We start from the raw sequence: 72,089 nt of genomic DNA on the forward strand, positions 1-72,089 counted from the left end.
CCTATGAAGTGATGGCACCAGATGCCATAATCTTCTTTTTTCTGAAGGTTGAGCTTTAAGCCAACTTTTTCACTCTCCTCTTCCACTTTCATTTGAGGCTTTTTAGTTTCTCTTCACTTTCTGCCATAAGGGTAGTGTCACCTGCATATCTTAGATTATTGATATTTCTCCTGGCAAATCTTGATTCCAGCTTGTGCTACTTCCAGCCCCATGTTTCTCATGATGTACTCTGCATATAAGTTAAATAAGCAGGGTGCCAACATACAGCACTGATGTACTCCTTTTCATATTTGGAACCAGTCCGTTTGTCCATGTCCAGTTTTAACTGTAGCTTCCTGACCCACATATAAGTTTCTCAAGAGGCAGGTCAGGTGGTCTGGTATTCCCATCTCTTTCAGAATTGTCCACAGTTTATTGTGATCCACACAGTCAAAGGCTTAGGCATAGTCAATAAAGCAGAAATAGATGTTTTTCTGGAATTCTCTTGCTTTTTCCATGATCCAGTGGATGTTGGCAATTTGATCTCTGGTTCCTCTGCCTTTTCTAAAACCAGCTTGAACATCTGGAAGTTTGCAGTTCATGTATGGCTGAAAGCTGGCTTGGAGAATTTTGAGTATTACTTTACTAGCATGTGAGATGAGTGCAATTGTGTGGTAGTTTGAACATTTTTTGGCATTGCCTTTCTTTGGGATTGGAATGAAAACTGCCCTTTTCCAGTCCTGTGGCCACTGCTGAGTTTTGCATGTTTGCTGGCATATTGAGTCCAGCACTTTTACAGAACCATCTTCAGGATTTGAAATAACTCAACTGGAATTCCATCACCTCCACTAATTTTGTTCACAATGATGATTTCTTTTTATTTATTTTTTTAAAATTTTTATTTTTACTTTATTTTGCTTTACAATACTGTATTGGTTTTGCCATACATTGACATGAATCCACCACGGGTGTACATGAGTTCCCAATCCTGAACCCCCCTCCCCCCTCCCACCCCATATCATCTCTCTGGATCATCCCCGTGCACCAGCCCCAAGCATCCTACACCCTGCATCAAACATAGACTGGCGATCCATTTCTTACATGATAGTATACATGTTTCAATGCCATTCTCCCAAATCATCCCACCCTCTCCCTCCCCCACAGAGTCCAAAAGTCCGTTCTATACATCTGTGTCTCTTTTGCTGTCTCGCATACAGGGTTATCATTACCATCTTTCTAAATTCCATATATATGTGTTAGTATATTGTATTGGTGGTTTTCTTTCTGGCTTACTTCACTCTATATAATCGGCTCCAGTTTCATCCACCTCATTAGAACTGGTTTAAATGTATTCTTTTTAATGGCTGTGTAATACTCCATTGTGTATATGTACCACAGCTTTCTTATCCATTCATCTGCTGATGGACATCTAGGTTGTTTCCATGTCCTGACTATTATAAACAGTGCTGCGAAGAACATTGGGTTACATGTGTCTCTTTCAATTCTGGTTTTCTTGGTGTGTATGCCCAGCAGTGGGATTGCTGGGTCATAAGGCAGTTCTATTTGCAATTTTTAAAGGAATCTCCACACTGTTCTCCCTAGTGGCTGTACTAGTTTACATTCCCAGTGACAGTGTAAGAGGGTTCCCTTTTCTCCACACCCTCTGCAGCATTTATTGCTTGTAGACTTTTGGATCACAGCCGTTCTGACTGGTGTGAGATGGTACCTCATTGTGGTTTTGATTTACATTTCTCTGATAATGAGTGATGTTGAGCATCTTTTCATGTGTTTTTTAGCCATCCGTATGTCTTCTTTGGAGAAATGTCTATTTAGTTCTTTGGCCCATTTTTTGATTGGATCGTTAAATTTTCTGGAATTGAGCTGCATAAGTTGCTTGTATATTTTTGAGATTAGTTGTTTGTCAGTTGCTTCATTTGGTATTATTTTCTCCCATTCTGAAGGCTGTATTTTCACCTTGCTTATAGTTCCCTTTGTTGTGCAGAAGCTTTTAATTTTATTTTTATTTTTATTTTATTTTATTTTATTTTTCTAATTTTAAAATCTTTAATTCTTACATGTGTTCCCAAACATGAACCCCCCTCCCACCTCCCTCCCCATAACATCTCTGTGGGTCATCCCCATGCACCAGCCCCAAGCATGCTTTTAATTTTAATTAGATCCCATTTGTTTATTTTTGCTTTTATTTCCAGTATTCTGGGAGGTGGATCATAGAGGACCCTGCTGTCATTCATGTCAGAGAGTATTTTGCCTATGTTCTCCTCTAGGAGTTTTATAGTTTCTGGTCTTACGTTTAGATCTTTAATTCATTTTGAGTTTATTTTTTGTGTATGGTATTAGAAAATGATCTAGTTTCATTCTTTTACAAGTGGTTGACCAGTTTTCCCAGCACCACTTGTTAAAGAGATTGTCTTTCATCAATTGTATATTCTTGCCTCCTTTGTCAAAGATAAGGTGTCCATAGGTGTGTGGATTTATCTCTGGGCTTTCTATTTTGTTCCATTGATCTATATTTCTATCTTTGTGCCAGTACCATACGGTCTTGATGACTGTGGCTTTATAGTAGAGCCTGAAGTCAGGCAGGTTGATTCCTCCAGTTCCATTCTTCTTTCCAAGATTGCTTTGGCTATTTGAGTTTTTCTGTATTTCCATACAAATTGTGAAATTATTTGTTCTAGCTCTGTGAAAAATACTGCTGGTAGCTTGATAGGGATTACATTGAATTTTTAGATTGCTTTCTAAGGCTCTCTTGAATTCACATTCCAGGATGTCTTGCTCTAGGTGAGTAATCACACCATCATGATTCTCTTGGTGGCTAAGATCTTTTTTATACAGTTCTTCTGTGTGTTCTTGCCACCTCTTCTTAATATCTTCTGCTTCTGTTACATCCATACCATTTCTGTCCTTTATCGAGCCTATCTTTGCATGAAATGTTCCCTTGGTATCTCTAATTTTCTTGAAGTGATCTCTAGTCTTTCCCTTTTTTTTTTTTTTCCTCTATTTCTTTGCATTGATTGCTGAGGAAGGCTTTATCTATCCTTGCTGTTCTTTGGAACTCTGCTTTCAGATGCTGATATCTTTCCTTTTCTCCTTTGCTTTTCACTTCTCTTCTTTTCACAGCTATATGTGAGGCCTATTCAGACAGAAATTTTGCTTTTTTGCATTTCTTTTCCATGGGGATGGTCTTGATCCCTGTCTCCTGTATAATGTCACAAGCCTCCGTCCATAATTCATCAGGCACTCTGTCTATCAGATCTAGTTCCTTAAAATTATTTTTCACTTCCACTGTATAATCATAAAGGATTTGATTTAAGTGTTACAACCTTACTAAATTCATTGATAAGTTCTAGTAGGGTGGTGTTTTTGTTTTTGTTTTTGTTTTTTTTGTGGGATCCTTAAAAGACATGTAATTTAGAAAGAAAGAAGTAAAATTTTCACTGCTTGCATACAGGATGAGTGCCGAAGAATTGATGCTTTTGGACTGTGATGTTGGAGAAGACTCTTGAGAGTTGCTTGGACTGCAAGGAGAACCAATCAGTCCATCCTAAAGGAGGTCAGTCCTGGGTTTTCATTGGAATAACTGATGCTAAAGCTGACTCTCCAATACTTTGGCCACCTCATGTGAAAAGTTGACTCATTGGAAAAGACACTGATGTTGGGAGGGATTGCGGGCAGGAGGATAAGGGGACAACAGTGGATGAGATGGCTGGATGGCATCACCAATTCAATGGACATGAGTTTGAGTGAACTCTGGGAGCTGGTGATGGACAGGGAGGCCTGGCGTGCTGTGATTCACAGGCTCGCAAAGAGTTGGATACAACTGAGCAACAGAACTGAACTGGTGACTCAGTGGTAAAGAATCCTCCTGCCAATACAGGAGATATGGGTTCAATCCCTGGACCAGGAAGATACCCTGGAGAAGGAAATGGCAACCCACTTCAGTATTCTTGCCCAGGAAATCCTGTGGATAGAGGAAATGTGTGGGCTAAAGTCCTTGGGTTGCAAGAGTCATACACGACTTACTGACTAAACAACAACTGCAAAATGAATTTGAGAGTCCTCCATCATGTTCAGTTTTTGGACTATTTCGAGAACAGGTGTTAACAAAGATTTTTATTGTTTCTTGAGGTATCACAATAAACCTTCCTCTTAGGAAAGCTTTTGCTACAAAAGAATCTACCTTCAATTCAAGAAACCTGGGTTCAAGCCCTGGGTCAGGAAGACCCCCTGGAGAAGGGAATGGCAACTCAGTCCAGTATTCTTGCCTTGAGAAGTCCATGGACAGAAGAGACTAGTGGGCTACAGTTCAGGGGGTCAAAAAGAGTTGGACACAACTGAATGACTATCACACACACACATAAATTTTGCAAAGTTGTGTTTCTAGTTTTATTGTCTTGAGGTATTCTCTGATTTCTTCTTTGATTTCTTCATTGACCTCTTTGTTTCTTAGTATTATATTATTTGCTCTTCACATGTTTGTGTTTTTCTTTTTTCCCTTTAATTTATTTATATTTTCATAACATTCTATTCAGGAAAAAATGCTTTACATAATTTATATCATTTTAAGTTTGTTGAAACGTGTTTTGTAGCCTAGCATGTAATATATCCCAGAGAATGTTCCATGCGCACTTGTAAAGAAGGTATATCCTGGTGCTTCTGGATGGAATATATTGTACATATTTACTAAGTATATACACAAAGTTGAAGCTCATCCTGTTCACTTCACAACAGGCCAAAGAATTTAGAGATGAGTTATTGGGACAAGGAATACTGACTTTATTCAAAAGGACAGTAGACGAGGAAAATAATATACTAATGTCTTAAAGAACCATATTGCATGAATTAGAATTCAGGCTTCTGTTATACAATAAGGCATGTCTGGTTGCTGTAAACTTCTTGGTGGTAGAATCCTTTGTTCTTGCAGCTGTCCATGTAGGTCTGGTCTCAATGTTCCTATACACCTCCAATAAAAGAATTGCTGTTTTCTGTTCTGCAGCTTTTCATTTCTATATGCAATGGAAAACTACTATGCCTTTAAAGGTTAAGCTGGGAGGTTGAGACTTGAGAATAAATCATCATGTGTATTTCAGGCTATATCCAATAATCTCTTGCAAAGTTGCAGATTCAGTATGACTAAGCAGAGACAACTAATCTCAAAGTTTAGAGCTAAAAGAATATATCCAATATGTAGTCAGATTGATTTCTTTGTTACATAATATGTCATCTAAGGCCATTGTTACTTGTTTATTTTATCTGGATAATCTGTCCATTGATGTAAGTGGGGTCATTAAAGTCTCAAATTATTATTGTCAATTTATCTTCTTACATCTGTTAATACTTGCTTTATACTTTTAGGTGGTCCCATAATCAGGTGCATATGTGAAAATTGCTATATCCTCTTCTAGTAATGCTCCTTTATATCCTTTTATACTGACCTTTATTATTTTTATAGACTTTGTTTTGAAGTACATTGTTTCTTATATGAGTATTGCAACCCCTGCTTTCTTGTAATTTTCATTTTCATGACATATCTTTTTCACCCTCTTGCAATCAGTCTGTGTGAAAAACTGAAAAAGAGTATGTCTTTAGCACCAAAATAAGTCTCTTGTAAGCAGAATATTGAAGAGTCAGGTTTTTTAATCCCATCTGCCATCCTATGTCTTTAAATTGGAACGTTTTGTCCATTTACACTTAAAGTGATTATTGATAGGTATGGAGCCTGACAGGTTACAGTCTATAGGGTTGTGAAGTGTCAGACATGATTGAAGTGACTTAGCATGCATGCACGGATTAATTGTCATTTTATTACTTGTTTTCTGGTTGTTTTTGCAATTCTCTGTTCCTTTCTTTTTATTTTAGTGTCTTCCTTAGCAGTTTGAATATTTCCTTTAGCAATATGCTGTATTTTCTCTCTAGCATTTGTGTATCTATTGCAAGGTTTTGATTTGTGCTTATAATGTAATTTATATATGTTGAACTTTATCTAGTTGTTTTAAACTGCTGCTACTGCTGCTGCTAAGTCGCTTCAGTCATGTCCGACTCTGTGCAACCCCATAGATGGCAGCCCACCAGGCTCCTCCGTCCCTGGGATTCTCCAGGCAAGAACACTAGAGTGGGTTGCCTTTTAACTGGTAGTCATTTAAGTTTAAATACACTCAAAAAGATCTACTTATGTATTTTTTTTTTTTTACTCACATTTTGTGTGTTTAGTGTCACATTTTACATCTTCATTTTGATTATTTCACTGTTTCTTGTGGTTATAGTCAATTTTTCAATTGTTTGTCTTTTGATCTTTGTACTAACTTATCTAAGTGGTTTATCTTTTGCCTTTACTATATATTTACTTTCTAGGGATAGTTTTCCTCTCCTATATATACTTTTTGTTAGAGCCTTTTTGTTTGTTTGTTTTTTCCACTTAAAGAAGACCCTTTAAGATTTCTTTATAGGTTTTGTGTTGATGAACTTTCTATTTTTTTTATTTTCTGAGAAATTTTAAAAATCTCTCTTCATTTTGAATGATAATCCTGCTGTGTAAACCTCAGGCTTTGGGATTTCCATTTCAGCACTTTAAATATATGTTGCTCCTTTCTGTCTCACAAAGCTTCTGTATAAAAATGAACTCATAACCTTATGGAGATTCCCTTCTATAGGACTTTTTGTTTTCTTTGGAGCTCTCTATTTTTAAAATTTGCCATTTTATTTGTGCTATATCCTGGTGTGTGTATATTTGGGTTAATCTTGTTTTGAACCATCTATTCTTTCTGTACCTGGATACCTGTCTCCCTTTAAGACTCATGAAGTCTTCAGTCATAATTGCATTGAATACTTTATTGAGCCATTATTATCTCCCTTCTCCTAGTGTGGCCTTTATAATGTGCATATTTCTAGGCTTAATGTTTTCTCAGAGTTCCCTTAAAATATTATCCTTTTTTAAACTATTTTTCCTTTTTTTTTTTTATTTTCCTGTTCTGATTGGGTGATTTCCATTATTCTATCTTCCAAATCACTTATGCATTTTTTGTGTCACCTAGTCTACTTTTAATTACTTTAGTATGTTTTTCTTTTTGGTTACTTTATCTTTCAGTTCTGATTAGTTCTTTTTATAATTTATGTATTATTTACTATCTACTATAAGTACAATATATGAAAGAAAAGTGGCTCAGTTGTAAAGAATCCAACTGCAATACAAGAGACATGGGTTCAGTCCCTGGGTCAGGAAGATCGCCTGGAGGAAGATAAGGCAACCCAGTCCAGTATTCTTGTCTGAGAATCCCATGGAGAGAGGAGCCTGGTGGGCTATGTCCATAGGGTTACAAAAAATCAGATAAGGCTGAAGCAACTGAGCATGCACAAAGTATAATATAAAGTATAAATTTTAGAAAATGAATTTTTGCTTTGCTAAAAAAAGAATCTTTATATTTTGGTTCCATTTGTTTAGCTAAGTATGAATAGAATGGTATATTTCTAATTTATATTCACTCAAAACTTAGCTACACTTCCAGTTATTCTGGTATCTAGTATTACTGCTAAAAGTCTACAAAGCTCATTATTTTAGTGATTTAAAAAATGTTTGAATAAGACTTGAAATTTCTAATTCAATTTTGAAAACAAAAGGAGGTATTTTGTGAAAAACAAAACAAAACAAAACAAAACAAAACAAACAAACAGATAATTAACATGTGTTCCAGTATTATTAACTAAGTACAGATTTTGTGGGTCAAACTGTAAGGAATCCACCAGCAATCTTCCCTGGGTCAAGAAGATCCCCTAGAGAAGGGGATAACTTCCCACACCAGTATTATTGCCTGGATAATTCCATGGACAGAGGAGCCTGGTGGGCTACAGTCCATGACATGGTGAAGAATTGGACATGACTGAGTGACTAATATTTTCACTTTTCTTTCATATATATACACACATACACACACACAAAAAAAATTTTAAACTACAGTTAATAAAGGCTTAAGAAAGAACAGCAACAACAGAAGAGAGATGGATAAATTGGAAAACATAAACTAAATGAACTGGGAGCACTGCATATGCATAGAAAACGTGAAATAAACTAGATAAAAGTTAAAGATCATCATATAGTCAAGCTGTTTCTAAACATGGCTGCTTATAACAATCACATCTGGAGTTATAGGGAACAAAACAATACCTGGCCATTTGTATTTTTCAAAAAATTCCAAGATAGCTCTAATGTGCATCTGGATTTTAAAAAGTGATCCCAAGTTTTTCTTTTAAATTCGTTTTAAGAATATAGAATTCTATTATTTTCTATTGACCATTAATGATACAATGTTATTAACTAAAAACTAGTTACATAATAAAAATAACAAAATATATTTATCCATTTTCAAAATTAATAGCTGGACAAAAACAAAAGACAATTACAATTTCAAGCCATAATGGAAATATGATTAACCTAACAGGGAAAGAAAAAAAAAAAACAAAACTAAAATTTGGGGGATTGTGTAGAGAGATGTGGTAAGTGGAAGTGTATACACGCAAATGTTTTCATCCACCCAGCCTGCCTATGTCTTGGTTGGTGCATTTAATTCTTTACATTTTAAGATAATTATTGATATGCATGACCTTATTACCATTTCCCTAACTGTTCTGGGTTTATTCTTTGCAGGTCTCCTCTTTCTCTTGTGTTTCCTGCTAGAGAAATTTCTTTAGCATTTGTTGTAATACTGGTTTGGTGGTGCTGAATTTTCTTAAATTTTGATGTCTGTAAAGGTTTTGATTTCTCTGTTAAAATGAGACATCTTGCCGGGTAGAGTATTCTTGTTTGTAGGTTCTTTGTTTTCATCACTTTACAAATATCATGTCATTCCCTTCTGGTTTGTAGACTTTCTATTAAAAAAAAAAACAGCTGATAGCCTGGTGGGAGTTCCTGTGTATATTATTTGTAGTTTTTCTCTTTGCTTTTAATATTTTATCTTTATCTTCAATTTTTGTCAATTTGATTAGTCTTTGTCTATGATCCTCCTTGAGTTTACTCTGCCTGGGACTCTACACTTCCTTGGTTTCTTTTCCCAGGTAAGATAAGTTTTCAGCGATTTCTCCAGATATTTTCTTGGGTCTTTTCTCTCTCTCTTCTCCTATGACCCCTATAATGTAAATGTTGTTGTATTTAAAGTTGTCCCAGATGAAAAGGTGCCTTCATTTTTTTTTTTTTCTTTCTTCTTTCTATATTCTGTTGTGTGGCAGTGATTTCCACCATTCTGTCTTATAGGTCATTTATCCATTCTTCTGCCTCAGTTATTCTGCTGTTAATCCCTTCTACTATAGTATTCTTCCAATCCCAAAGTTTTTATTCCAATCCCAAAGAAAGACAATGCCAAAGAATGCTCAAATTACTGCACAATTGAACTCATCACACATGCTAGTAAAGTAATGGTCAAAATTTTCCAAGCTGGGCTTCAGCAATACATGAACGATGAACTTCCAGATGTTCAAGCTGGTTTTAGAAAAGTCAGAGGAACAGGGATCAAATTGTCAACATCCAATGGATAATCAAAAAATCAAGAGAGTTCCAGAAAAAGATCTATTTCTGCTTTATTGACTATACCGAAGTTTTGACTGTGTGGATAACAATAAAGTGTGGAAAATTCTGAAAGAGATGGGAATACCAGACCACCAGTCTTGCATCTTGAGAAACCTGTACGCAGGTGAGGAAGCAACACTTAGAACTGGACATAGAACAGCAGACTGGTTTCAAGTAGGAAAAGGAGTATGTTAAGGCTGTATATTGTCACCTTGCTTATTTAACTTACATGCAGAGTACATCATAAGAAATGCTGGACTGGATGAGGCACAACCTGAAATCAAGATTTCCAGGAGAAATATCTATGACCTCAAATAAGCAGATGACACCACCTTTATGGCAGAAAGTGAAGAAGAACTGAAGAGCCTCTTAATGAAAGTGAAAGAGAAGAGAGAAAAAGTTGGCTTAAAGCTCAACATTCAGAAAACTAAGATCATGGCATTAGGTCCCATTACTTCATGGCAAGTAGATGGGGAAGCAGTGTAAACAGTGGCTGACTTTATATTTTGGCCTCCAAAATCGCTGCAGATGGTGACTGCAACCATGAAATTAAAAGACACTTGATCTTTGGAAGGAAAGTTATGACCAACCTAGACAGCATATTAAAAAACAGAGACATTACTTTGCCAACGAAGTCCGCCTAGTCAAGGCTATGGTTTTTCCAGGGGTCATGTATGGATGTAAGAGTTGGACTATAAAGAAAGTTGAGTGCAGAATAATTGATGCTTTTGAACTGTGTTGTTGGAGAAGTCTCTTGAGAGTTTCTTGGACTACAAGGAGATCCAACCAGTCCATTGTAAAGGAGATCAGTCCTTAGTGTTCTTTGGAAGGACTGATGCTGAAGCTGAAAGTCCAATACTTTGGCCACCTGGTGCGAAGAGCTGACTCATTTGAAAAGACCCCAATGATGGGAAATATTAAAAAGCATGAAGAGAAGGAGACGACAGAGGATGAGATAGTTGGATGGCATCACCGATTCAATGGACATGAGTTTGGGTAAACTCCAGGAGTTGGTGATGAACAGGGGGGCCTGGTGTGCTGCAATCCATGGGGTCACAAAGAATCAGACACAACTGAGCAACTGAACTGATACTGTTCATCTCTATTTATTTTTGTTCTTGAGCTTTTATAGGTCTTTAGGAAACATTTCCTGCATATTCCTCAATCTTTTTCCAATATTCTGGATCATCTGCACTATCATTATTTTCCCCTGTCTTCACTTCATTCAGTTGTTTTTTAGGGGTTTTATCTTTTATTCTTTCATCTGGAGGATAATTTTCTGCCTTTTCATTTCAATTAACTTTCTGTAGTCATGGTTTTTGTTCTAGTGCCTGTGGGACTGTAGTTCTCCTTGCTTCTTTTGTCTGTTCCTTGGTGCACAAAGCTGGTGGGAGGCATTGGTGGTGAGGAAAACTGGGTCTTGTTCTGATTGACAGGGCTTTGTTCAGTAAAGCTTTCATTCAATTATCTGCTGATGGGTGGGACTGAACTCCCTCCCTGTTAGTTGATTTTCTTGAAGCGACCCAGTCCTGGAGTCTACAGGCCCTCTGGTAGGGTTAATGGTGTCCTTCAAGAACACCTCCCAGAACTGTTGCTGCCAGGGCCACTGTCCCTGTGGTTAGGCACTGCTGATCCACATCTCTACAGGAGACTCTCTAACACTAGCAGATAGACCTGGTGCAGTCTTCTGTAGAGTCACTGCTCTTCTGCCCTAGGTCCTGGCGCACACAAGATTTTGTTTGTGCTCTTCAAGAGTGGAGTCTCTGTTTACCCCAGTCCTGTGGAAGTCCTGAAACAAAATCCAACTGGCCTTCAAAGTCAGATTCCCTGGGGGTTCCTAGTCCCTTTGATGGATCCCCAGGCTGAGAATGTTGAGTTTTAAGCCAGTTTTACCACTCTCCTCTTTCATCCCCATCAAGAGGCTCTTTAGTTCCTCTTTGCTTTCTGCCATTAGTGTGGTGTCATCTGCAAACATTAAAAACAAAAACAAACAAACAAAAACTAAGATCATGGCATTTGGTACCATCACTTCATGGCAAATCAGTGGGAAAAAAATGAAACAGTGACAAATTTTATTTTCTTGGGCTCCAAAACTGAAGACAGTCCTACAGCCACAAAATTAAAAGACCTTTGCTTCTCAGAAGAAAAACTATGACAAACCTAGACAGCATGTTGAAAAGCAGACACATCACTTTGCTGACAAAATTCCGTACAGTCAAAGATATGGTTTTTCCAGTAGTCATGAACAGATGTGAGAGTTGGATCATAAATAAGGTGGAGTGCTGAAGAATTTTTACTTTTGAATTGTGGTGCTGGAGAAGTACCTTGAACAGCAATGAAATCAAACCAATCCTGAAGGAAATCAATCCTGATTATTCATTAGAAGGACTAATGTTGAAGCTGAAGCACCATTACTCTGGCCACCTGATGCAAAGAGCATTATGATAACCTGATGCTGTGAAAGGTTCACGGAAGGAGAAGGAGCCACAGAGGATGAGATAGTTGGATGGCATCACTGACCCAATGAACATGAGTTTGAGAAAACTCCAGGAGATAGTGAAGTGCAGGAAAGGCTGGCATGCTGCAGTCAATGGGGTCAAAAAGGATGCGACATGACTTAGTGACTAAACAACAACAACAGGCTAGGATACCTGATGTAGGACTCAGAAACTTTAAAACAGTGGGGGAAATTCTAAGGCATCATTGTTCTCCAGTTTGTGGGTTGTCCACCTGGAGGGTTTGAGACGATTGTATTGTGATTGTGCCCCTCCTACTGTCTCATTTAATATAGTCAATTTTTTTGTATTTGGACTTGGGGTATCTTTCTTTTCTTTTTTTTTTTGGTGGGTTCCAGAGTCCTCCTCTTGATGTTTTTTCAACAGCTAGTTGCAATTTTGGTGTTCTTACACTAGGAAATAACTGTAAGTCCTTCTATTCTGCCATCTTGATTTGATCTCCTTTCACTTAGCATTCTTATTACTAATGTTTTTTTTTTTTTAATTCTTTATCTAGAAAATTGTTTATTTCTATGTCATTATTTTTTAGAGATTTTCTCTTACTCTTTCAATTGATACAAACTCCTGTGTCTTTTCCTTTTCATATCTTTCTCTGTCTTTATGGAATCATGAGAAATAATTACCTATTTTGGTCTTGATGAGGTGTTTCTGTATGAGTGTATCCCTATGCAGTCTGCATATACCCAGTGCCTTTGGTGGGAGAGCTGGATCTTATGTGATTACTGGTCATGTCTTTCATCAGAGATTGGTGGCAGCCATTACCTTGGCTTCCCTGTTAACTCAGTGGTAAAGAATCTGCTTGCCAATGTAGGAGAGGTGTGTTTGATCCCTGGGCTGGAAATATCCTTTGGAAAAGGAAATGGCAATTGGCTGAAGTAGTCTTGCATAGGAAATCCCATGGACAGAGGAACCTGACAAGCTACAGTTCAAGGCATCTCAAAGAGTCAGACATGACATGACAACTAAACAACAACAAATCACCTTGATAGAATATGGTGCTGGAGATGGAGGGTTTAGGTCTATATCAGGTGTCAGGCTGGGCTTCCCCTCCATTCAGGGGATATCAAGTCTTTCCATGGCATGGCATGTCCCGTTTCTGGAGCAAATGTCTTGAGGTTTGAGACTGAGTTGGCTATGTTCTCTGTATATTTATTGTCTTCTCCTTCCCAGAACTGACACCATGCCCCAGAGGGAAACAATGCTGGAGTACAAGTTGGCTAATCAAGTCATTGGCATATCTGTGTGCAGGTTGTGATGTCCCCAGCCATAATCAGAATCATGGACAACTTCTGATGTGCTGCCTTTGTAAGTGCCAGTAATGGCTCCTTAGTCCCTCACATCACCTCCTTTCAGATGTTGTTCTGAGTCTGACTTCATCCCTCAAAACTGAGCACTCACCTCACCTGTGGCAAACTTCAGACTAGTGTGGAGCTACACTGAAGAGCAAGTAGGACAAAAGCAGCCACTCAGCCTAGTTTGGGGTGCATGCTGGGGAAATGGTGGGAAACCAGCTAGAGTCATGGGAAACTTCAGCTGGATTTAACTGCCTTGTTTCAGGAGTAAGCAAGTATTTGTGTACTATTAATGAGGGGTGTCTAGATTAGTTGCCCAGTCAGATACAACTCTTTGTGACCCCATGGGCTATAGCCCACCCATGTTTCTCTGTTCTCAGAGTTCTCCAGGCTAGAATACTGGAGTGGGTTGCCATATAATTCTCCAGGGGAACTCATTGACCCAGGGATAGAACCTGAGTCTCCTGCATTGCAGACAGGTTCTTTACCAACTGAACCATGAAGGAAGCCCCTAACCTTCCTGTTAGTCCTAATGATTTTCAAACAAGCTAACGGGATTCATCATCCCTTATTGGACCCAAAGGTTGAGTCACCAAACAGCTCACTCTCCAGGATCTCCACTATGTAATCTTCCACTTCTTCCATGTCTCACAGGGGCACATGTCTAACCTAATTGCTTCTTTACCCTTCTAACCCAATTCTATGTGGAACTTTCCTAGAGTCTTGGTTATACAGACGTCTTTCTGTCATTCTCCAGTTAGTTTTCAGCAATAATTTTTCCACATGTAGATGTGTTAATATTTTTGATATTTATTGGGGAGATGAGATTCACATTCTCCTACTCTGGCAAAACAAAACTTAAAAACCAAAACTTAAAAAAAAAATATTAAATCCCATATATAATGAATATTTTCTGTCACTAAAAAGCAGCATTAGGGAGCATCATTTAAAAGTAGATATAATGTTGCAAAATATGAGTAAAACTTGCTACATGGTCTCAATTTTTGTTCTATTTTTTCTCAACTAAAAACAGTGCTGAACTTAGAAATAGTTTCTTGTGAATTTATATATATATATATATATATATATATATATATATATATATATATAACCTCTCTAATTAGTTCCTCAAAATTCCTCAAAATAATTTTCTGTGTAATTTTTGTCAAAAAGTTTAAAAATTTTAATATTTTTGTCTTGTAAATTTTAGGGAGAAGATCTTATCAGTTATCATTCTTATCTTCAATGATGTGTACAAATTTTACCTTCTTTTTGGGGGGGACTTCTCATTTCATGTGAACATTTTCATCTTCTCTTGGTAAACTCAATTGTCCCCCTAAAAGTTTAAAATGAATGCATTGTGGGGTTTACATTAGAATCTGAATCAGTATTTTTAAAGGTATGCAGTTTAAGCTACATTTGTTAGGAAAATAGAAAGACATGTTAATTGAAACCCCAGGCCAAATTTTCATACATTCTCATGCCTCACAGTGTTTTATTTCTACATGAACTTACTTTTTATTGCTTGCCCTTCATAGTTTATTTGAGTTAACACTTCCCTGGAATTTTAATTCTGGAATTTAATTCTGATTTTTTTTTTAATCATTTACATTTCTCTCTTGACATTCCTTGTCCATTCTTTAAGACTCTTTTTCCCTTTACTTCTTTGAACATTTTTTTTTTTCCTTTTTTAATATGTTTGTAATAACTGTCTTAGGCTGTTTGATAGACCCAATATCTGGGGCTTAGATTTGTTTTCTATTGACTGCATTTTTTTTTTTTTAAGTTACTACAGATAGCATTTTCTTTCTTTCTTTTCTTTTTTTTCCTATATCTAGAGATTTTTTAATTGAATGTTGAATATATGGAAAATATGTTTGTTAGGTTCTCTTGTTGTTGTTCAGTCACTAAGTCCTGTTGGCCTCTTTTTCAGCCCCATAGACTGTCACCTGCTAGGTGCCTCTGTCCATGGGATATTCCAGGCAAGAATACTGGAATCCTTTGCCATTTCATCCTCCAGGGGATATTCCTGATCTGAAGTCTAGTTCAGTGCCAATTACTCCATGCTGGATGTATATTTTCCACAAAGCCTATCTTTGTACCTTTTCTTTAAATATACTTGTATTCCTTTAGGAGACACAAGAGAATGAAATGAAGAGTAACATATAAATTCACAATCATACTCTTCTTAAATAAAGTTATTAGCACCTACCATGTGGCAACCGACTCCAATATTCTTGCCTGGAGAATCCCATGGACAGAGAAGCATGGCAGGCTACAGTGCATAGGGTCACAAAGAGTTGGACACAACTAACAACAATCATGAGTTAGAGGCAGGGAACATAGGAATGGAATAGATAGGCTCTTTAAGGATTTACAGTGACAAAGGTTTCAGGACCCATTTCTCAGAAACATAATCACTGGAGGTCAGAGTTGAGAGTCACCCTGTTAACTCACTACTTTGATGTTTGAATCCTCACCACTCCAATTTATAGTATTGGTTTCTTACCTTTGTTTGATTATTTCCAATGACAGGGAACTGCATACCTTATAAAGCAGTCTTGTTGCTGTTCAGTCGTTCAATTATGTTCAACTCTTTTGACCGCACGAACTGCATCACTCCAGGTATCCCTGTCTTTCACCATCTCCCGGGGTTTGCTAAAACTCATGTCCATTGTCAGTGATGCCATCCAACCATGTTGTCCTCTGTTGGCCCCTTCTCCTGTCTTCAATCTTTCCAAGCATCAGGATCTCTTTTAATGAGTTGGTTTGGCCTAAGTATTGGAGTTTCAGTTTCAGCATCTGCCCTTCCAATGAATATTCAGTTTATTTCTTTTAGGATAGACTAGTTGGATCTCCTTGTTGTCCAAGTAACTCTCAAAAGTCTTTTCCAACACCACAGTTTGAAAGTATCAATTCTTCAGTGCTCAGTATTCCTTGCTTCCCTGGTAACTCAAATGGTAAAAATTCGCCTACAACATGGGATACCTGGGTTCCATCTCTGTCTTGGGATGATCCCCTGGAAGAGGGCAGGGCAACCCACTCCAGTATTCTTGCCTGGAGAATCCCCATGGACAGAGGAGCCTGGCAGACTACAGTTCATAGGTTCACAAAGAATTGGATACTACTAAGCAACTAACCACAGCACAGCCTTCCTTAGTTAGGGTCCTACTCTCACATCTGTACATGACTACTGGAAAAATCATAGCTTTGACTAGATGGAACATTGTCAGCAAAAAAATGTCTCTGCTTTTTAATATGCTGTCCAGGTTTCTCATAGCTTTTCTTCCAAGAATTTAATGTCATGGCTGCAGTCACTGTCTTCAGTGATTTTGGAGCCCAAGAAAATGAAATCTGTCACACTTTCCATTGTTTCCCCATCTATTTGCCAAGAAGTGAGGGGACTGATGCCATGATTGTATTTTTTTTAATGTTGAGTTTTAAGCCAGCTCTTTCACTCTCTTCTTTCACCATCATCAAATCTTTTGAGTGCTTCTCCATTTTCTGTCATAAGTTTGGTGTCATCTACATATCTGAGGTAATTGATATTTCTCCCAGAAATCTTGATTCCAGCTTATGTTTCATCCAGCCTGGCATTTTGCATGATGTACTCTGAATATAAGTTAAATAAGCAGGGTGACAACATACACAGCCTTGATGTACTCCTTTCCCAATTTGGAACGAGCCTGTTGTTCCATGTCTGGTCCTAACTGGTGCTTCTTGACATGCATATAGGTTTCTCAGGAGACAAGTAAGGTGGTCTAATATTCCCATCACTTGAAAAATTTTCCAGTTGTTGTGATCCACACAGTCAAAAGCTTTAGCATAGTCAATGAAGCAGAAGTAGATGAATTTCTGGAATTATCTTGCTTTATTTATGATCCAGTGGATGTTGGCAATTTTTTCTCTGGTTCCTCTGCCTTTTCAAAATCCAGCTTGTAAATCTGGAAGTTCTTGGTTCATGTACTGTTGAAGCCTAGCTTGAAGGATTTTGAGCATTACCTTGCTAGCATGTGAGACGAGTGCAATTGTATGGTAGTTTGAATACTACTTAGGAATGACCTTCTTTGAGATTGGAATGAGAACTGAATTTTTCCAAGCCTATGACCACTATTGAGCTTTCCAAATTTGCTGGCATATTGACTGCAGCACTTTAACAGCATCATCTTTTAGGATTTGAAATAGCACGGCTGAAATTCCATCATCTCCACTAGCTTTGTTCATCGTGATAATTCCTAAGGCCCATATGACTTTGCCTTCCAGGATATTTGACTCTAGGTGAATGATCACACCATTGTGGTTATCTGGGTCATTAAGATCATTTTTGTATGGTTCTTCTGTGTATTCTTGCCACATCTTCTTAATATCTTCTGCTTCTGTTAGGTCCATACTGTTTCTATCTTTATTAAGCCTAACTTTGCATGAAATACTCCCTTTGTATCTCTAATTTTCATGAAGATATCTCTAGTCTTTTCCATTAAGTTGTTTTCCTCTATTTCTTTGCATTGTTCAGTTCGGAAGGCTTTTTTATCTCTCCTTGCTATTATTCGACACTGTGCATTCAGATGTGCATATCTTTCCTTTTCTCCTTTACCTTTCATGTCTTTTTTCTCAGTTATTCATAAGGCTTCCTAAGGCAAATATTTTGTCTTTTTGCATTTCTTCTTCTTGGGGATAGTTTTGATCATCGCCTCATGTACAATGTTACAAACCACTGTCCATAGTTTTTTAGACAATCTGTCTATCAGATCTAATCCCTTGCATGTATTTGTCATTTCCACTGTACAATTGTAAGGGAATTGCTTTAGGCCATACCTCAATGGCCTAGCGGAGAAGGCAATGGCACCCCACTCCAATACTCTTGCCTGGAAAACCCCATGGATGGAGGAGCCTGGTGGGCTGCATTCCATGGGGTCGCTGAGGGTCGGACACGACTGAGCGACTTCACTTTCACTTTTCCCTTTCATGCATTGGAGAAGGAAATGGCAACCCACTCCAGTGTTCTTGCCTGGAGAATCCGAGGGACAGAGGAACCTGGTGGGCTGCCGTCTATGGGGTCGCACAGAGTCGGACATGACTGAAGTGACTTAGCAGCAATGGCTTAGTGGTTTTCCCTGCTTTCTTCAATTTAATTTTGAATTTTTCAATAAGAGTTCATGATCTGAACCACTGTCAGCTCCTGGTCTTGTTTTTACTGACTGTATAGAACTTGTCCATTTTTGGCTATAAAGAATATAGTCAATCTGATTTCATTATTGACCATCTGATGATGTCCACGTATAGAGTCATCTCTTGTGTTGTTGGAAGACGGTGTTTGCTATGATTAATGTGTTCTCTTGGCAAAACCCTGTTAGCCTTTCCCTGCTTCATTTTGTACTCCAAGACCAAACTTGCCTGTTACTCCAGGTATTTCTTGACTTCCTACTTTTGCATTCCAGTCTCCTATGATGAAAATGACATTTTTTTTTTTTTTTAATGTTAGTTCTAGAAGGTCTTGTAGGTCTTCATAGAACCATTAAACTTCAGCTTCTTTGACATATGGTTAGGCCATAGACTTTGATTACTGTGATATTGAGTTGTTTGCCTTGGAAATGAATCAAGATCATTCTGTCATTTTTGAGATTGCACCCAAGTTCTGTATTTTGGGCTCTTTTCTTGGCTATGAGGGCTACTCCATTTCTTTTAAGGCATTCTAGCCCACATTTACAGACAAAATGTTCATCTGAATTGATTTCTCCTATTCCTGTCCATTTTAAAGCAGCCTATTCTCTTTACTGTTTATTTCTTTTTGGCAGTGCTGGGTCTTTATTGCTGTGAGAGCTTTTTCTAATTGCAGAAAGAGGGGGCTACTGTCTAGTTGCAGTGAGTGGGCTTCTCACTGCAGTGGCTTCTTTTGTTGAGGAGCTTAGGCTCTATAGTGCATGGATTTCAGCAGTTTCAGCTCCTGACCTCTAGAGCACAGTCTCAGTAGCTGTGGCACAGGGGCTTACTTCCTCTGCGGCACGTGGGATCTTCCTGGATCAGGGATCAAACCCATTTCTCTTTCATTGGCTGCTCAATTCTTTATCACTGAGCCACCAGGGAAGCTCCTATCCTGTCTTTAGATGACAGGAGTCAAAACTATACTTCATTTTGTTAAGCTAAACTCTGTCTCTTCCTCACTTGTCCTTAGTTTTACTGGTTATAAATCAACAAGAAAAATCATCTTTCATGACAGTTACTCAAATATTAGCAGCCTGTATCTGTTGCTGTTTGTGATATGGTTGAGAAATTGTCCCCAGACATGCAGAGGGGGTAACAGTGGGGCTTGTCATATAAATTTTACTTATTTCCAGAATTGCAGTCATGTCCTGTCTGCTGTTTGGTGCTGTGGGAAGTCTAGTTAGTTCAGCTCAGTTAGTTCAGTCGCTCAGTCATGTTTGACTCTTTGTGACCCCATGGACTGCAGTATGCCAAGCTTCCCTGTTCATCATCAACTCCTGGAGCCTGCTCAAATTCATGTCCATTGAGTTAGTGATGGCATCCAACCATCTCATCCTCTGTCATCCCCTTCTCCTTCTGCCTTCAATTTTTATCAACATCAGGGTCTTTTCTAATGAGTCAGCCCTTCTCATCAGGTGATCCAATGCATTGGAACTTCAGCCTCAGCATCAGTCCTTCCAATGAATATTTGGGACTGATTTCCTTTAGGATTGACTGATTTGATCTCCTTGCAGTCCAAGGGACTCTCAAGAGTCTTCTCCAACACCACAGTTCAACAGAATCAAATCTTTGGTGCTCAGCTTTCTTGATGGTCCATTTCTCACATCCACACATGACTACTGGAAAAAAATGTAACTTTGACTAAATGGACCTTTGTTGGCAAAGTAATGTCTCTGCTTTTTAATATGTTGTTTAGGTTTTTCATAGCTTTTCTTCCAAGGAGTAAGTGTCTTCTAATTTCATGGCTGCAGTCACCATTTGCAGTGATTTTGGGGCCCAAGAAAATAAAGTCTATCACTGTTTCCATTGTTTCCACATCTATTTGCCATGAAGTGATGGGGCTCAATGCCATGATCTTAGTTTTATGAATGTTGAATTTTAAGCCAGCTTTTTCACTCTCTTTCACTTTCATCAAGAAGCTCTTGAGTTCCTCTTTGTTTTCTGCCATAAGGATGGTGTCATCTGCATATCTGAGGTTATATTTCTCCCAGCATTCTTGATTCCAGCTTGTGCTTCATGCAGCCCAGAATTTTGCTTGAGGTCTAGTCAAATACCACTAACTCTGGAGTAACACATTTTACATAGTCCACATTTGCATTTTTGAAATCTTAAGTTCTGATCTCATTCCTTGGAATCATGCTCAGCATCTTTATTGCCTTATTAAATATTCACAAAATCTTTAAAATGTAAATATAAGTGTATCCCCATTTTACATATAAGGACCCTGAGGCACAGTGGTTAAATTACCCAGTATTACATAACCATTTTTGGACTGTATCTGGACTAAGCAGTAATAAAAATTTAATGTGGCTTCCTTCTCATTACTTCCTTCGGTTCAGTTCAGTTGCTCAGTCGTGTCCGACTCTTGTCAACCCCATGAATCGCAGCACGCTAGGCCTCCCTGTCCACCACCAACTCCCAGAGTTCACTCAGACTCACGTCCATCGAGTCAGTGATGCCATCCAGCCGTCTGATCCTCTGTCGTCCCCTTCTCCTCCTGCCCCCAATCCCTTCCAGCATCAGAGTCTTTTCCAATGAGTCAACTCTTTGCATGAGGTAGCCAAAGTACTGGAGTTTCAGCATTAGTACCATTCCTTCCAAAGAAATCCCATGGCTGATCTTCAGAGTGGACTGGTTGGATCTCTTTGCAGTCCAAGGGACTCTCAAGAGTCTTCTCCAACACCACATTACTTCCTTAGGTGAGTGAAAATTGGATTTCTTTTTTCTCTTTTGATATCTTTTAAGAACTCTGATCTTGGATATCTCTTACTATTCAATATTTAAAAACTAAAATTTGCATCATTATGCCATTCAAAATTGTACTTTGGAACCAGAAACCACTTTTGGAGATTTTAATCCTCTTACTAGAATGTACAGTCCAAAAGGGCACTAATTTTTTGTCTGTTTTGTCCACTGCTGCATCCTCATACTGAGAAGAGTGCCTGGAAAGGAACATGCACTTAATAAGTTAAAGTGAAAGTCACTCAACAGTGTCCTATTCCTCACCATCCCATGGACATAGTCCATGGAATTCTCCAGGTCAGGATACTGGAGTGAGTTACTTTCCCTTTTCAGTGGATCTCTCCAACCCAGGGATCAAACTCAGGTCTCCCACATTGCAGGCGGATTCTCTACCAGCTGAGCCACAAGGGAAACCCAAGAATGCTGGTGTGGGTATTTTATCCCTTCTCCAGTGGATCTTCCTGGCTCAGGTATCAAACTGGGGTCTCCTGCATTGCAGGAAGATTCTTTACCAACTGAGCTATCAGGGAACCCCCTGGATAAAATTTCCACCTTCAACTAATTAAAACCCAATTATCTCTTTCTGCAGTTATAAAGGGAAACTTCTCTCTAGTCCATGTCTTTCATTTGCTGTAAAATCTAAAACTACTGGTTGTCTCTGTTTTTTTAATTTTATTTAATTATTTTATTTTGACTTATGCAGATATTACTTTTTATGTTACAAGGTGCCTGCAACAAAGTTAATCTAAGCATAATTTGATGTTGATCAACTATCAGAGGCTTCTCATTGTTTTCACATAAATAATAATACAGATAGAGAGATAGATGAATTTGGGCCTTAGGGATATGTTTACAAAGTTTATGCTTCCATTAACAAATTAGTCCATTTGAAAGCTCTGAATTGCAATGATGGAAAATACCTTGTTAATATTATTTATATTTTTGTTCAAAGAATAAGGGCAAATGTGTAAGTTTTTCTACTAACCTATCTTTTCAATACAGTTTCCATATATTATCATTGCTTGCTAGATTTGTTCATGAAATCATCGTCTCAAAGCATGACATTTTGAAACCTTCATTATCCAGGGACTACAAATATCCAGTGCAAAATGGAATATAATCTCTAAAAGTATTGAATTGCTATGTTGTAAATATGAAACTAGAAAATATTATAAATAAACTATTTTTCAATCATTTTTAAAGGCATTCAGTATGTATTTTATGCAGTCACTAAAGGGAAAGCTCTTCACATAGTGACCTTTGTACTTGGGAAAATGGTCAAACCAGCCTGGGCGAGATAAAGTAGAATGGCAGGTAAGATGGGAAGTGTGCCCTTTGTGCATTGATCTTCATGATAGTGGAAAATTCTTTGCAAAAATATAAGTGCAGAATGATTCCAACAATCTTCAGGTTCTGAGCTACAAGTTTTAGAAGCTATTTATCAGTTAATATTTCTTATTTTAAAGAAGCTTTATTGAAGTTTGTGCTACATTCTTAGTCACTCACTTCAGTCATGTCTGACTCTTTGTGACCCCATGGACTGTAGCCTACCAGGCTCCTCTGTTCATGGGGATTCTCTAGGCAAGAAAACTGGAGTGGGTTACCATGTCTCCTCCAGGGGATCTTCCCAACCCAGGGATTGAATTCAAGTCTCTGGCATTGCAGGCAGATTCTTTACTGTCTGAGCCACAAGGGAAGCCCAAGAATACTGAAATGGGTACCCTATCCCTTCTCCAGGGGAATTTCCCAACCCAGGAATCAAACTGGGGTTTCCTGCATTGCAGGTGAATTCTTTACCAGCTGAGCTACCAAGGCAGCCCATATTGAAATATAATTTGTACCAGAAACCGCACACATAAACTGTGTAAAACCTGATGGTTTTTGACACTTGTAAGCAAAATCAAGGTAATAGACATACTGGTAATAGTTTTTATTTAAAATTTTGTCTTCATGGGAGGGATGTACTTTTGTTTAGTCATTGAAAGGAAGCTAGATGGGTTACAAATGGCCAGAGAGCAAACAAAAGCTGCTTAGTCAGTAAGAAAATGACATAAATTAAGTGACACCTCTGTTAAACAACACAGATACACCCTGAAGATTATTCAAACAAAATTTTTCCCACTCAAGATTTTTTTTTTAACAAAATATTGATATCTTTGTAGAAAATTGTGTACAATTGTGATTTTTTTTGCATAAAGTAACTAAAAAGATAAGCTGATATAAACTCTCAAATATCACAGTGACCTTATTCAAGTAAAGCGGGAAATATGTAGAAAAAATAAAATAAAAGCAATAGCAGTTAGCTATCCTATTGAAGATAAACAGCCCATGCCCATCTTTTTTATAGTATGAGCCTTTTGCCCGCTCATATTGTGTTATGATCACTCTTTTCTATCTTGCATTCATTTTGTAGAAGCTGAATGAAGATAGTGGGTAACCAAGCAAGCGTCAAAAAGTTTATACTCAAAGGCTGGTGAAATTTAGAGTTATTCTTGGCTCCAACCTTTCACATCTCACATCCCAACACCAGGAAATCCTTTGGGTGTTTCTCAAATCTGATCACTTCTCAACATCACCACTGCTGCTACTGGGAACACCACCATCTCTCGCTTGGGTTATGCAAAAGAACCTTTCAAAGTCTCTCTGTTTCCATTCTTTTCTCTATAATCAAATTTTAATATAGCAGTTTGAGTGATGGCTGGATAAATAGCCCAGTCATGTCATTCCTCCACTCAAACTTTGCAGCGGTTCTATTCCACTTAGTGTAAGAGCTGAAATTCTTAGAATTGCATCCAGGTCCCAACTGAGGGCTCCGATCTCAGTTATTTTTCTGACCTCATAACCTACACCTTTCTTCCTCAATTATCCCATACCAGCCCCACAGGCCTTTTGAATAGACCAGAAAATTTCTGCCTCAAAGTCTTTACTTGAGATCTTCTTTTTCATTAGATGCACACTTGAAATCTATCTTCTTTAAATCTTTGCTCCAATTTAGCCTTCTCAGTGAAGTCTCCCTGTTACCATATTTAATAATATAAACTATACCCTATCACTGAAATTATTATACCCCTGATCTTATCTGCTTTTTTCCGTCTATGGTTATGACTAACTTAGACAGCAGAGACAATACTTTGCCAACAAAGTTCCGTCTAGTCAAAGCTATGGTTTTTCCAGTGGTCATGTATGGATGTGAGAGTTGGACTATAAAGAAAAATGAGTCCTGAAGAATTGATGCTTTTGAACTGTGGTGTTGGAAAAGACTCTTGAGAGTCCCTTGGACTGCAAGGAGATCCAACCAATCAATCCTAAAAGAAATCAGTCCTCAATATTTATTGAAAGGACTGATGCTGAAGCTGAACCTTCAATACTTTGGCCACCTGATGCGAAGAGCTGACCATTGTAAAAGACCCTGATGCTGGGAAAGATTGACGGCATGAAGAGAAGGGGATGATAAAGGATGAGATGTTTGGATGGCATCACTGACTCAATACACATGAATTTGAACAAACTCTGGGGATTGGTGATGGACAGGGAGGCCTGGTGTGCTGCAGTCCATAGGGTCACAGAGTCAGACATGACTGAGTGACTGAACTGAATTGATGGCACTTATCACCTACCATGGGCTTCCCAGGTGGTGCTAGTGGTAAACAAACTGCATACCAATGTAAGAGATATAAGAGACACAAGTTTGACCCCTGGGTTGGGAAGATCCTCTGGAGGAGGGCACAGCAATCCATTCCATATTCTTGCTGGATAATCCCACGGACAGAGGAGTCTGGAAGGCAACAATCTATAGTGTCACAAAGAGTCAAACATGACTGAAGTGATTTAAATCCACACCATACAATATATTCTTTATTACATGTATTGTTAGTCTCTTTCCTGCACCTGCTCCTTCCCTCAGAAATGTAAGCTTCATAAAGGCATAGCATTTCTAGGTTTTACTACCTGATATATACAAAGGACCTAGAACGATTCTTGATGCATGTTTTCAATAAATGCTTGTTGAATGAATGAAAAAAAAGTTGTCTGATCCTCTGAATGGAGTGAACATCTGTGACTGCTCTCAAATTCCTTATTAAACACTTTAACATTACTTTACATTAGCTTTTAAAAATATTTATTTGGCTGTGTCAGGTCTCAGTTGTGACATGGGCAGTCTTTGTTGCAGTGTGTGGGTTTCTCTCTAGTTGTGTGTGGGCTCAGTAGTTGTGGGCATGATCTCTAGCTGTGGTTCATGAGCTCAGTAGTGGTAGCATGCAGGCTTAGTTGCCCCATGGGACATGTGGAATATCACTTCCCCGACCAGGGACCAAACTCATGTCCCCTGCAATGGAAGGTGGATTCTTAACCACTGGACCACCAGGAAAGTCACTAAGTTAGCTTTTAAAATAAGCAATGCAAGCACATGATACACAATTTGGAAGGCACAAATGAATAATAAAACTGAGTCTCCTTTGCTGCTGGCTACTGCTAAGTCACTTCAGTCGTGTCTGACTCTGTGCGACCACATAGACGGCAGCCCACTAGGCTCCCCCATCCCTGGGATTCTCCAGGCAAGAACACTGGAGTGGGTTGTCATTTCCTTCTCCAATGCATGTAAGTGAAAAGTGAAAGTGAAGGGGCTCCTCCGTCTCTTGGATTTTCCAGGCAAGAACACTGGAGTGGGTTGTCATTTCCTTCTCCAATGCATGTAAGTGAAAAGTGAAAGTGAAGGGGCTCCTCCGTCCCTTGGATTTTCCAGGCAAGAGTACTGGAGTGGGTTGCCATTGCCTTCTCCTTTAGAGAAAGCTAATTACTATTTTTTTTTTTTAATATTTCTTTTCAAAAGTATTCTATACATTTAGAAATATTGATATATAGGCATTTATGTTTTTATATTAACACAGAAGGTAACATTCCATTTAGCTTGTTTTGAAAATAATTTTTATATTTAATTTTATTACTATTATTTTTAATAGCTTGTTTTTTTTTGTATCTGACAGTACATGTTAGTGATTATCTTATTATTGTATAAAAATTAACTCTCTCATTCTTTCTAAAAACTTCATAGCAATTGATTTATTGATATAAAATTGATGGGTAATGAGTACATATCATTGTTTGGTCTTATATAATGACTATTCTGTGCATATGTCAATGTAGGTATAGGATAAAGTTTTAGAAAAGGAATTGCTGGATCAAACAACATGCATTTTAATTTTGAAATATACTGCCAAATTTTCTTCCATGTTTATGTTATCAATTAACATTTTCTCCAACACTGTTGGTTCTCCTGTTGGCTCAGTGATAAAGAATTCATCTGCTAAGGCAGGAGACTGGAGTTTAATCCCTAGATTGGGAAGATCACCTTGAGAAGGAAATTACAACTCATTCTAGTATCCTTGCCTGGGAAAGCCCATGGACATAAGAGCCTGGTGGGACACAGTCTGTGGGATCACAAAATGATTAGACATGGCTTAGTGACTAAACAACAATAACAACCAACAGTATATGAGTATTTTTATTCTATTAATTGCATGTTATCAAAGTTATCAAAGATTTTGTATAATCAGAGATTTTGATCTTTAATAAATTTATTTTAAATCAATATAGACTAATAGTAAAAAGTAAAAATGCTAATATGGTACAGAAAGTATAAAGTAGAGAATAAAAGCACTAAGACTTTCAGATCACTCTTTTGCAACCTGGAAAAATGATCATATTTAATAGCATCATGCATATGCACTCAGAAACTTTCAATACATATGTAATGTTATATATATATGTTTATACCCTATGTGAACACAATAATGCTTTGCAACTGACTTTTTCATTTGATAATATATCATGGATATTGTTCCAATCAGTATATATTACTGCTACATTATATATATATATTTTTTTAAAAGGTCACTCAGTCAATATGTACCATAATTTTTTAACCTAGTTTGTACAGATAAAACTTTTTAAAAGTTCTAAGGATTTTAATTGCAAACAAGATGGTGATGAATGGCTTTATCTATGCTGTTTACTTTAATATTTGTTAATGTAAATATATTTCTTACAGTCAAATATATGCACACCTAAAATTTTGATAGTTCTTTCCGAATTACCCCCTAAAAGGTTAAATTGCTTTTCTTTGAATTAGAAATTTTGCTTCTCTATGCACTGCTGCCTTTTATCATTATTACCTGTTTTGTTTGCAGAGTCAGTATTTGTTCAGCTGTTGTGGAATGGTGTGTGTTATAATGGGATGTGACACTGGGAAAAAAAGCAACCTTTTCACCACCACTGGGGATTCTCCACAGTTCTGAGACTTCTACAACATGCTGCATGTAGCAAATCCAATGCATTTTTGATCTCTGGAGAGGCCTGTGTTACAACTGGCTGTCTAGGAGGAAATGATAGCAAGGCACTTACATAACTGAAATTAACAGAGAACTTTTTTACTTTAGAAATTGTGTACTCATAGGTCACCCTCTTACTGAAATTGTTTCTCATGTGTAACTTTAATTTTTTATTGTGACTCAGAGTTGCTATTACAGGGAAATGAGTTGTCATGAATTTTGCATTATTGTGATCACCATTTAAACATCTTTGCATGAGGCCTAAGTTCAGGAGACAGTTATTTACAGATACTTTCAATCTATTTAGAAACAATATATATATAATAGTCCAATGGCTCATTTATTCTATGCTGTTGATAGGATAGTTGGCCAAACATTATGCAGTAGTTTGCACATTAATTGCAAGTATACAATGGAATGAACTATAAGTTACTTCTTATAAAGCTTGGCAGGCATAAAATCCAGCGAAGCTGTTGTTTTTATTTTGTTTTCCCAGGGGCAAGAAAACTATTGAGTGTTTGTGCCTTATCTATTTTATATGTCAAGTTATTTTCCTTTGGAAAGTGTTTGTTTCCACCATTTTATAAAGAATAGATAGTTAACACATTACACTTTATAGCTTCTAGACTTATAGGTGCTGCTTGTGATAACTTTACAGCACAGTTATTTCAATACCAAGCCACCAAATGGTAAGTAGAAGCAATTATTAAATATATCAGCTCACTATGCTGGAAATGTGGCAATGATAGCATACAGGCAGACATAATTGATATATGAGTACCATTATGTCTGGTATTCAGTTATAGGACATTAAAAGTTCTCTTCAGAAAGAGGACTAAAGTTCCAAGAAGGTCATGATCAAATGAAGTGAGGCAGGAGGATGTTGGGCTTAGGTTGAAGGCAGTAAGCCCCAAGCTGAGTGATCATAAAATCATATGATGATGTTTGTAACAAAACAAATTCCAATATTTCACTTTGAGACTCCACTTGAGAGTGGGGGATAGGTGGGGGTAGAGGAGAGGCTAAGAATCTACATTTTAGCTAAAAAGCCTGTGCAGATAGTCTACCTACCTCATGTTGAGAGATGGTCAACATCTGGAGAGTTGTCTCTGTCTAGTGGATTACTGGTTTAACTAGAGCATCACTGGTAAGCAAGATTACTGCACTCCAATTCTAGATGGAGGATGTATCTTCCATCTGGTTTAATCTGCGTCGAAGATTTGAATCATCCTTGCATGTGAATCTGAGCTCTCCTGGAGAGAGAACTATAAATATTAGGATATCCCACCTCACATATTGAATAAAGGTAAGGTCAGATTAATACAGAGAGTCCCCCATTTACAATCTGACTTACAATTTTCCAATGTGTGAAAGTGATATGTATTCAGTAGGAATTGTACTTCGAATTTTGAGCTTTGAATTTTGAATTTTTATTTATTCCCAGGCTAGCTATCTGGGCTTAGTCCTCTCCAGTGATGCTGGGCAGCAGCAGTGAGCACAGTTCCAAGTTACACCCACAATCATGGATCATGAGAACAAACAGCCCATAGAACAATTCTCTTTTTTAGTTTCAGTACTGTAATTAATAAATTACATGAGATTTTCATCACTTACATATTATCACACAATAGGCTGTGTAGTGGATGATTGTGCCCCACTGTAGGCTAAGATAGGTGTTTTGAGCACATTTAAGGTAACTGGGTGTAAGATATGATGTTCTTACAGGTTAGGTGTTTTCAATACATTTCAACCTACTGCATTCAACTTTCCCTGAGAGTATTGTGACATAGGCTTCCCTGGTGGCTCAGAGGATAAAGAATTGTCTGAAATATGAGAGATCAGGGTTCAGTCCTTGGGTGGAGAATATCCCCTGTAGAAGGGAATGATTACCCACTCCAGTATCCTTGCCTGGAATTCCATGGACAGACGAGCCTGACAAGCCACAGTCCATGGGGTTTCAGAGAGTCAAACGTGACTGAGAGACCAATACTTTGATTTTCATGAGGACGTAACCCATCATAAGTTGAATAGCAATGCTGCTTTCTTTTGAAATTCGTGACTTGTATCCAGACTGACTTTGGACAGCTTGTGTGATATTCACTTTTACTCAGCTTTTCCTATTCTTGCTGGGAAATCCCATGGATGGAGGTACCTGGTGGGTCCACAGGGTCACAGAGAGTCAGACACGATTGAATGTGTACACACACATCCTAAATGAAAGTCTGTTTTCTCAATAGGAACAGACAATTTTTTTTTTTTTTTTTTTGAAAGTAAAGAGTTATTTGGTGGGAATATTTAGGACTCTGAGCCTGGGAGACAGCATCTCAGTAGCTCTGAGAATACTGCTCCAAGGAAGCAGGAGGTGACATCAGGCTATATACAAGTTTACAGCAAAGAGAGCAGGCAGTCTGAACATCAAAGATCAGATATCAAGTTAAGGAATTTAGCATTCAGTGTATGGGAAGATGCACACCTCTGGTCTCATTGAATGCATTCCTTTCATATGCATCTCAGGTATCTGAGGCCAATCTTGTTCCTTTGTTCACCTTTTTTCTTGCATTCTTCCAGCTCCTCAGTAATCAGTGTGGGGAGGAAGGGGGCAGTATATTCTGGATCGCAGTTTGGGGAACCCTCATTCACATTTGAAGACCAGAAATTGCTGATGGCTGTAAAATTCTTTGTTTATTAATATGGCAGGATATATTTTCATCTCACAGTTTCCCAATGGTCATACGTTTAACCATATTTGGGAGACAATTCATGATTTTTTTTTTTTTTTCCATCCCCACAGCGCTGGGAGGCTCATCTCAAATCAGGTGAGGGTCCTCATTGATAAATCACTCCAGGTGTTAATTTCTGGTTTAGGCCCATTTATAAATAATAAAAAATTTTCTGGATCATCTATCATCTAACCTAATAGGATCCAGGAGATATTTCTCTTGTTGTCTCTTCCCAACTTAGAACCACACTATTACAATTATTGTACATTATAAATTTGACCTATTTCTTTAAGATGTTGAGCTATCATTAATCTGGCCAGAGGCCTGGTTATACATCTTGTAATGTAAAAGACAAGAGTCTTTTAAAATAAACAAGTAACAAGCAATACAGCTAATAACGTGGTTAAAGTTACAAATAAGGATTTAATCAATGAGTTTTCAGAACTACACTATCTTCCTAAAACATCACACATTAGAGGATTCATCTGATATATAAATACAATATTCAGGTTGAATTATAGCACAGGTGCACCCTTGAGATGCTGTTAAGTATATCAAGGGCTATACGATTTTGTAAGACAGCTTTTCTCGTCATAGAAACCTCAGAATTTAGTAGACTAATAGCTTGGTTGCTATCATTTAATGTCTTTTGAGTGAATGTTTAAAGACTTCAGTGTGAAAAATAACATTTTCCAATCCTATTGAAGGCACAGAAATAGCTGTTAAATGGTCATACCAGTAAAATATAGAGCTCTTGGTCCATCAGGTTTGTATTGATGGTAAATTTGCTGTAGTCACATCTGAGTTTGTAGAGAAGTAGTCTTGAACTCAAGGGAATCCTAAAGTACACCTTCCTGGCCAGCCTGGTGGAAGCCAGGGTCATATACTGGACCCACAAAGCCATTTGAGTCCTTTTAGGTACTAGCCTGTATATTTCTGGACATCTGATCCAATCTGTTCCACAGCAATCACTATCTTTAAGAGAAATAGTACATCAGCAATTTTTGTAAGACGCCCAGCCTAATTTTCTAGTCTTATTAGGTTGATTATCATTGGTATGATTTATTCGTTTCCAGCATGGTATGTGTGTGTTGGGGGGTGTAGGGGGGTAGTTTTAAGCTTAGATTACCATAGCCTGTTGTTAGCCAGATAAATCCATCCTATAACTTTGGAAGCTTCCCTCCTAATAGTGGAGAGTTATATATATATATATATATATATATATATATATATATATATATATATTTTTTTTTTTTTTTTTCAAAATTTAGATGGTTATTCTGACTTAGCTAGAGTAACCTAAAGTGAAAATTTATATTTATGGCTAGGGTTAGAGAAGTATGTTTGATTGGCCAAGTGAATGGCTCCCATTTAGTGATATCAATAGTAGCCCAGACAGAAATATAATTATTTTCTTCTACAATAAACTTTCTAAGAGGCATCCAATCAGAGCCTTGGGGGTGGAGGCAAGAAACCCATTAGGTAAACCAGAAGTACTGGGTGCAGGCAATTCACCAAACTCAACCATTTGACTGATTTCTAAAATTTCATAAGATTGTGCCCATGATAGAAAAAAACAAAACAAAACAAAAAACATTTAATTCATGTGTAAGAGTCCAAGAAACTAAGAAGAGAACTTATAAACCAATCATGTGAGTAAAGTCCAGCATCTTGAGACAGCTGTTTATTTCTCATGTCATCTCATCTTGACACTGGTGATCCCCCCCCCCTTTTTTTTTTTTTAACTGAAAGGCAATTCTGCTTTACAGAATTTTGTTGGTTTCTGCCAAATATTAACATGAGTCATCCATAGGTATACATATGTCCCTTTCCTCTTGGAACTCCCATCTATCTCCCGCCCCATCTCACCCCTCTAGTTTGTTATAGAGCCTATGTTCGAGTTCTCTGAGTCACACAACAAATTTTCCATTGTCTATCTATTTTACACATGATAATGTAAGTTTCCATGCTAGTCTCGCCATACATCTCATTTTCTCCTTCCTTCCTCTCATGTCCATGAGTTTGTTCACTATATCTGTTTCTTTATTGCTGTACTTGAAAAAAAAAAAAAAGAAAAAGAAAAAAAAAATCAGTACCATCTTGCTAGAGATTCTTTATATGTGTTTTAGTATATGATATTTATCTTTCTCTTTCTGACTTACTTCAATCTGTATAATAAGCTCTAGGTTCAGCCACATCATTAGAACAGACTCAAATGCGTTCCTTTTTATAGCTGGCTAATATTCCATAATATATATGTACCACAGCTTCTTTATACATTTTGATGATGGCCATTGTGACCAGTTTTAGTTCTAGGTCTTGTAGATCTTCATAGAACAATTCAACTTCAGCTTCATCAGCCGTTACTAGTCAGGGCATAGACTTGGATTATCATGATATTGAACACCAAAATTAGATTGATTATATTCTTTGCAGCCAAAAATGGAGAAGCTCTATACAGTTAGTAAAAACAAGACAGGGAGCTGACTGTTTCTCAGATCCTGAACTCTTTATTGTCAAATTCAGACTGAAATTGAAGAAACTGGGGAAAACCACTAGACCATTCAGGTATGATCTAAATAAAATCCCTTAAGACTATACAGTGGAAGTGAGAAATAGATTTAAAGGCTTAGATCTGATAGACAGAGTGCCTGATAAACTATGGACAGAGGTTTGTGACATTATAGAGGAGACAGGAATCAACACCATCCCCAAGAAAAAGAAATACAGAAAAGCAAAATGGCTGTCTGAGCCGGCCTTACAAATAGCTGTGAAAAGACAGGAAGTGAAAAGCAAAGGAGAAAAGGAAAGATATACCCATTTGAGTGCAGAATTCCAAAGAATAGCAAGGAGAGACAAGAAAGTCTTCCTCATGATCGATGCAAAGAAACAGGAAAACAATAGAATGGGAAAGACTAGAGATCTCTTCAAGATAATTAGATATACCAAGGGAACATTTCGTGCAAAGATGGGCAATAAAGGACAGAAATGGTGTGGACCTAACAGAAACAAAAGATATTAAGAAGCATTGGCAAGAATATACAGAAGAACTGTACAAAAAAGATCTTCACGACTAAGATAATCACGATGGTGTGATCACTCACCTAGAGGCAAACATCCTTGAATGTGAAGTCAAGTGGGCCTTAGGAAGCATCACTACGAACAAAGCTAGTGGAGGTGATGGAAATCCAGTTGACCTACTTCAAATCCCGAAAGATGATACTGTGAAAGTGCTGCACTCGATATACCAGCGAATTTGGAAAACTCAGCAGTGGCCACAGGACTGGAAAGGGCAGTTTTCATTCCAATCCCAAATAAAAGCAATGCCAAAGAATGCTCACTGTATGGTACAATTGCACTCATCTCACCTGCTAGTAAAGTAATGCTCAAAATTCTCTAAGCTCGGCTTCAGTCATACGTGAACCGTAAACTTCCAGATGTTTAAGCTGGTTTTGGTAAAGTCAGAGGAACCAGAGGTCAAATTGCCAACATCCACTGGATCATCAGAAAAGCAGGAGAGTTCCAGAAAAATATCTATTTATGCTTTATTGACTATACCACAGCCTTTAACTATGTGGATCACAATAAACTGTGGAAAATTCTGAAAGAGATGGGAATACCAGACCACCTGACCTGCCTCTTAAGATACCTGTATGCAGGTGAGGATGCAACAGTTAGAACTGGACATGGAACAACAGACTGGTTTCAAAATGGAAAAAAACAGTATATCAAGGCTGTATATTGTCACTTGCTTATTTAAGTTATATGCAGAGTACATCATGAAACACTGGGCTGGAGGAAGCACAAGCTGGAATCAAGATTGCTGGGGGAAATATCAATAACCTCAGATATGCAGATGACACCACCCTTATGGCAGAAAGTGAAGAAGAACTGAAGGGCCTCTTGATGAAAGTGAAAGTGGAGAGTGAAAAAGTTGGCTTAAAGCTAAACATTCAGAAAACAAAGATCATGGCATCTGGTCCCATCACTTCATGGCAAATAGATGGGGAAACAGTGCAAACAATGATGGGCTTTATATTTTGGACTAAAAAGTCACTGCAGATGGTGACTGCAGCCATGACATAAAAAGATGCTCTCTCCTTGGAAGAAAAGTTATGGCCAACCTAGACAGCATATTAAAAAGCAGAGACATTGCTTTGCCAACAAAGGTCCATCTAGTCAAGGCTATGGTTTTTCCAGTAGTCATGTGTGTATGTTAGAGTTGAACTATAAAAAAAGCTGAGCACTGAAGAATTGATGATTTTGAACTGTGGTGTGGAGAAGTTTCTTGAGAGTCCCTCGGACTGTAAGGAGATCCAATCAGTCCATCCTAAAGGAGATCAGTCTTGGGTGTTCATTGGAAGGACTGATGCTGAAGCTGAAACTCCAATACTTTGGCCACCTGATGTAAAGAACTGAGTCATCTGAAAAGACCCTGATGCTGGGAAAGATTGAAGGCAGGAGGAGAAGGGGATGACAAAGGATGAGATGGCTGGATGATACCATCACTCAACGGACATGAGTTTGAGTAAACTCCAGGAGTTGGTGATGGAGAGAGAGGGTGGTGTCCTGCAATCCATGGGGTTGCAAAGCATTGGACATGACTGAACAACTGAACATAACTGATGGTATTAGGAAGTATTCTAATTTCATTCTTTTCACATAGCTGTTCAGTTTTCCTAGCACCTCTTATTGAAGAGGCTATCTTTGCCCCGTTGTATATTCTTGACTCCTTTGTCAAAAGTAAGGTATCCATAGGTTCATGGGTTTATCACTGGGCTCTCTATCTTGTTCCATTCATCTATATTTCTGTTCTTGTATCAGTACCATACTGTCTTGATAACTGTAGCTTTGTGGTATAGTCTGAAGTCAAGAAGGTCGATTTCTTCAGCTCCATTCTTCTTTCTCAAGAATGTCTTGGCTATTTGGGGTCTTTGTGTTTCCATGTTAATTTTTTTGTTCTAGTTCTGTGAAATATGCCACTGGTAATTTGATAGGGATCGCCATAAGCCCATAGATTGTGTTTGGTAGTATAGTCATTTTCACAATATTAATTATTCCAACCCAGGAACACAGAATATCTCACCTTCTGTTTATGTTCTTTGATTTCTTTTATGAATGTCATAATTTTCTGTGTACAGTTCTTTTGTCTCCTTAAGTTGGTTTATACCTAAATATTTAATTATTTTTATCATAATGGTGAAAGGAATTGATTCTTAAATTTCTCTTTCTGATTTTTCATTGTTAGTATATAGAAATGACAGTGATTTCTGTGTATTGATTTTGTATCTTGCAACTTTGATAAATTCACTGATTAGCTCTAGTAATTATCTGGTACTACATTTAGGGTTTTCTATGCACAGTATCATGTCATATGCCAACAGTGAGAGTTTTACTTTTCAAATCTGGACTCACTTTATTTATTTATTTATTTATTTATTTTCTGATTGCCTTTGCTAGGACTTCTAAAACCATGCTTGCTTTGGGTTTGCTGTGTATTTATTACATATGGACTTTATTATATTGAAGTAGGTTCTTCTATGACAATTTTTTGAAAAGGTTTTAATCATAAATTGAGGCTAGATTACTGAAATAATCTCTAGAAACATGTTTAGAATGACTTGTCAATAATTTGATTAAACTCTTGCAATAATACAGTATATCTTCCTAAGTAATATAGGATCATAGAGGGTTTTTTTTTTTTAATCAAATCTCGTTGGTTTCCCTGTAATAATTTCAAAGGAAAACAAATGATGTTTGACTAAAGAGTCAATCTGGAGGTTGAGGAGAACCAATGGAAAGGCCTTGGGCCAAGGGAAGGAAAAGCATCCATAATTTTAGCAAACTGACTTTTACTTTTTTCATTTGCCCTTTCTACTAACCTGAAAATTGAGGGTAATGGGCACAATGGAAATGTTTCATAATTGGCCAAATTTTACCAATTTCCTTAACAATTTGTCTAGAAAAATGGGTTCTTCTCTCACTATGTCCCTCTCAGAGGGCATTTCCCAAATGGGAATCGCTGTCTCTAAAAGCAGCTTCCTTACTTATTGTGCCATGTCTCTTCTGCATGGTTAAAGATTTGAGTGCAATGCAGTTAGGAAAGTTGGATATTTGTGCAACATAAAATATTTTAATATTATCACTGGAATTATATCTGATAACATTATTTCAAAACGTCATATTTCAGGGACTCCATATAAAATTTAAAATAATTGTATTAATGATGTTTATCTATTTATTACAACCTAAGGTTTACTTTCAATCACTTGACAATGTTTTTGACTTAGTAATTCCAAATAGCTTAACATTCATCTCTGAGATTTCTCAGAGATGTTTCCTTGAAACATCTATCCCAGAGTCAGCTGGAGGCTAAAAATCTTAACTAGATTTAATTATTTGGGAAGTTTGTTAGAAATATCAAAAAGATTTTAAAACACAGGATCATAGTTCACTGAAACAATACCTATTCATTTAATGAAGGTCAAAAAGAAAATAAATATAAATCATTTAAAGTATAAGAATGTCACACATTCTGTTATCAAAGGGAACACTTATAATGGACAGAAATAAAATTTCCAGTCTTGTATTAGCCTAGTTAATTAATAATCTAAATTTAGTTAATCTTGACTATGCATAAAACCTTTTCCTCAGGGTGTTACCAAGTTCAAGCTTGCTCTGCTCACTTCATGAGAGTCTAATGAATCTGAGAGATGCAGTGTTGAGGAAGGAAAACAATTTTGTTCAGAAAGCAGCTGATTAAAAAGATGGCAGGCTAGCAACTCAAAATAACCTTCTAATTGGGGTTTGGATGTCAAGTTGTTTTATAGACCTGAGATGGGGGTGACATGATGAGTCAAGGTACACAGGCCACTAATCTTGCAAACATCTTCTAGAATGCAAGCTTCAGGCAGGGGGATGTGTTAATTTCTCCCTTCCTGCCACCCACTGGTGGACAGAGTTCTGAATAAAGGCAGTTGAGTTTAACAGTCAAGAAGAGGGCAAGGATTCTCTGAGGCTATTGTGTATGATCATACTATTCTGTATGATTACAATAACCAAAGCTACAAAAAGCAAGCCAAATAAACAATTCCATCATGGGGTCAGAATGGGCTTGCTCCCTGCAATATGGCTCCTTTTCATAATTTCTCATCACCTTTTGTATCCAGCTTGTCTTTTATTTTTCATCTAAATAAAACTAAACAGCTCATTTTTTTTAAACTAAAATGCAATTTCATTTCTATCTTCCTTACTGAAAATATACATTTTATTTTCTACTGTATCTTGGAAAATTACTGTGCTATTTCTAATAGCTTTAATTATATGTTTAAATTAGAATCCTCAGCTCTTAAAACCTTAATTTTAGTAAAACTAAGAAGTAAGCAATTATGCACTATCTTTACATTGGCATTTTATAAATTGATGAGCTTAAACATTAGTTTAAGGTTAAACATCAGGCTTCCCTGGTGGCTCAGAGGTTAAAGCGTCTGCCTCCAATGCAGGAGACCTGGGTTGAATTCCTGGGTCAGGAAGATCCCCTGGAGAAGGAAATGGTAAACCACTCCAGTATTCTTGCCTGGAGAATCCCATGGACGGCGAAGCCTGGTAGGGTACAGTCCATGGAGTCGCAGAGTCGGACATGACTGAGCGACTTCACCTTCACCTTCAAATATCAGTGTTTTTTCTTTTTTAATTTTGTTTTCTTATAGAGAGCATTTTAGATACAAAACATTTTCATTAATGTTTTCAAATGCTTTTATTTTATTTAGTAATTGAGGTGTCAGTATCTTTTAAATAAATAAACTTCCATCACTTAGCTTAAATTGCCACATATTTAGAATCGTAAGTCACCAAACATCTGGAAAGATCATATTAATTAGACATTTCTAAAATATGCTTACTTTAAAGTTTTTATCTCATTTACAATTATCTTGAAGTTTCCTCATGTCCAGTTATTTTCATGCAAGAGATTACTAAGGTCTTATTTATTAGACATAGGTACTGAAAAGTTGCTGCTATGAGCTGTAAAGGATGCTGGGATTCATGACCTCTAGAGAAGAGGAATCTGATCTGCGGTCACTGATGAGACTTGATCGCTCAGAGCTTTTTGTGTAATAAAGTTTTATTAAAATATAAAAGAGAGAAAGCTTCTGACATAGACATCAGAAGGGGGCAGAAAGAGTGCCCCCTTGCTAATATACCTATTAACAGGCTGCTAATTAGAGAAGGAAATGCCTCAAAACTGAGAGAGCTGCATCTCTCAGAGAGGCCCCTCACTCAAAACATGCATTTTGAGAGAGCATTGGTACAAGGTGAGTCATCCTGGGCCATGAAACAATTGACATGAATCTCAAACAAATGCAGATTTCAAACAGACACATAGCTCATTAGCATAGCTTAAGGAAGATTTTTCCATGAGAAAAATGCATTGTTTGGCTCAAAGTTTAAGAAAAAGTTAAGTTCAGGTGAAACTGGGTGTCAACATGATGACACAGTATTAGAAGAGAAAAGGAAAAAAAAAAAAAGTCTGCCACTTGTAGTTTTTATTTCATCCTGTCATTTGGTGACCTCTGGCCTCCCTACTGAGGCTATTAACACTTTAAGCACAATAAAGTATTATATTTAATTTTAATGACCCTTAATGACATCTATATTAATTTAGATTCACAAACTTAAACATTAGTATCAGATTTCAACTTAATATTGACTATTTTCCAGTTCACATGACTACAAAAGCCATCTTGGCAAATTTTCTTCAAGTGTAAGTGTTTTTTATTAAAATTAAATACAGCTCATTATAAATCAAATTCTGATAATACCTTTTAGAAGAGGAGCTATCTCATGTTTAATGTGTACACAGATATAAACAAACTAGTGATGTCATGGCTTTCCTAAAAGCTAAGATATGAACTAGATACTATAAAAAAAAATTGATATAAATTTACTAGTTAACAAACAACTAGAATACCTTAAAGTTGCCTGCTCAGATGATTAAGTCTTACTATCTATAAAGTTTGGCTGAAGGAGCATTTTCAGCAATTTAGATTTAAAATTGCAACTTTTTTTTTCCCCTTGGTCTTACTTGCTTAATTCTGTTTAATCTACACCCTTACATCCTTTATTCACATTCTGGTTTAGACATTTCTGAGGCAAAGGCAGTTGTTTAGCTTTACAAAGCATGATTCAAAAGTTACTAATGTTACTAAAATCAGTGGTGAGATTTTTATAAAACTGAAATGTAATTTACAAAGATCAGTTTTATAATTTTAGTGTTTAAACCTTAAAATGTTTGTATACGGCATTTAGCTAAGACCATTCTGAATTTATAAATTAAACCAAGGTAAAGATCAAAAGTAAAAAAAAAAAAAAAAAAAAAATTAATCCTTACATGTTAGTTCCCAGTTTACTTATTATGTATGACTGAGGTAACTATTCATTTCCTTGGTAAGTTTAGTTAATATTTCCTTAGTGGCAATCTGTATGTCTTATTTATTCCACAATATATTTTAGAGCTATAATCACCTTACTTAAAGCTCATTTAAATATACCAATTTTTCAAATCCTGAAAGATGATGCTGTGAAAGTGTTGCACTCAATATGCCAGCAAATTTGTAAAACTCAGCAGTGGCCACAGGACTGGAAAAGATCAGTTTTCACTCCAATCCCAAAGAAAGGCACTGCCAAAGAATGTTCAAACTACCACACAATTGCACTCATCTCACATACTAGTAAAGAAATGCTCAAAATTCTCCAAGCCAGGCTTCAGCAATATGTGAAACATGAACTTCCAGATGTTCAAGCTGGTTTTAAAAAAGTCAGAGGAACCAGAGATCAAATTGCGAACATTCGCTGGATCATCAAAAAAGCAAGCAAGAGAGTTGCAAAAAAGAAAGAAAAAAAAGTATTTCTGGTTTATTGACTATGCCAAAGCCTTTGACTGTGTGGATCACAATAAACTGTGGAGAATTCTGAAAGAGATGGAAATACCAGACCACCTGACTTGCTTCTTGAGAAACCTGCATGCAGGTGTGGATGCAACAATTAGAACTGGACATGGAACAACAGACTGGTTCCAAATAGGAAAAGGAGTATGTCAAGACTGTATATTATCACCCTGCTTATTTAACATACATGCTGAGTACATCATGAGAAAAGCTGGGCTGGAGGAAGCACAAGCTGGACTCAAGATTACTGGGAGAAATATCAATAACTTCAGATATGCAGATGTCACCACCCTTATGGCAGAAAGTGAAGAGGAACTAAAAAGCCTCTTGATGAAAGTGAAAGAGGAGAGTGAAAAAGTTGGCTTAAAGCTCAACATTCAGAAAATGAAGATCATGGCATCCGGTCCCATCACTTCATGGGAAATAGATGGGGAAACAGTGGAAACAGTGTCAGACTTTGATTTTTGGGGCTCCAAAATCACTGCAGATGGTGTTTGCAGCCATGAAATTAAAAGACGCTTACTCTTTGGAAAGAAAGTTTTGACCAACCTAGATAGCATATTCAAAAGCAGAGACATTACTTTGCCAACAAAAGTTCGTCTAGTCAAGGCTATGGTTTTCCCATTGTTCATGTATGGATATGAGATTTGGACTGTGAAGAAAGCGGAGCACCAAAGAATTGATGCGTTTGAACTGTGGTCTTGGAGAAGACTCTTGAGAGTCCCTGGGACTGCAAGGAGATCCAACTAGTCCATCCTAAAGGAGATCAGTCCTGGGTTTTCATTGGAAGGACTGATGTTGAAGCTGAAACTCCAATACTTTGGCCCCCTCATGTGAAGAGTTGACTCACTGGAAAAAATTCTGATGCTGGGAGGGATTGAGGACAGGAGGAGAAGAGGACGACAGAGGATGAGATGGCTGGATGGCATCACCGACTTGATGGACATGAGTTTGGGTAAACTCCGGGAATTGGTGATGGACAGGGAGGCCTGCTGTGCTGCGATTCATGGGGTCACAAAGAGTTGGACACGACTGAGTGACTGAACTGAACTGAACTGAGAAAAATTCTATAACTTCTTTATCTTTATCTTTAGTTTTATAAGAATCCAATGAACAAGCCTTGGTCTTAGGGGAGAGTTTAGAAGGGTTTTCCTTTTTGCTCCCTGTCTATTTTATCTGTTATTATTTTACCTGCTTTTATATAAAAGGCTTTGTGATCCACAGAGTTTGGGAGAACTGAGGAAGTCAGCCACTTAGCCTAACTGTCCCAACATAAGTGATCAGATACCTCAGTGTAAATTTTTCTAGCCCCTAAAATATAAAACTTAAAATGAGATGAATGGAACAAAATTGTTTAACTCTTAATGTTGGGGACCAGTAGGGTAGGGATTCTCTCTTGTTTCATTAACTTTAAGTAGTGTAGTAATATCAACTCTTGTTTTAATCACATAAATGCCTATTTTATTTAACCCATTGTAAATAACTATCTAAAGATTTTTTTTTAATTCATGTGTGGCAACTCCTTTAAAAAAATTTTTTTTACATCATTGAAATAATGGTTATGAAATGAAAATTTGAGTTCTTTATTGTGGAGCTGAAGAATGAACTTCACGAACATGCAAACACTCAGGTAGCAAGCAAATAGGATTTATCAGAGAGGAGGAAAGTACACAGCTCTCAGTATAGACAGTGAGAGGGGGTAAAGAGTTCCCCAAAAGTCAAGGATTACAGCAGTTTTATATCTATTAATCTGTACATTTTTTGTTGGCTCCTGTTCTTACATTACTTTTAACCAGTCAGTTTAAAGGTCAAGATACTTAGCTTTATATCTTTATGACTTCTTGTGATCTTCAGATTAAGTTGCCACCCTTTTTCATGCACCCTGGCTTTTTACCATGGACCAGATGTATTGGTTTAAGATTAGTAATCACCAGTTGCCTTTCCCTCAGGCATATGGAACAGAAGTTAATTACTGCCCTTCCCTGGATCTGAGTGTTTCTAATTTATCATACTGATTTATCAAACACATTTCAGGATTTTGAGACAAAGGATATAGTTTTAGGCTAAGTTTACTGAAAACAAGACAAAAGTCTCAGAGTTCTACACTGCCTAGCAGTTTCTACCTCAATCAGAACTTTTTTTTCCCCTTTTTTTGTTGGTATTCTGAATTGCTCTTTTTAGCATCTATAAGGCCCATTGAGGAGAATGTTTCAGTGAAGCTTCCTAAATCAGTTTTTCTCTTTCAAAAAAAGTTCTTAGGTTAATTTGACTTTTGTTTCATGACAACAAAACATTTGTTTAAAATGAGAGTGCTCAGGAGGCAGTCCCAAGATAGTGGAGGAATAGGATAGGGAAACAACTTTCTCCACCACAAATTCATCAGAAGTCAAGTGAAGTGAAGTCGCTGGTTCGTGTCCAACTCTTTGCGACCCGATGGGCTGTAGACTACCAGTCTCCTCTGTCCATGGGGTTTTCCAGGCAATACTCCAACAGTGGATTGCCATTTCCTTCTCCAGGGGATTTTCCCAACCCTGGGATCGAACCTGGGTCTCCCACATGGCAGACAGACGCTTTACTGTCTGAGCCACCAGGGAAGTCAAATTCATCAGAAGATCATTTAAATCCTTAGCAACTTCCACAAAACAACTTCTGAATGCTGGCAGAGGACACCCATAAATGCAGCCCAATTTCTTCAAAAGGAGGTAGGACAAACTATAAAAGACAAAAAGAGTGAGAAAAGATTTAGGGACAGAGATCTGCCCTGGGGAGGGAGTCATGAAGAAGGGGAATTTTCCACACAGTAGGAAATTTGCTCACAGGAGTGTATGTGGGGAGTTTTGGAATCTCAGAGGGCAACATAGCCAGGAGAAAAAACAAAAACACAGAATACACACCTACAGACACTTATGTCTGCCACCAGCTAGTGGGAGCTGGGCAGGGAGGCATGTGCAGCATCATTTGTCCTTAGGATAAGGATCTGGCCTGAATATCTTGAGGACAATCTGAGGGAGCTAATGTGAGATAGCAACCTGAACTGTGAGGTTGCTAGAGAGACAAAAAATAAAATAAAATAAATAAAACCTTTCCTGTGAAAGGCTCTAATGCCACATGGTGACCCCTGGTACGTTCACAAAACAAAGGATTGAACAAATACTGATGGAGAGTAAGCTGGCTGCTGTATAGGGCTCTCCCTCCCCAGAGGCAGAAAAGTGGGCAAAGGATAGCCAGAGCCTGAAGGTAAGAGGCTGCTGAAATCTCAGCCCCAGAGACCACATTTTCCACCTAACTGTGAGCAGGCTTCCAGTTGCTAACCACATCTTCCTGGGATCCTGGATGGTTGAAATCTGTCAGCAGTGTCACACTCTGAGATCAGCTTCCCATAGGTGACACATGGCACACCAGGGACTGTGCTCTTGCAGTATACCTGAAAAACTGAGGGGCCCAGACCAAGCAGGTTGAATGATGCATTGCCAACCAGGAATAGTTCCCTCACCAAGCAACTGATCACCTGAGTTCTCAGACCTGGGAAGGACAAAAACACAAAGCCCATCCAGGTCTGTGTCCTTGTGGAGCACCCAAGACTTGAGTGGCTTAGGCTTGGAAAGTGCATGAAACATAGTCTTGGGACAGTGCCTTTGCAGAGCAGCTTGGAGCCTGAGCAGTGTAGACCCAGGAAGCACATACCACCTTGGACTGTGGCAAACCCAAAGTGGTCCATCCACTGTGAGCACTCCCACATACCCAAGTGGTATTTCTTTGCAGTGTCCCTCCTTTCACACAACACTGAACAAGTAAGCCTAAACAAGTGGCCACCTTCACCCTCTTGTGTCAGGGCAGGAATTAGATACCAAAGAGACTTATAAACAGAGGAAGCCAAAATAAACAAAGAAGGGATTACAGGTTAAAAGATTAAAACTCTGCATTTGGCAGAAAGTGAAGAGGAACTAAAAAGCCTCTTGATGAAAGTAAAAGAGGAGAGTGAAAAAGTTGGCCTAAAGCTCAACATTCAGAAAACAAAGATCATGGCATCCGGTCCCATCACTTCATGGGAAATAGATGGGGAAACAGTGGAAACAGTGTCAGACTTTATTTTTGGGGGCTCCCAAAATCACTGCAGATGGTGATTGCAGCCATGAAATTAAAAGATGCTTACTCCTTGGAAGAAAAGTTATGAACAACCAAGATAGTCTATTCAAAAGCAGAGACATTACTTTGCTGACTAAGGTCCATCTAGTCAAGGCTATGGTTTTTCCTGTGGTCATATATGGATGTGAGAGGTGGACTGTGAAGAAGGCTGAGCACAGAAGAATTAATGCTTTTGAACTGTGGTGTTGGAGAAGACTCTTGAGAGTCCCTTGGCCTGCAAGGCAATCCAACCAGTCCATTTTGAAGGAGATCAGCCCTGGGATTTCTTTGGAAGGAATGATGCTAAAGCTGAAACTCCAGTTCTTTGGCCACCTTATGCGAAAAGTTGACTCATTGGAAAAGATTCTGATGCTGGGAGGGATTGGGGGCAGGAGGAGAAGGGGACGACAGAGGATGAGATGGCTGGATGGCATCACCAATTCAATGGAAGTCAGTTTAAGTGAACTCTGGGAGATGGTGATGGACAGGAAGGCCTGGCATGCAATCATGGGGTTGCAAGGAGTCGGACATGACTGATCTGATCTGATCTGATTGCCTTTCAAAAAAAGCTTCTATTTTTTTAAACAAAGTATATATATAAATGTGTGTGTGTGTTTTAATTTTTGTGATTAATTTTGTATTGTATTATTTATATTGTATTTTTGAAGGTTTAAACTCCATGCTAGGTTTTAATCTTTGCTTTTTTATATTTGTTATCAATTTTGTACCTCTAAGAATCTAACTTCAGTGTTCATTTTCACTTACAGATTTGTTAATTGGCTTGACTGCTCTCTCCCCTTTGACTCTCCCTTTTCTCCTCCAGGTCACCTCTATCTCTTTCCTCTTCTCTTCTCTACATAACTCTGTGGATCTCTTTGGGTGCTCTAGTCTGTGGAGAGCATGTAGGGATTTGATAACTGGCTGGGTTGCTCTCTCCATTTTTGACTCCCCCTTTTCTTCTCCTGGTCACCTCTATCTCCCTCCTTCCTCTTCTTTTCTCTGTATAATTCTGTGAATCTCTCTGGGTCTTCCCTGCTGTGGAGAATTGTTTCACCAATAATCTAGGGGTTTTATCACCCATGCTCTATGGATGGAGAAGTCTTGAGGCTACTGTAAGAGGACTGAAAGCCAGAGGCAGGAGGCTTTAAATCCAAAACTTTAGGGCATCAAAGAACTCCTTACTCCAGGGAGTATTAATACACAAAGTCTCTCCCAGAAGTCTCCACATATACCCTGAAACCAAGCTCTACCCAAGAGAAAACAAAATCTAGTGCAAGACACACCATGCTAATTCTCTAGCAAAACAGAAATACAACCCTGAACATTAAAAACAGGCTGCCCAAAGCCATTCCAAACCCAGAAACACCTCCAAACTCACTACTGGATACTTCGTTGCATTCCAGAAAGAAGAGATCTGGCTCCACCCAACAGAACACAGACACAAGCTCCCCAACCAGGACTCTTTGACAGTCCATTAGTCCAACCCCACCTACAGGGAGCAGACTCCACAATTAAGAAGAACCGTGAACTTCCAGCCTACAGAAAGGGCACCCCAAACACAGAAATCAAAACAAAATGACTCAGCAGGTGAAGGAACATGATAAAAACCCACTAAACCAAAGAGGAAAGGAGGAGATAGGGAGTCTACCTTTAAAAGAATTCAGAATAATGATAGTAAAGATGATCAAAAACCTTGAAAACAAAATGGAATTACAGATAAATAGACTAGAGACAAGGATTGAGAAGATGCAAGAAATGTTCAACAAGAATCTATGGCAACCCACTCCAGTACTCTTGCCTGGAAAATATCATGGATGGAGGAGCCTGGTAGGCTGCAGTCCATGGGGTCACAAAGATTCAAATATGACTGAGTGACTTCACTTTTGCTTTTCACTTCCATGCATTGGAGAAGGAAATGGCAACCCATTCCAGTGTTCTTCCCTGGAGAATCCCAAGGATGCAGTAGCCTGGTGGGCTGCCATCTATGGGGTCGCACAGAGTCAGATACGATTGAAGTGACTTAGCAGCAGCAGAAGAAGAAATAAAGAGGAATCAAGAAATAATGAATAGTGCAATAACTGAGATCAAAAGCACTCTTGAAGGAACCAACAGTAGAATAACTGAAGCAGAAGAGAGAGGATAAGTGAGGTGGAAGATAGAATGGTGTAAATAAATGAAGCAGAGAGGAACAAAGAGAAAAATAATTAAAAGAAATGAGGACAACATCAGAGACATCTGGGACAATGTTAAAAACCCCATCATTTGAATCATAGGTGTCCCAGAAGAAGAAAACAAAAAGGAAGGATTTGAGAAAATACCTGAGGAGATAATAGTTGAAAACTTCCCTAATATGGGGAACAAAATAGCCACACAAGTCCAAGAAACCCAGAGAGTCCCAAACAGGGTAAATTTAAGGCAAAACACCACAGTTCAGTTCAGTTCAGTTGCTCAGTCGTGTCCGACTCTTTGCGACCACATGAATCACAGCACGCCAGGCCTCCCTGTCCGTTACCAACTCCCAGAGTTCACTCAAACTCATGTCCATGAATCGGTGATGCCATCCAGCCATCTCATCCTCCGTCGTCCCCTTATCGTCCTGCCCCCAATCCCTCCCAGCATCAGAGTCTTTTCCAATGAGTCAGTTACTTGCATGAGGTGGCCAAAGTCCTGGAGTTTCAGCTTTAGCATCATTCTTACAAAAGGGCACCCAGGATTGATCTCCTTTAGAATGGACTGGTTGGATCTCCTTGCAGTCCAAGGGACTCTCAAGAGTCTTCTCCGCCACCACAGTTCAAAAGCATCAATTCTTCAGTGCTCAGTTTTCTTCACAGTCCAACTCTCACATCCATACATGACTACTGGAAAAATCATAGCCTTGGCTAGACGGACCTTTGTTGGCATAGTAGTGTTTCTGCTCTTCAATATACTATCTCGGTTGGTCATAAGTTTCCTTCCAAGGAGTAACTGTCTTTTAATTTCATGTCTGCAGTCAAAGGCACATATTAATCAAACTAGCAAAGATCAAACACAAATAGTAAATATTAAAAGCAACAAGAAAAAAGCAACAAATAACACACAAGGGGATCCCCATAAGGATAACAGCTGATCTTTCACTAGAAGCCCTTCAAGCCAGAAGGGAATGGCAGAACATACTTAAAGTGATGAAAGAGAAAAATCTACAAAAAAAAGATTATTCTACCAAGAACGGATGTCATTCAGATATGCAGAAGAAATCAAAAGCTTTACAGACAAGCAAAAGTTGAGACAATTCAGCACCACCAAATCAGCTCTTCAACAAATGCTAAAGGATCTTCTCTAGAAGATAAAGGTTCATAAAAACGAACTCAGAACAACAAAGTAGAGGGTAAAGGATAATACTTTTCAATATTTACCTTAAATATAAAACTTAAATTCTCCAACCAAAAGAGAAAGACTGGTCAAATGAATACAAAGACAAGATCCCTATATATTCTGTCTACAAGAGACCCACTTCAAACTAAGGGAGACATACAGACTGAAAGTGAAGGGCTAGAAAAATATATTTCATGCAAATGGGGACCAAAAGAAAGCTGGAGTAGCAATACTCATATCAGATCATATATACTTTGAAATAAAGACCATGATAAGAGAACAAGTAGGGCAGTATATAATTATCAAAGAATAACTCCAAGAAGAAGATATAAAAATTATAAATATATGCACCTAACATAGGAGCACCTCAGTACATAAGGCAAATGTTAATAAGTATGAAAGGGGAAATTAACAGTAACACAACAATAGTTGGGGACTTTAATGCACCACTTACACCTATGAACAGATCAACCAAACAGAAAATTAGCAAGATACAGTTTCTAAAGGATAAAATGGATCAGTTAGGCATAACTGATATCTACAGGGCATTTCACCCCAAAATAATGGAATTCACCTTTTTCTCAAGTGCACACAGAACATTCACCAGGATAGATCACATCTTGGGCCATAAATCTAGCCTTGGTAAATTAAAAAACAAAACAAAACAAAATAAAACCTTAGATTCATTTCAAGTATCTTTTGTAATCACAATGCAGTAAGATTAGATGTCAACTATAGGAAAATAAAAAGCTATTAAAAATAAATGCATATGGGGGCTAAAGAGCATGCTTCTGTATAACCAACAGATCATGGAAAAAATAAAAAAGGAAATCAAAATATGCATAGAAACAAATGAAATGGAAACACAACAACCCAAAGTGTATGAGATTCAGTAAAAGGAATACTAAGAGGGAAGTTCATAGCAATACAAGACTATCTCAAGAAGCAAGAGAAACATCAACTAAACAACTTAACCTTACACATAATTAAAAAGGAGAAAACAAGAACCCCAAAGTGAGTAGAAGAAAAGAAATCATAAAAATCTGAGCAGAAATAAATGAAAAAGAAAAAGAAGAGACTACAACAAAAATCAACAAAGCAAAAAACTGGTTCTTTGAGAAGATGTATAAAATAGGCAAACCATTAGCCAGACTCATCAAGAAAAAAAGGAGAAGAATCAAATCATTAAAATTAGAATGAAAATGGAGAAATCACAGCAGACAACATAGAAATACAGAAGATCATAAGAGACTATTATGAGTACTTATGTGCCAATAAAATGCACAACTTGGAAGAAATGGATGAATTCTTAAAAAATATAACCTTCCAAAACTGAACCAAGAAGAAATAGAAAATCTTGACAGACCCAACACAAACATGGAAATCAAAGTTGTAATAAAAAATCTTCCAACAAACAAAAGTCCAGGACCAAATGGCTTCACAGCTGAATTCTTTCAACAAATTCAGAGAAGTGCTAAGAGCTATTCTATTCAAACTCTCCCAGAAAATTGCATAGGAAGGTAAACTCGCAAACTCATTCTATAAGGCCATCATCACCCTAATACCAAAACCAGGCAAAAATACCACAAAAAAAGAAAACTACAGGCCAATATCACTGATAAACATACATGCAAATATTATCAACAAAATCTAGCACACAGAATCCTACAACATATTGAAAACATCATACATCATGACCAAGTGAGCTTAATACCAGCGATGCAAAGATTCTTCAATAATCACAAATCAATGGGATACACCATATTAACAAATTGAAAAAAAAAACTTTATGATTATCTCAATAAATGCAGAGAAAGCATATGACAAAATTCAACATACATTTGTGATTAAAAAAAAAAAAAACACTCCAGAAAGTAGGCATAGAAAGAACATATTTCAACATTATAAAAGCCATACACTACAAACCCACAACAAGTGGTGAAAATTGAAAGCATTTCCTCTAAAATCAGGAACAAGACAAGACTGCCCACTCTCACCACTACTATTCAACATAGCATTGGAAGTCCTAGCCACAGCAATCAGAGGAAAAAAAGAAATAAAAGGAATCCACATTGGAAAACAAGAAGTACAGCTCTCACTGTTTGCAGATGACTTGGTCCTCTACATGGTAAACCCTAAAGACACTACCAGAAAATTACTGAGTTCAGTTCAGTTGCTCAGTCGTGTCTGACTGTTTGCAACCCATGAATCACAGCATGCCAGGCCTACCTGTCCATCACCAATTCCCAGAGTTCACTCAGACTCACGTACATCAAGTAAGTAATGCCATCCAGCCATCTCATCATCTGTCGTCCCCTTCTCCTCCTGCCCTCAATCCCTCCCAGCATCAGAGTCTTTTCCAATGAGAACATTTCACATGAGGTGGCCAGAGTACTGGAGTTTCAGCTTTAGCATCAGTCCTTTCAAAGAAATCCCAGGGCTGATCTCCTTCAGAACGGACTGGTTGGACTCCTTGCAGTCCAAGGGACTCTCAAGAGTCTTCTCCATCACCACAGTTCAAAAGCATCAATTCTTCGGCACTCAGCCTTCTTCACAGTCCAACTCCCACATCCATACATGACTACTGGAAAAACCATAGCCTTGAATAGACGGACCTTAGTCGGCAAAGTAATATCTATGATTTGAATATACTATCTAGGGTGGTCATAATTTTTTTTTTCCCAGGAGTAAGAGTCTTTTTATTTTATGGCTGCAGTCACTACCTGGAGTGATTTTGGAGCTCAAAAAATTAAAGTCTGATACTGCTTTCACTGTTTCCCCATCTATTTCCCATGAAGTGATGGGACCAGATGCCATGATCTTTATTTTCTGAATGTTGAGCTTTAAGCCAACTTTTTCTGCTCTCCTCTTTCACTTTCATCAAGAGGCTTTTAAGCTCCTCTTCACTTTCTGCCATAAGGGTGGTGACATATGCATATCTGAGGTTATTGATATTTCTCCTGGCAACCTTGATTCCAGCTAGTGTTTCTTTCAGTCCAGCGTTTCTCATGATGTATTCTGCATACAAGTTAAATAAGCAGGGTGACAATATACAGCCTTGACATACTCCTTTTCCTATTTGGAACCAGTCTGTTGTTCCATGTCCAGTTCTAACTGTTGCTTCCTGACCTGCATACTGATTCCTCAAGAGGCAGGTCAGGTGGTCTGGTATTCCCATCTCTCTCAGAATTTTCCACAGTTTATTGTGAGCCACAAAGTCAAAGGCTTTGGCATAGTCAATAAGTGAAATAGATGTTTTTCTGGAAATCTCTTGCTTTTTCCATGATCCAGCAGATGTTGGAAATTTGATCTCTGGTTCCTGTGCCTTTTCTAAAACCAGCTTGAACATCTGGAAGTTCACGGTTCACGTATTGCTGAAGCCTGGCTTGGAGAATTTTGAGCATTACTTTACTAGCGTGTGAGATGAGTGCAATTGTGTGGTAGTTTGAGCATTCTTTGGCATTGCCTTTCTTTGGGATTGGAATGAAAACTGATCTTTTCCAGTCCTGTGGTCACTGCTGAGTTTTCCAAATTTTCTGGCATATTGAGTGCACCACTTTCACAGCATCATCTTTCAGGATTTGAAATAGCTCAACTGGAATTCCATCACCCCCACTAGCTTTGTTCGTAGTGATGCTTTCTAAGGCCCACTTGACTTCACATTCTAGGATGTCTGGCTCTAGGTGAGTGATCATACAATCATGATTAACTGGGTCATGAAGCTCTTTTTTGTACAGTTCTTCTGTGTATTCTTTCCACATCTTCTTAATATTTTCTGCTTCTGTTAGGTCCATACCATTTCTGTCCTTTATCGAGCCCATCTTTGCATGAAATGTTACCTTGGTATCTCTATTTTCTTGAAGAGATCTCTAGTCTTTCCCATTCTGTTGTTTTCATCTATTTCTTTGCATTGATTGCTGAGGAAGGCTTTCTTATCTCTTCTTACTATTCTTTGGAACTCTGCATTCAGATGCTTATATCTTTCCTTTTCTCCTTTGCTTTTCACCTCTCTTCTTTCCACAGCTATTTGTAAGGCCTCCTCAGACAACCATTTTGCTTTTTTGCATTTGTTTTCCATGGGGATGGTCTTGAACCCTGTCTCCTGTACAATGTCACCAACCTCATTACACAGTTCATCAGGCACTCTATCTATCAGATCTAGGCCCTTAAATCTATTTCTTACTTCCACAGTATAAACATAAGGGATTTAATTTAGGTCATACCTGAATGGTCTAGTGGTTTTCCCTACTGTCTTCAGTTTAAGTTTAAATTTGGTAATAAGGAGTTCATGATCTGAGCCACAGTCAGCTCCTGGTCTTGTTTATGTTGACTGTATAGAGCTTCTCCATCTTTGGCTGCAAAGAATATAATCAATCTGATTTCAGTGTTGACCATCTGGTGCTGTCCATGTGTAGAGTCTTCTCTTGTGTTGTTGGAAGAAGGTGTTTGCTATGACCAGTGCACTTTCTTGGCAAAACTCTGTTAGTCTTTGCCTTGCTCCATTCCACATTCCAAGGCCAAATTTGCCTGTTACTCCAGGTGTTTCTTGACTTCCTACTTTTGTATTCCAGTCCCCTGTAATGAAAAGGACATCTTTTGGGGGGATGTTAGTTCTAACAGGTCTTGTAGGTCTTCATAGAACCGTTCAACTTCAGCCTCTTCAGCATTACTGGTTGGGGCATAGACTTGGATTACCGTGATATTGAATGTTTTGCCTTGGAAACGAACAGGGAGCATTCTGTCATTTTTGAAATTGCATCCAAGTACTGCATTTCAGACTCTTTTGTTGAACATGATGGCTACTCCATTTCTTCTGAGGCATTCCTGCCCGTAGAGGTAGATATAATGCGCATCTGATTTAAATTCACCCATTCCAGTCCATTTTAGCTCACTGATTAATCAATGAACATAGTAAAGTTGCAGGATTTAAAATTAATACACAGAAGTCCCCAGCATTCTTATACACAGCAATTAGAAATCAGAGTAATTCAGAAACCAATCCCATTCACCATTGCAACAAAAAGAATAAAAAACTTAGAAATAAATTTACCTACAGAAACAAAAGACCTATATATATATAACTACAAAACACTGATGAAAGAAACCAAAGGTGACACATACAGATGGAGAAATATACCATTTTCATGATTGTAAGAATCAATATAGTGAAAATGAGTACATTACCTGAAGCAATCTACAGATTCAATCCAATCCCTATCAAGCTACCAATGATATTTTTCACAGATATAGAATAAATAACTTCACAATTTGTATGGAAATTTAAACAAACAAACAAACAAAAAAACACCTCCAATAGCCAAAGTAATTTTGAGAAAAAAAATAGAACCAGAGGAATCATCCTGCCTGACTTCAGACTAGAATACACAGTCCTCAAGATAGTATGGTACTGGCACAAAGACAGAAGTATAGATCAGTGGAACAAAATAGAAAGCTCAGAGATAAATTCATGCACATATGGACACCTCATTTTTTACAAAGGAGGAAAAAACATACAATGGAGAAAAGATGATCTCTTTAACAAGTATTGCTGGGAAAACTGGTCGACCAACTTTAATGAAATGAAACTAGACACTTTCTAACACCAAACTCAAAAATAAAGTAAAAATTGATTAAAGATCTGCATATAAGACCAGAAACTAAAAATTTCAGAGGAAAACATACACAAAGCACTCTGACACAAATCATAGCAAGATCCTCTATGATTCAACTCCAAGAGTATGGAAATAAAAACAAAACAAACAAATTGGAACTAATTAAACTTAAAAGCTTTGTACAAGAAAGGAAACAATAAGCAAGTTGAAAAGGCAGCCTTCAGAATGGGAGAAAATAATAGCAAATAAAACTACTGACAAAGAATTCATCTCCAAAATATATAAGTAGCTCATGTGTAGCTCAACTGCAGAAAAATAATTAACCCAATCAAAAAATGGGCCAAAGAACTAAACACACATTTCTACAAAGAAGACATACAGATGGTTAATAAGCACATGAAAAGATGCACAACATCACTCATTAGCAGAGAAATGCAAATCAAAAACACAAGGAGGTACCATCTCACACCAGTCAGAATGGCTGCCATCAAAAGGTCTACAAATAATAAATGCTGGAGAGAGTGTGGAGAAAAAGGAACCCTCCTACACTGTTGGTGGGAATGCAAACTAGTACAGCCACTATGGAAAACACTGTGGAGATTCCTTAAAAACTGGAAATAGACCTGCTATGCAACCCAATAATCCCACCGCTGGCCATATACACTGAGGAAACCAGAATTGAAAGAGACCCATGCACCCCAGTGTTCATTGCACCACCGTTTATGTCCTAGCTAAGACATGGAAGCAACCTAGATGTCCATTGGCAGATGAATGGATGAAGAATTTATGGTACATAATACACAATGGGATATTACTCAGCTATATAAAAGAATGCATTTGAGTCAGTACTAATGAAGTGGATGAACCTGGATCCTATTATACAGAGTGAAGTAAGTCAGAAAGAGAGACACCAATATACTATATTAACACATATATATGGAATTTAGAAAGACAGTATTGACGACCCCATATGCAAGACAGCAAAAGAGACATGTAAAGAACAGATTTTTGGACCATGTGGGAGAAGGTGAGAGTAGGATGATATGAGAGAATAACATTGATTCATGTAAACTATCATATGTAAAATAGATGACCAGTGCAAGTTTGATGCATGAAGTAGGGCACTCAAAGCAAGTGCTCTGGGACAACCCAGAGGGATGTGATGGTGAGGTAGTTGGGAGGGGGGTTCAGGATGGGGGGGGGGCACATGTACACCTGTGGCTGATTAATGTTGATGTATGGCAAAAACCATCACAATATTTAAAGTAATTAGCCTCCATTAAAATAAAAAATTAATTTAATAAATAAATAAAGATAGTGCTCTAGATTTAATAATTTGTTAGTTTTTCTAATTTTAAAAGGATCAATCATTTGGCCACCAGTTGGTGATGGACAGGGAGGCCTGGCGTGCTGCGATTCATGGAGTCGCAAAGAGTCAAACACGACTGAGCGACTGAACTGAACTGAACTGAACTGAACTAGTAACACAAAAGACCTCTTATAGGCCTGTTATAAACCAACAAACACACAATAGAACTTAGGAAGATCAGATAGGACATTTACATCTCAAAGACACAGTGAAATCTGAGCTTCCCCCAGAAGGCCATGCATAAGGTTTTCCCAAGCCAGCTTGTAATTTTTAAGTGTGTACACATTAAAGAGCCCCCTCAATATTTAGGGTAAGATTTAATTTCTCCAGTTAACTAGGTACTTGCAACTATGTGCTTCCATTCTTTATATCCTTCTACAGTGGAGCCAACTCAGTGTCTTTAAATCAAGGCCCACCCCCATCAGTCCCACTCCCTCTTCTCCCCATTGTCTTTCAACCTGGTGGGAATTCTCTAGATATCTTCCAACCAAGCCTTACTCAGTATCTAGGATAGTTATTTCCTGATGTCTTTCCACTCAACCCCCACTGGTACTGAAAGAGTTAACTCTTGTGTACAATGAAAAGGAGGAGGAGAAAAGGATGAGTTATTTTCTACATTCCTTTGTCTTAATCACTGAAGTCTTCATTTCTTAAGCTCTGAGTTGTTATGGCAACAATCTATTTCTTCTAAGACAAACTTTCATTAAGCCTGGAGCTAATGATTACACAACAAAAGAACTTATCTTGCTCAAGGGTATGTTTTTTTCTTAAACTCTGTAATAATGATTATATAACAGCAGAAGTGCCCTGGCTGCGGCAACCTGGCAGAAGCATGGCCAAGAGGAGCTACCCCATGTTCGAGTTCAGGGGCAGAGGCCGGGAGGAGCTACCTCACACCCAAGGAAAGGGGCGGCAGCCCAGGGGAGCAACCACACGTTCAAGGAGCGGTGGCTGCATGGGCACACGAGGGCCATGAGGAGCCACTTCGTGTTCAAGGTCAGGAGGGGCAGCGGTGAGGAGATACCACTTGTCCAGGGTAAGGAGCAGTGGCTGTTCTTATCTGAAGCATCCGTGAAGAGATACCCCACGTCTAAGGTAAGAGAAACTCAAGTGAGAGAGTAAGTGTTGAAAGAGGGCATCAGAGGACAGACACAGTTCAGTTCAGTTCAGTCGATCAGTCGTGTCCGACTCTTTGCAACCCCATGAACAACAGCATGCAAGGCCTCCCTGTCCATAACCAACTCCCGGAGTTCACTCAGACCCACGTCCATCGAGTCAGTGATGCCATCCAGCCATCTCATCCTCTGTCGTCCCCTTCTCCTTCTGCACCAAATACCTCCCAGCATCAGAGTCTTTTCCAATGAGTCAACTCTTCACAGGAGGTGGCCAAAGTACTGGAATTTCAGCTTTAGCATTATTCCTTCCAAAGAAATCCCAGGGTTAATCTCCTTCAGAATGGACTGGTTGGATTGCCTTGCAGGCCAAGGGACTCTCAAGAGTCTTCTCCAACACCACAGTTCAGAAGCATTAATTCTTCAGTGCTCAGCCTTCTTCACAGCCCAACTCTCACATCCATACATGACCACAGGAAAAACCATAGCCTTGACTAGACAGACCTTAGTCAGCAAAGTAATGTCTCTGCTTTTGAATATGCTATCTGGATTGGTCATAAATTTTCTCCCAAGGAGTAAGCGCCTTTTAATTTCATGGCTGCAATCATCACCTGCAGTGATTTTGGAGCCCCCCAAAATAAAGTCTGACACTGTATCCACTGTTTCCCCATCTATTTCCCATGAAGTGATGGGACTGGATGCCATGATCTTCATTTTCTGAATGTTGAGCTTTAAGTCAACTTTTTCACTATTATCTTTCACTTTCATCAGTTAAGTTCAGTCGCTCAGTCATGTCCGACTCTTTGCGACCCCATGAAGTGCAGCACGCCAGGTCTCCCTGTCCCTCACCATCTCCCAGAGTTCACTCAAACTCATGTCCATCGAGTCCGTGATGCCATCCAGCCATCTCATCCTCCGTTGTCCCCTTCTCCTCCTGCACTCAATCCCTCCCAGCATCAGAGTCTTTTCCAATGAGTCAACTCTTCGCATGAGGTGACCAAAGTAGTGGAGTTTCAGCTTTAGCATCATTCCTTATAAATAAATCCCAGTTTTGAAGAGGCTTTTTAGTCTCTCTTCACTTTCTGCCATAAGGGTGGTGTCATCTGATATCTGAAGTTACTGATATTTCTCCTGACAATCTTGATTCCAGCTTGTGTTTCTTCAAGTCCAAAGTTTCTCATTATGTACTCTGCATATAAGTTAAATAAGCAGGGTGACAATATACAGCCTTGACATACTCCTTTTCCTATTTGGACCCAGTCTGTTGTTCTATGTCCATTTCTAACTGTTGCTTCCTGACCTGCATACCGATTTCTCAAGAGGCAGGTCAGGTGGTCTGGTATTCCCATCTCTTTCAGAATTTTCCAGTTTATTGTGATCCACACAGTCAAAGGCTTTGGCATAATCAACAAAGCAGAAATAGATGTTTTTCTGGAACTCTCTTGCTTTTTCCATGATCCATCGGATGTTGGCAATTTGATCTCTGGTTCCTGTGACTTTTCTAAAACCAGCTGAAACATCAGGAAGCTCACGGTTTACATATTGCTGAAGCCTGGCTTGGAGAATTTTGAGCATTACTTTACTAGCATGTGAGATGAGTGCAATTGTGTGGTAGTTTGAACATTCTTTGGCATTGCCTTTCTTTGGGATTGGAATGAAAACTGCCCTTTTCCAGTCCTGTGGCCACTGCTGAGTTTTCCAAATTTGCTTGCATATTGAGTGCACCACTTTCACGGCATCAGCTTTCAGGAATTGAAACAGCTCAACTGGAATTCCATCACCTCCACTAGGCTTGTTCATAGTGATGCTTTCTAAGGCCCACTTGACTTCACATTCCAGGATGTCTGGCTCTAGGTGAGTGATCACACCATCGTGATTATTCGGGTCGGGAAGATCTTTTTTGTACAGTTCTTCTGTGTATTCTTGCCACCTCTTCTTAATATCTTTTGCTTCTGTTAGGTCCATACCATTTCTGTCCTTTATCGAGCCCATCTTTGCATGAAATATTCCCTTGGTATCTCTCATTTTCTTGAAGAGATCGCTAGTCTTTCCCATTCTCTTGTTTTCCTCTATTTCTTTGCAATGATCGCTGAAGAAGGCTTTCTTATCTCTTCTTGCTATTCTTTGGAACTCTCCATTCAGATGCTGATATCTTTCCTTTTCTGCTTTGCTTTTCACTTTTCTTCTTTTCACAGCTATTTGTAAGCCCTCCACAGACAGCCATTTTGCTTTTTTGCATTTCTTTTCCATGGGATGATCTTGATCCCTGTCTCCTGTAAAATGTCACGAACCTCATTTCACAGTTCATCAGGCACTCTATCTATCAGATCTAGGCCCTTAAATCTATTTCTAAATTCCACTGTATAATCATAAGGGATTTTATTTAGGTTATACCTCACTGGTCTAGCGGTTTTCCATACTTTCTTCAATTTGAGTCTGAATTTGGCAATAGGAGTTCATGATCTGAGCCACAGTCAGCTCCCGGTCTTGTTTTTGCTGACTGCATAGAGCTTCTCCATCTTTGGCTTTTAGGACATAATCAATCTAATTTCGCTGAAATCATAATCACAGAAAGCTAGTCAATCTAATCACACTAGGACCACAGCCTTGTCTAACTCAATGAAACTAAGCCATGCCCTCTGGAACTACCCAAGATAGGTGGGTCATGGTGGAGAGGTCTGACAGAATGTGGTCCACTGGAGAAGAGAATTGCAAACTACTTCAGTATTCTTGCCTTGAGAACCCCAGGAACAGTATGAAAAGGCAAAATGATAGGATACTGAAAGAGGAACTCCCCAGGACGGTAGGTGCCCAATATGCTACAGCAGATCAGTGGAGAGATAGCTCCAGAAAGAATGAACGGATGGAGCCAAAACAAAAACAATACCCACTTGTGAATGTAAGTGGTGATAGAAGCAAGCTCCGACGCTATAAGGAGAAATATTGCATAGGAACCTGGAATGTTAGGTCCATGAATCAAGGCAAATTGGAAGTGGTCCAACAGGAGATGGCAAGAGTGAACGGCGACATTCTAGGAATCAGCGAACTAAAATGGACTTGAATGGGTGAATTTAACTCAGATGACCATTATATCTACTATTGCAGGAAGGAATCCCTTAGAAGAAATGGAGTAGCCATCATGGTTAACAGAAGAGTCCAAAATGCAGTACTTGCATGAAATCTCAGAAATGACGAAATGATCTCTGTTCGTTTCCAAGGTAAACCACTCAATATCACAGTAATGCAAGTCTATGCCCCAACCAATAACGCTGAAGAAGCTGAAGTTAAACGGTTCTATGAAGACCTACAAGACCTTTTAGAACCGAAAAAGTTGTCCTTTTCATTATCGGGGACTGGGATGCAAAAATAGGAAATCTAGAAACACAAGGGGTAGCAGGCATGTTTGACCTTGGAGTATGGAATGAAGCAGGGCAAAGTCTAATAGAGTTTTGCCAAGAGAAAACACTGGTCATAGCAAACACCCTCTTCCAACAACACAAGAGAAGACTCTACACATGGACATCACCAGATGGTCAATACTGAAATATTGATTACATTGTTTGCAGCCAAAGATGGAGAAGCTCTATATAGTCAGCAAAAACAAAATTCAGAGCTGACTGTGGCTCAGATCATGAACTCCTATTGCCAAATTCAGACTCAAATTGAAGAAACTAGGGAAAACCACTAGACCATTCAGGTATTGCCTAAATCAAATCACTTATGATTATACTGTGGAAGTGAGAAATAGATTTAAGGGCCTAGATTTGATAGATAGAGTGCCTGATGATCTATGGATGGAGGTTCGGACATTGTACAGGAGACAGGGATCAAGATCATCTCCCTGGAAAAGTAATGCAAAAAAGCAAAATGGCTGCCTGGGGAGGCCTTACAAATAGCTGTGAAAAGAAGAGAATCGAATAGCAAAGGAGAAAAGGAAAGATATAAGCCTCTGAATGGAGAGTTCCAAAGAATAGCAAGAAGAGATAAGAAAGCCTTCTTCAGCGATCATTGCAAAGAAATAGAGGAAAACAACAGAATGGGAAAGACTAGAGATCTCTTCAGGAAAATTAGAGATACCTATGGAACATTTCATGCAAAGATGGGCACAATAAAGGACAGAAATGGTATGGACCTAACAGAAGCAGAGACATTAAGATGTGTTTATAGAATACACAGAAGAACTCTACAATAAAGATCTTCATGATCAAGATAATCATGATGGTGTGATCACTCACCTAGAGCCAGACATCCTGGATTGTAAAGTCAAGTGGGCCTTAGAAAGCATCACTATGAACAAAGCTAGTGGAGGTGATGGAATTCCAGCTGAGCTATTTCAAATCCTGAAAGATGATGCTGTGAAAGTGGTGCACTCAATATGCCAGGAAATTTGTAAAACTCAGCAGTGGCCACAGGACTGGAAAAGATCAGTTTTCATTCCAATCCCAAAGAAAGGCAATGCCAAAGAATGCTCAAACTACTGCATAATTGCACTCATCTCACACGCTGGTAAAGTAATGCTCAAAATTCTCCAAGCCAGGCTTCAGCAATACATGAACCGTGAACTTCCTGATGTTCAAGCTGGTTTTAGAAAAGGCAGAGGAACCAGAGATCAAATTTCCAACATCTGCTGGATCATGGAAAAAGCAAGAGAGATCCAGAAAAACATCTATTTCTGCTTTGTTGATTATGCCAAAGCCTTTGACTGTGTGGATCACAATAAACTATGGAAATTCCTGAAAGAGATGGAAATCCCATACCACCTGACCTGCCTCTTGAGAAATTGGTATGCAGGTCAGGAAGCAACAGTTGGAAATGGACATGGAACAACAGACTGGGTCCAAATAGGAAAAGGAGTATGTCAAGGCTGTATATTGTCACCCTGCTTATTTAACTTATATGCAGAGTACATCATGAGAAACGCTGGGCTTGAAGAAGCACAAGCTGGAATTAAGATTGTTGGGAGAAATATCAATAATCTCACATATGTAGATGTCACCATTCTTACGGCAGAAAGTGAAGAGGAACCAAAAAGCCTCTTTTAAAGAGGAGAATGAAAATGTTGACTTAAAGTTCAACATTCAGAAAAGTAAGATCATGGCGTCTGGTCCCATTGAGATAGATGGGGAAATAGATGGGGAAATAGTGGAAACAGTGTCATACTTTGTTTTTGGGGGGCTCAAAAATCACTGCAGATGGTGATTGCAGCCATAAAATTAAATGACGCTTACTCCTTGGGAAGAAATTTATGACCAACCTAAGTTAAGTTAAATTGCTCAGTCGTGTCTGACTCTTTTCAACCCCATGGACTGTAGCCCATCAGGCCCCTCCATTCATGGGATTTTCCAGGCAAAAATCCTGGAATGGTTTGCCATTTCCTTCTCCAGGGGATCTTCCTGACCCAGGGTTTGAACCCAGGTCTCCCGCATTAGAGGCAGATGCTTTAACCTCTGAGCCACCAGGGAAGCCAACCTAGATAGCAAAAAGCAGAGACGTTACTTTCCCAACAAAGGTCCTTCTAGTTAAGGCTATGATTTTTCCAGTAATAAGGTAGGGATGTGAGAGTTGGACTGTGAAGAAAGCTGAGTGCAGAAGAATTGATGCTTTTGAACTGTTGTGTTCGAGAAAACTCTTGAGAGTCCCTTGAACAGGAAGGAGATCTAACCAATCCATCCTAAAGGAGATTAGTCCTGGGTGTTCATTGGAAGGATTGATATTGAAGGTGAAACGGCAATATTTTGGCCACCTGATGTGAAGATCTGACTCATTTGAAAAGACCCTGATTTTGGGAAAGATTGAAAGTGGGAAGAGAAGGGGACGACAGAGAATGAGATGGCTGAATGGTACCACCGACTCAATGGACATGAGTTTGGGTAAACTCTGGGAGGTGGTGATGGACAGGGAGGCCAGGCGTGTTGCAGTTCATGGGGTCACAAAGAGTCAGAGATGACCGAGTGACTGAACTTAACTGAACTTTCTTCATGAGGCTCTTTAGTTCTTCACTTTCTTCCATAAGGTGTCTTCTGCATATCTGAGCTTCTTGATATGTCTCCCGGCTATCTTGATTCTAGCTTGTGCTTCATCCAGCCCATTGTTTCCTATGATGTACACTGCACAAAAGTTAAATAAGCAGGGTGACAATATACAGCTTTGATGTACTCCTTTTCCTGTTTGGAACCAGTCTGTTGTTCCATGTCCAGTTCTAACTGTTGCGTCCTGACCTGCATACAAATTTCTCAAGAGGCAGGTTAGGTGGTCTGGTATTCCTATATCTTTCTGATTTTTCCACAGTTTGGCTGTGTGGACAGCCAAAGGTTTTGAAATAGTCAATAAGTTGGAATTTTTTTTTTTTTTTTTCTGGAACTCTCTTGCTTTTCGATGATCCAGTGGATGTTGGTAATTTGATATCTGGTTCCTTTGCCTTTTTTAAAACCATCTTAAACATCTGGAAGCTCACAGTTCACGTACTGTTAAAGCCTGGCTTGGAGATGTTGAGAATTTTTACTAGCGTGTGAAATGAGGGCAAATGTGTCCTAGTTTGAATATTCTTTGGCATTGCCTTTCTTTGGGATTGGAGTGAAAACTGACATTTTCCAGTCCAGTGGCCACTGCTGAGTTTTCCTAAGTTGCTGGCATATTGAGTGCAGCACTTTCACAGCATCATCTTTTAGGATTTGAAATAGCTAACTGGATTCTATCACCTCCAATAACTTTGTTTGTAGAGATACTTCCTAAGCACCACTTGATTTCAGATTCCAGGATGTCTGGTTCTAAGTGAGTGATCACACCATTGTGATCATCTGGGTTATGAACATCTTTTTTGTACAGTTCTTCTGTATATTCTTGCCACCACTTTTTAATAACTTCTGCTTCTGTTAGGTCCATACCATTTCTGTCCTTTATTGAGCCCAACTTTGAGTGAAATGTTCCCTTGGTACCTCTCATTTTCTTGAAGATATCTCTAGTCTTTCCCATTCTATTGTTTTCCTGGATTTGTTTGCACTGATCATTGAGGAAGGCCTTTTATCTCTCCTTCTACTCTTTGGAATTCTGCATTCAAATGTTATATTTTTCCTTTTCTCCTTTGCTTTCACTTCTCTTCTTTTCGCAGCTATTTATAAAGCCTCCTCAGACAGCCATTTTGCTTTTTTGCATTTCTTTTTTTTTGAGGGTGGTTTTGATCCCCATCTCTTGTACAATGTTACAAACCTCCATCCATATTTCATCAGGCACTCTATCTATCAGTTCTAATCCTTTAAATCTATTTCCCATTTCCACTCTATAAGACTTCCCTGGTGCTCAGATGGTAAAGCATCTGCCTTCAGCATGGGAGACATAGGTTTGATCACTGTGTCGCAAAGATCTTCTGGAGAAGGAAATGACAACCCAGTCCAGTACTCTTGCCTGGAAACTCCCATGGATGGAAGAGCCTGGTAGGCTACAGTCCATGGGGTTGCAAAGAGTCAGACATGACTGAGCGACTTCATCTTGCCTTCCACTGTATAATCATAAGGGATTTGATTTAGGTCATACTACTCTCTTTCCAATGGAATGGACCTAACAGAAGCAGAAAATATTAAGAAGAGGTGGCAAGAATACACAGAAGAACTGTACAAAAAAGATCTTCACGACAAACATAATCACAATGGTGTGATCACTCACATAGAGCCAGACATCCTGGAATGTGAAGTCAAGTGGGCCTTAGAAAGCATCATTATGAATAAAGCTAGTGGAGGTGATGGAATTCCAGTTGAGCTATTTCAAATCCTGAAAGATGATGCTGTGAAATTTCTCCACTCAATATGCCAGCAAGTTTGGAAAACTCAGCAGTGGCGACAGGACTGGAAAAGGTCAGTTTTCATTCCAATTCCTAAGAAAGGCAATGCCAAAGAATGCTCAAACTACCACAGAATTGCACTCATTTCACAGGCTGGTAAAGTAATGCTCAAAATTCTCCAAGCAAGGCTTCAGCAATATGTGAACCGTGAACTTCCAGATGTTCAAGCTGGTTTTAGAAAAGGCAGAGAAACCAGAGATCAAATTGCCAACATCCAATGGATCATGGAAAAAGCAAGCGAGTTCCAGAAAAACATCTATTTCTGATTTATTAACTATGCCAAAGCCTTTGGCTGTGTGGATCACAATAAACTGTGGGAAATTCTAAGAGAGATGGGAATACGAGACAACCTGAGCTCCCTGTTGAGAAATCCGTATGCAGGTCAGGAAGCAACAGTTAGAACTGGACATGGAACAACAGATGGGTTCCAAATAGGAAAAGGAGTACGTCAAGGCTGTATATTGTCACCCTGCTTATTTAACTTATATGCAGAGTACATCATGAGAAACGCTGGGCTGGAAGAAGCACAAGCTGGAATCAAGATTGCCAGGAGAAATATCAATAACCTCAGATATGCAGATGTCACCACTCTTATGGCAGAAAGTGAAGAGGAATTAAAAAGCCTCTTGATGAAAGTGAAAGAGGAGAGTGAAAATGTTAGCTTAAAGCTCAACATTCAGAAAAGGAAAATCATGGCATTAGGTCCCATAACTTCATGGCAAATAGACCAGGAAAGAGTAAAAACACTGTCAGACTTTATTTTGAGGGGTTCAAAAATCACTGCAGATAGTGATTTCAGCCACGACATTAAAAGACGCTTACTCCTTGGAATGAAAGTTATGACCTACCTAGATAGCATGTTGAAAAGGAGAGACATTACTATGACAACAAAGTCAGTCTAGTCAAGGCAAGTAGCTAAATTAAATGGCTAAATTAGCTAATTACTAAATTAAATTTAGTGGCTAAATTTTGATGTGCTTATGGAAGGAGGTGAGTTCAAGGACTTCCTTCTTTGCTGTCTTGGCCACTTTCTTCAGTGTTCTTATCTAAAACTTTACAGATTCTGTTTTACCTTTAAGTCTTCAATCTATTTTGTGTCGATATTTGTAGGTGGTATAAGAAAGACATCCAGTTTTATTCTTTTACATGTGATTATTCAACTTTCCCAAAATCATTTTTTGAGGAGAGCTTGAGAACTTCCCTGGTGGCTCAGACGGTAAAGCATCTGCCTACAATGCGGGAGACCTGGGTTCAATCCCTGGGTAAGGAAGATCTCCTGGAGATGGAAATGGCAACCCACTCCAGTATTCTTGCCTGGAAATCCCATGGGCAGAGGAACTTCGTAGGCTACAGCCCATGGGGTCGCAAAGAGTCGGAAACAACTGAGCGACTTCACTTTCACTTTCTGAGTCCCCAGTTGAGTATTCTCCCTCCATCATCAAATACAAGTTGACTCTTTATATGAGGAAGTTTATTTATGGGTTTATTCCATTGATGGAATTTTTTAATGTCCACACCATACTGGTTCTATTACTGTTGATTAGTACTATGCTTTTCATACTAGAGGAATGATACTTCCAGCTTTGTTCTTTTTCTAAGTTGTGTTGGGTATCTAGGTATTTTATGGTTCCATACATATTTTGAGATTGCTTTTCCATTTATATGAAAAATACCACTCAACTTTTCATAGGGATTTTATTGAATCTGTTTTGTTTGCTTGTTTAAAATAACACCATCTAGTGAATAGGTTTAACCATATTACGTTAGGAGTTTCATAAACTCTCTGTTTGTGTCCAGTGCTAGAACTGATTTTCAGGCTAAATCCTTAACCAAAAGTTCTTTCAGAATTGAAAGACATAATACAAAATTCTCTTCCTATTGCTAATAAAGGAGTCAAAAACTAGTAAAGAAAGCAAAAGGAGAGAAAACCTTGGACAACATAATGCACCATTCCTGAGTCCATTTCTATTTGATTGTTCAATAGACCCTATTGAACATTGGCTTAAGTTCCTTAAAACTCAGTCCATGAGGATTTTTATGTTTGTAGTATTACCACTTGGCAGCTATAGACCATCTAATACTGCAGATTTTTATGGAACAATAGATTTATCAAAATAAAAAATGAGGATTCCATGTTAACCTAGAAGAAAATCATTTATTTAACCTTATTAAAAAAAAGATTTTCACCATTTTCCAGGGATCAGATAGTTAACATGGTCCATGATATTATGAAGCACCTGGTAGATACCAAAAACACGCTGGAGAGTCAATGGTGAATTAAGACACAAGTTATGTCATCAAAGAGCTTACAGTCTAAGGAAGTAGAATCTCATATATTGTCTGTCTGTGTGCGTGTGTGTGTGTGTGTGTGTGTGTGTGTGTGAGTGCTTAAATTTAATGCATTCTAAACTACAAATTGATATTATTTCATCAAATGCATTTTCTTTCATTCTCTATTATCCACTGTATTTTATAATAAAATCTAAGACTAGATTATTGAGAAATATCTGGAAGAAAAACACTTACCTGATTGTCCCATCTGGACATCTGAGTCTTTATGACCAGTATCAAAATCTTAATAAGCTTATTTGAAGCTGATAGTGCTAAATATTTTCAACCAAGACAATTTATTCTTTTACAATAGGGGAATCATTGTGAATAGTTGTACAGAAAACTGGTGTTAAATACAATTTAACCTTCCATCAAGCAAGTTCAACAATAATTCAAATTTTCTTATTTTGAAGGATAATCTAATTCTTTTCATAAAGTACATTTTTATCATCTGGGCATAATTCATTGGCAGGGAATGAGTCCTCACACAGACACTCAATAACATGGCATTTGCATTTTTCTTGCCTTCATCTGTCATTTTAAACTTCATGTTTGAATAATGAATAAAGGATAAAGATTGGAACCTAATCTGTTCCTGCTTTCACTGAGAAAGCAACACCTCTCTGGCAAGATTTCACTGTGCTTGTCAAGGCTGAAACTGCTATTTTGATATTTTTGAAAATATTTCTTCTATCTTACCTAATAGTTCAAAGGTGATTATTTCAAGCTCAGTGACATCTCCTTTGTGAATTTTGGCATTTCTGGTGAAGAAAGTCAGCTTTATTCTGACATATAGTAGGACAATCATCTGTAATGGATAATATGGACTTTAGTAAAAGAACTTGTACTTGTTCCTTTCAAAACAATTTAGTATTCTAAACCAGACAGCTGCAGTCACGCTTTTTAATCTTCCATCTGATTTAGGAGAATGAAGAGTCCCAGACAATTTATATATGCATATGTAGTTTCAGTCAGTTGTTTGTTTGTTTGTTTTTTCCCTATGTATACCTATGGGGTCACATGTGAGTGCAACACCCTCAATTGTTTTCTATGAATAATTAATAAGCAACAAAAGCTTCCCCCAAGTCAGTGAAAGAGCATCTTTCTGGTTTGTAATTAATGTATCTCCTTTTACAAGTCATTAGTAGGAGGGGAAAAAAAAAAGCTTATTTTAAATAGCAAAGTGAAGTGAAGTGAAGTTGCTCAGTCGTGTCTGACTGTTTGCAACACTGTGGACTGTAGCCCACCAGGCTCCTCCATCCATGAGATTCTCCAGGCAAGAATACTGAAGTGGGTTGCCATTTCCTTCTCCAGGGTTAAGTAGCAAACATACCTCTATTTGTAATAAACCCAAACTGAGCTTTTCACAGCCACTTTTCATTTTCTTTGTCTGCAGCCTAATAACCTCTAAACAAGGGAAATCTCTCTCTAGATATGATGTGACTGAGGCCCAAGTGTTAGCCTGTTGAAATGTTTTAAATACTAAACACAAAGTAATAAATTAGAATATGCATTTTCCAGTCATAATCCCATTTATTAAGGTCTGATTCCATCTAGTTAAATCTAGTTGCAGAGCATTAAGAATTATTAAAGGGAACTGGAATGCATCTCTTAAAAAAAATTAAATAAAAGAGCTAGATGCATCCACCATATTCAGATTCGTTGGGTAATTTAGCAGAAATACACAGAACATTTCTTTTTCTGACTGAATTTCTTTATGTTATTTAAAAAAATCCCCAACCAATAAACTATACAATGTAATTTTTCTCTTTAATTTTTTTCTTGTGTATTTCTCACTGTCTAGAGTGCATTAATGTATAATTTTTGCAGATATACATATCTGACACAGCAACATCCTGGAAAAAAAAAAGAAGCAAATTCAAGAAGTCCATTTCCTGTGGAGCTAGAGCTGTTCTTTAGTTACTTTCTGATCTAAATTGTCTCATAAGAGAATGCAATCCTGGTCCTTTGACCAGTACAAAAAGCTATTAGTAGAAAAACTCTCTTAATATAAGATTCAATTCGTAAAGACTATAGTGAAATAAGTAGCAACATAGTAGTTAAATGGCTAAATAATACAGATAATAGAGATCACTGGTTAGTTGTTTTCTTTTCAATATTACATACATATATAAATATATATTATATTGTAAAAGTTGTTTAGTCAGATTGGGTATTCATATAGGAATGCCTGGACTAGCCAATAAAATCCTTCAGTGGTGCATGATTTGAGTTTGTCTGATAATTTAAAACAACAGACTAATAGCATTCTAGAAATATTGAAAAAATAATTTGCTTTAAAGGCAAGTTTGGGTGCTTTTACTCTAGGCTCCTCTTGCTGCTATACACTGCAGTGGTTGACTGTTTTAATAGGAGAGTATTTGTGAGCATGAAATGCAATGTTTCCTGAATCTTTAGAACCTAGTCTTGCTGACAAACAGCAATCAGTCACCTAAATTACTGGAATCCATGATAGAATCATTGAATAAATTGATGCAGTTTTTTTTCTTAATTTTTATCTCTTTGTATTTTCAGCAGATACTTAAAATACCAGCAATATGGAGAAAAAGTATAGTAATGTTAGTGGCTAGAAATACAATAATTCCTGAATTCTTATGTGTGAAGTGTTTGCCCTTTGATTTGAAGACAATGTCTTTGGCTTTTGGCAACTTTTTCCCTTCTGCACGACATATCCTTTATACTTTTCTCCATTGCTCCCTTGCCGTAGGAGCTGACTTTCCTGTTATAGAAATTTATTTAATAGCTTAGGGGAACACTAGAGCCCATCCTTGCTATTTATTCCTTCATTAGCACAGTTGACTGTTATTGTATTTTGACAATTCCGTTTTATTTTTGCATTTTCTCTTTGCTGCCTTAAATCAAGGAGGAACACTTGCTTCATTGGAAGGAAAACTTTTTTAATGTAACTATGATAATAAAAAAGTTTATTTGGTTGTTTTTAGAGTAGAGACATTATTTGGTCTGAAAAAGGATGAAACTTTTTCATTATGGTTTGAACTGAAAAGTTAAATTCTGGGGATAAAAAATAAGTCAAATGAGAAGTAATAAGTAAGAAGAATAGTTCTTAATTAGTATTAGCTGATTATTCAGGTGACTATACTTTGCTCTCTTTCATTCTCTGTTTCTGGCATGTTTACACATCCGACACAAGTAGATTAAAGCAACATTCACAACAAATATTTTTGTCACCTCAATAACTCATTTCACAAGTAACTAAAATTACTACTATTTAAAGGTTACCAGTGTCAGTTTCTGTGTGAGGAGTTGGCCCATATTAGCACACATTTAAGCTTCACAGCAAGCCCATGATTTAGACATAATCATGGTTTTACAGAAGTGAAAACAGATCTAAACTGAGATAACATAACTACTTAGTGGCAGAGTTATATGACTCCAAAATCTATGCTTGTAAAAAAGTGTACTCTTCTATGAATTTAATGAATACTACTCTGCTGACCTCTAAATGGACACCAACTATTTGGGGTACAAGCTTAAATAATCAATAAATCTACATTTGAGTTTGTACCTTGATTTTATTTGCTCATTTAATTTTTAATTTTTATCTTGTAAGGGGAAAAAAAGTTTTATATTAAATCTCATCATAGTACAGCCATGACCACAACCCTCCAGTCGTCAAGCACCTCAGGCAAACCTAACAGACTTACATAGTTGGTTTCTGTCTCCAAACTCACCATCTTGATTCATGCTTCTCTCTCTTCTTCTTCTTTTTTTTTTTTTTCCCCCACCTCTCTGATGTAAGCACATCCTCTGATTCAGCTGAATTTTGTAGCCTCATTCTTTTAAGAAATAAGTACAACTGGAAATCTCTCACCTTCCCGTCATAAGCCCTAACTACTTATCTGTATCTGAAACCTCCACTCCTTCTGCAAAGGATGAAAACTGCCCTTGTCAAGGACACTGCCATTTGATCCTGGACCCCAGTGACTCTTGCCTTTCAAAGATCTTCCTTTGGTGTTTATCCTCTTTCTCTCGTATTCCATTAGTTTCTTCCTTTTTACTGAATTGTTCCTGTCTGTGTATAGGCAGAGTTGTATCTTTCACTTTGAAAAAATCCTTCCTTTAGCCTTCATTTGTCTTCACCTAATACGCTTAATTGGGCTTCCATGGCAGCTCAGACAGTAAAGAATCTGCCTACTATGTGGAGACCTGGTTGCAATTCCTGGGGTGGGAAGATTTCCTGGAGGAGAGCATGGCAACCCACTCCAGTGTTCTTGTGTGGAGAATCCCCATGGACAGAGGTACTTGGTAAGCTACAGTCCATCGGGTGGCAAAGAGTCAAAACCAACTGAGCTACTAAGCACACAATGTGCTTAAAACCCTGATCTTCATTGCAAAAGTTCTATAGTAGCTATCACCACCCACTCTCTCATCAATCCACTCCCATGAGGCTTGTGGTACTACCAGTGCTTTGAGACCATGCTTAATACAATGGCCAGTGAAGTCCATTTCCCAAAACCAGTCATCGCTCCTGCTGACAAAGAATTCTCAGAGACACTGGACACAGCTGACCACTCTGTTCTTTCTGAAGCATGTTCTTCTCTTGGCTTCCATGATATCCTCTTTTCTCTTACCTGATACTCATTGTCTCTTCTGACTTCTCCACTGGCGCCTATAAATGTTGAATTTCTTGTGGGTTCTTCCATTTACACACACTTGCTAGACAATTTAATGGCTTTGAATACTCTCTATTTTCTTTAGTCCAGCTTTTCTCCAAAATTCACTCACCTACTTCATATTATTTGCAAGTCTAATAAATGTTTCAAGCTTATCTGTTTTTCTTCCTGTTCTTCATCTGACCTTCTCACCTCAGTAAATAAAATCAATATCCTCTGAGTTATTTAAGTTATTCTTGATTCATCTCTTGTCTTCTTTATCCATATCCAGTATATCCATCAGAATGTTTCTTCGTTCCACCTCCAGAATATATTCTGCCTAATACTCTCGATCGTTACCATTGTCACCTGAAGCCAACATGCTGAACTACTGCTGTGGGTCTCTCAGTATCCTTTGCTTGTCTTCTCTACAAGTGATTTCTTGCATTCACCCATTTAATTTATTCAGTACTGTCAAATAAATTACTTCTTTAAGCTGCAGAGCAGATGCACTCCACCATGTAAATATTAGTTCCTATTCAATAAAGAATTCAGGTGCAGATATCGTTATAGATGTTTCATGATTACTACAGCTAATTTACAAAGTACTCAAAGAAACTAAGTTATGAGAAAGCACAAAGAGAACCAAGGGTCTGAATCTTTTATTCTTGGGAAATAGGTTTAGGTTTCCAATATTTTACATACAAATGACATTTTCACTAAGGTTTCTTTGCCATGAAAAATTGAGAAGCAAGTTGATGCTAATGAACATAGTCCACTGACTGTAGTGAATATTGGTGCATTACCACTACTGTGAAAAAACAAACAGCTAGCCACCACTTCTTCAATTGTACATTCCTCCTGTTTCATTTTGTTTTTAAAAAACCAGGTGACTGTATCAATCTCTCTATTTTCAATGTCCAGTCCTGGTTGCAATTAATTATAAACTCATTGTTATTGTTTATAAATAACAACTTTTATAAATATATTATTAACTTGTAAGTGAGAAAAGCTGCTTGTCTTATGAATTGAGTAGGAGAGGAAATTCAGGGTATACACTCTCTCTAGATGTGTTTCCTCAGTAAATGTTCTCATTTTGCTTCCTGACACATCTTTTGATTGATGTCAAATCAATGACCTTTAATGCATAAGAGGGTACAAGAGGCTGAATAATTTTGAGATGAGCCAATAAATAAATAAATAAATAAATAAATAAAAGATTTGTATAAAGGAATTGGATTCTAAAAATAGTAAGAAACAGAAGCTTGATACTGAATTTGGTTATGTGATGGAGATTGGGTAACAGGAATTCTGAAGTTGATCCCTGGTAGCATCTTCCCTCACTCATAAGTTTGTGGGTCTAGGAGGGTCTTCAGAGGCTCCTGTCTAACCCATACTCCCCTTTGTCTGTGCTCACACATGTCTA

Source organism: Budorcas taxicolor, chromosome 6 (genome assembly GCF_023091745.1).
Source record: "Budorcas taxicolor isolate Tak-1 chromosome 6, Takin1.1, whole genome shotgun sequence".
Classification (NCBI taxonomy): domain Eukaryota; kingdom Metazoa; phylum Chordata; class Mammalia; order Artiodactyla; family Bovidae; genus Budorcas; species Budorcas taxicolor.